Source organism: Staurois parvus, unplaced genomic scaffold, assembly GCF_062004578.1.
Source record: "Staurois parvus isolate SC_StPar_1 unplaced genomic scaffold, SC_StPar_1.0 ptg001252l, whole genome shotgun sequence".
Lineage (NCBI taxonomy): Eukaryota > Metazoa > Chordata > Amphibia > Anura > Ranidae > Staurois > Staurois parvus.
Genome location: NW_028319048.1, coordinates 1074987 through 1135000, shown reverse-complemented (window position 1 = coordinate 1135000; position 60014 = coordinate 1074987). Strand labels below are relative to the sequence as shown.

General features: G+C 48.2%; 2 protein-coding genes across 2 annotated transcripts in view; one reads left to right on the top strand and one right to left on the bottom strand.

Moving 5' to 3' along the window:
• LOC149437847 (olfactory receptor 11A1-like) overlaps positions 1-484 on the bottom strand; it is a 2017-nt gene extending 1533 nt beyond the window's left edge. The window contains exon 1 of the mRNA XM_089660546.1: positions 1-484. This exon is cut by the window's left edge and continues 180 nt beyond it. Within this exon, the coding sequence (XP_089516672.1) occupies positions 1-484 (484 nt within the window).
• Positions 485-16529: 16045 nt separating this feature from the next.
• On the top strand, positions 16530-56135 carry LOC149437846 (uncharacterized). Its single transcript, XM_089660522.1, has 4 exons — positions 16530-16993; positions 21171-21297; positions 41823-41896; positions 55703-56135. The coding sequence occupies exons 1-4, from the start codon at positions 16675-16677 to the stop codon at positions 56074-56076; spliced, it is 894 nt and encodes a 297-aa protein (XP_089516648.1). The 5' UTR covers positions 16530-16674; the 3' UTR covers positions 56077-56135.
• Positions 56136-60014: the final 3879 nt, after the last annotated feature.

The window sequence follows — 60014 nt, the reverse complement described above, 5'->3', positions numbered from 1 at the left end:
ATCCCAACATCCAGCAGACAAGGATCAAACAAAGGCACAGCCTGGGGTCCATAATCAGTGTGTAATGAAGAGGTTTGCAGATCGCCAAAAATCTGTCATAGGACATTGCTGAGAGGAGGAAGCTCTCTGTCACCACAAACACACCAAATAAGAAAAATTGTACGAAACATCCAACAAGAGAAATAATTGCCCCGTTACTAAGTAATATATGGAGCATGGGGGGGACAATGTTTGTGGTGAGCAAGACCTCCGACAGTGACAGATTGGAGAGGAACACATACATAGGAGAATGTGAGAGTCTAGAGAAGAACACCAACAAGATGACCAAGAGATTGCAGGTTAGAGTAACAGCATAGGTGACCATAAAGAAGTTGAAGAGGACAAGTCTGTAGCCTTGGTGACTCCTCAACCCAATAATGAAGACGTTACTTACTGATGAGTTATTCTGAAGGTCCGGCAAATGTTGGAGAGCAAATTCTTCCATACCTTCAGTAAAGAAGAAACATATTTAAAGAAACTGATTTTGATGTTTTGTGAAACGTTTGTTCATTTGCCACTCAAGGAGACTGATCATTGTCAACTCACATCATTAACTTACTAACCGTTCCATATCTGCCATCCCTCTCTGCCACTGGCCTCCACTCAGTGTCCTCCACCTCTCTCTGCCAATCCCTCCACTGGCCTCTATCTCTCTCTGCCAATCCCTCCACTGGCCTCCACTCAGTGTCCTCTACCCCTCTTTGCCAATCCCTCCACTGGCCTCCATCCCTCTCTGCCAATCCCTCCACTGGCCTCCACTCAGTGTCCTCCACCCCTCTCTGCCAATCCCTCCACTGGCCTCCACTCAGTGTCCTCCACTCCTCTCTGTCAATCCCTCCACTGGCCTCCACTCAGTGTCCTCCACCCCTCTCTGCCAATCCCTTCACTGGCTTCCACTTAGTGTCCTCCATCCCCCTCTGCCAATCCCTCCACTAGCTTCCACTTAGTGTCCTCCACCCCTCTCTGCCAATCCCTCCACTGGCCTCCATTCAGTGTCCTCCACTCCTCTCTGCCAATCCCTCCACTGGCTTCCATTTAGTGTCCTACATCCCTCTCTACCCATCCCTCCAGTGTCCTCCACCCCTCTCTGCCAATCCCTTCACTGGCTTCCACTTAGTGTCCTCCATCCCTCTCTGCCAATCCCTCCACTGGCCTCCACTCACTGTCCTCCTCCTCTCTCTGCCAATCCCTCCACTGGCCTCCACTCAGTGTCCTCAACCCCTTTCTGCCATCCCTCCACTGGCCTCTATCCCTCTCTGCCAATCCCTCCACTGGCCTCCACTCAGTGTCCTCCACCCCTCTCTGCCAATCCCTCCTCTGGCCTCCACTCAATGTCCTCCACCCCTCTGCCAATCCCTCCACTGGCCTCCATTCAGTGTCCTCCACCCCTCTCTGCCAATCCCTCCACTGGCTTCCACTCAGTGTCCTCCACCCCTCTCTGCCAATCCCTCCACTGGCTTCCCATTGCCCAACAAATAAAATTCAAAACATTAACAATAAAATATAAAACCATTTATAACTCCGCCCCAAATTACATCACCGATCTTGTCTCCAAATATCACCCAAACTGTCATCTCTGCTCCTCGCACGACCTCCTGCTCTCTAGCTCCCTTGTCTCCTCCTCCCATGCTCATCTCCAGGACTTCTCCTGAGCTTCTGCCATCCTCTGGAACTCTCTACCCCAATCTATCAGACTATCGCCTACTCTGCCCACTTTTAGGTGATCTCTGAAAACCTCTCTCTTCAGGGAAGACTAAACTGCCTTCAGCTAATAATGGAATCTTCTATTCATGAGTCCATCCCCCACAGTTATTACCTTTTGTACCACCAGCCCCTCCCTCCTAGATTGTAAGCTCCCAGGATGTTGACGCCATAAATCCTGTATAATAATAATAATATATAAATCCTGTATAATAATAATAATAATAATATATAAATCCTGTATAATAATAATATATAAATCCTGTATAATAATAATAAGTTAAGAACATTGAAATTTTGCCTGGTCCCAAAAATGTATTAGTTTTCCAGGTACCCAGCAGAATATATTCTAGAGTAATCAGTATAGGGGCTCATTTACTGAAGTTTCAAATGAGATAAAGTGAGGAGAGGTGAAAAGAACCTGGGCCTAATTCTTCTTTTACCAAAAGATTTTATTGAAAACATAAAAATACAATATTAGTCCCAGGTGAATGATATCACTAGAGATGAGCGAATCGAACCAGGCGAACCGGAATTCGATACGAATTTCAGGAAAAATTTGATTTGAGAAGAAGAAGAAGTAGGATGAAAATAAGAATAATTCCAAGCCGGCAAAAAGTGTATCTGCAGAGCTCCGCTATTCTGCAGATACACTTAGAGGAGCTCTGCAGATACACTTTTTGCCGGCTTGGAATTAATCTTATTTTCATCCTACTTCTTCTTCTTCTTCTTCATCCTCATCCTCATCCTCAGAAGAAGAAGAAGAGGATGAGGATGAGGATGAAGAAGAAGAAGAAGTAGGATGAAAATAAGAATAATTCCAAGCCGGCAAAAAGTGTATCTGCAGAGCTCCTCTAAGTGTATCTGCAGAATGTCATTTATGGAAACAAATAGATACAATGTTTCAACCGCTGTATGGAGTGAATGTCCCAGAACTGTCAGAAATAGACAGAAACTGTCACAGAACTGTCCTTCTTCTCATCTTTCTCCTTCTTCTCATCCTTCTTCTCATCCTTCTTCTCATCCTTCTCCTTCTTCTCATCCTTCTCCTTCTTCTCATCCTTCTCCTTCTTCCCATCCTTCTTCTCATCCTTCTCCTTCTTCTCATCCTTCTTCTCATCCTTTTCCTTCTTCTCATCCTTCTTCTCATCCTTCTCCTTCTTCTCATCCTTCTTCTCATCCTTCTCCTTCTTCTCATCCTTCTTCTCATCCTTCTTCTCATCCTTCTCCTTCTTCTCATCCTTCTCCTTCTTCTCATCCTTCTCCTTCTCCTTCTTCTCATCCTTCTCCTTCTTCTCATCCTTCTTCTCATCCTTCTCCTTCTTCTCATCCTTCTTCTCATCCTTCTCCTTCTTCTCATCCTTCTCCTTCTTCTCATCCTTCTTCTCATCCTTCTCCTTCTTCTCATCCTTCTTCTCATCCTTCTCCTTCTTCTCATCCTTCTCCTTCTTCTCATCATTCTTCTCATCCTTCTCCTTCTTCTCATCCTTCTTCTCATCCTTCTCCTTCTTCTCATCCTTCTTCTCATCCTTCTCCTTCTTCTCATACTTCTCCTTCTTCTCATCCTTCTCCTTCTTCTCATCCTTCTCCTTCTCCTTCTTCTCATCCTTCTCCTTCTTCTCATCCTTCTCCTTCTCCTTCTTCTCATCCTTCTCCTTCTCCTTCTTCTCATCCTTCTCCTTCTTCTCATCCTTCTTCTCATCCTTCTCCTTCTTCTCATCCTTCTCCTTCTCCTTCTTCTCATCCTTCTCCTTCTTCTCATCCTTCTCCTTCTCCTTCTTCTCATCCTTCTCCTTCTCCTTCTCCTTCTTCTCATCCTTCTCCTTCTCCTTCTTCTCATCCTTCTCCTTCTCCTTCTTCTCATCCTTCTCCTTCTCCATCTTCTCATCCTTCTCCTTCTCATCCTTCTCCTTCTCCTTCTCCTTCTTCTCATCCTTCTCCTTCTTCTCATCCTTCTCCTTCTCTTTCTTCTCATCCTTCTCCTTCTTCTCATCCTTCTCCTTCTTCTCATCCTTCTCCTTCTTCTCATCCTTCTCCTTCTTCTCATCCTTCTCCTTCTCCTTCTTCTCATCCTTCTCCTTCTCCTTCTCCTTCCTCATCTCCAAGGGCATTTAAATTAAAGGTACAGTGTTCTGCACTAATTTAAAGGCTCTCTGAAGCCTAGAAACCCTTTTTATAAGTTATCTTCGTAGCGAATAAATTTGCATCGAATCGAATTTCTTCCTGAAATTCGCCGAATCAGCCGAATCGAATTTTTGAATACTTCGCTCATCTCTAGATATCACATTAGGCCAGAAAGCATGAAATATCATTACCAGAAACACACAATGAAGGATCATTACACCAGAAAGCATGAAGATCAAATGGTGATATCCATAAAACAATGAGGAAAAGTGACGGCACATTTAAAAAATACAGGCTTCATTTTTTCTATAGTGTGAGGTGAAGATAATCCGTAATCAAACAGCCATATTTAAAATATCAATATTTAACAAATAAAAACACAAGTTTCTTCATATTATTCAATATTAAACATGTATGTATAACTTTAGCCACTTGACCTCCGAAAGGTTTTACACCCTTCATGACCATTTTTTTGCTATTCAGCACTGCGCTGCTTTAACTGGCACGGTACCCAAACAACATTTCTATAATTTTTTTCACACAAACAGAGCTTTCTTTTGGTGATATTTGATCACCACTGTTTTTTTTATTTTTTGCAATATAAACAAAAAATACTATATTTTCTACTTTATGTTGTAATTAGCCTGGACCCTATGACCTTGTGACTGATCGGTGCTGTACCAAATTACAGCACCTCCAGGCAGGTGCGTGCACGTGACCCCTGCCCATGAGCACGGATCACTAAATAGGTCCATGATCCAGTGCAAGAGCACCGCTCTGCCACCATATATGTTATACGGCCAGCAAGCGGTTAAAATAGTTTTGCCTGTTTGAATAATGCCGATAGACAATAGAGGGTGTATGTATAAAAAGAAATCCCAAAGCTGTTCATCCATGCATGTTCACACGCTATTTCCTCTGTATTTTGAAAGAGTGAATGAGGAAAATGCAATGTATACCGACTTAGGGTCACTAAATGGTGCTGCCAATCATAGGATGTACGTATGCTCCTTCTGCCGTTGAGCAAATGTAGAATGTTGTGTCCCTGCACCTTTAAGTAGGAAGGGGCTACTTCCAAGGCATAACTGCTCTCAATGTATTCATTGATATATATCTTTCAAAACAGGAGCTCTGCTAGGCTGGGACCATACTCACAGAGGGGTCTTGGTGCAACCAATTGGCTTTATGCATGTAGTGCTACCCCTCAGCGGCCGCCAAATTTAACTGGTTCCTTCCCACAGTGTAGAGGCTGCCAATCAACCAAGCACCAGTCCATTCATTCCTGCTCCATTCCGGGGGGTTTTCTTTTTGCAATTTCTTGCTTGCAGAACTGGTAACAGGAGAGGGGTTAGGGAATGAGATACTTCAAAAACAGTTTGAGGATAATCTTCTCCCAAAGTAAAGGTGAACACTGAACAGTCTATTCCCTCCTCACTGCTGCAGACCATAGAGCTGTTCCAATATATATATATATACACACACTATGCAGTCACAGGGATCACTTTTAGGGCCTATACTCACAAGTATCCATGACAGATGCCTTCTTCCAGTTTTTTTCAGACACCACTCAGTGAAGGAGACAATTCTTTTCCAGACCAAATCCCTTGAAGAGAACTTGCAGTCAAATCCAGGCTGCTTGTGGGTCCTAGCACTGCAAATCCTAGAACCTTGCAGAACAGCAACCCACCCCCCGCCTCAGGGGCAACAGCTGGGAACTCTCCTTCCTGGGGAACAATAATCCAGAGGCGCACAATGTGGTTATCCAAAGGATGGGCATTAGTAAAAGTCTGCTTTAGTAAAACATCCAATTTATTTGTTTCACCGAACAAAACAACTTTAGTGGCTTTAGATTGCCGCTGTCTCGGTCCAAGGTAATAGGATTGGTGTCTAGTATCAGTCCAAGGTAATAGGATTGGTGTCTAGTATCACCGGGCAGTGTGCTCCACTTGGGAAATATTCCTTATCAGCCACTAGGTGGAGTGTAGAGGGTGTGGCAATGAAGTCATCTGGGTGGATCACATGTAGTCACCTTGAGCTGAGGAAGTGGCTATTTAAGGCCATGAAGCACATTTAATTCAGTGAAATAAAGTAATTGGATGTTTTACTAAAGCAGACGACTCATGTCTATTCTCTGAATTGGGCTCCTCTGTCAGTTGAGATTTTTTTCCACTGACTCTTCTTACCAATTAATTCACCTAAATGAGAACCCCACAGAGCACCCAGGATGGGAATGCCTAATGTATAGAGAGACTGCACTGACACTGTCTGGAGATAGGTTTTCTCCACCCAAGCACTGGGAAGGCCGTGTGTGTGTGCGTGTGCGCGTGTGCGTGTGTGGGACCATACCAGGGACAGCTGCAGACTGTCAGCTTTAATTTGAGGGTATTTACATCCAAATCAGGTGAACGGTGTAGGAATTACAACAGTTTGCATATGTGCCTCCCACTTGTTAAGGGACCAAAAGTAATGGGACAAAATAATAATCATAAATCAAACTTTCACTTTTTAATACTTGGTTGCAAATTTGCAGTCAATTACAGCCTGAAGTCTGGAATGCATAGACATCACCAGACGCTGGGTTTCATCCCTGGTGATACTCTGCCAGGCCTCTACTGCAACTGTCTTCAGTTCCTGCTTGTTCTTGGGGCATTTTCCCTCCAGTTTTGTCTTCAGCAAGTGAAATGCATGCTCAATCGGATTCAGGTCAGGTGATGGACTTGGCCATTGCATAACATTCCACTTCTTTCCCTTAAAAAACTCTTTGGTTGCTTTTGCAGTATGCTTTGGGTCATTTTCCATCTGCACTGTGAAGTGGCGTCCAATGAGTTCTGAAGCATTTGGCTGAATATGAGCAGATAATATTGCCCGAAACACTTCAGAATTCATCCGGCTGCTTTTGTCAGCAGTCACATCATCAATAAATACAAGAGAACCAATTCCATTGGCAGCCATACATGCCCACGCCATGACACTACCACCACCATGCTTCACTGATGAGGTGGTATGCTTAGGAACATGAGCAGTTCCTTTCCTTCTCCATACTCTTCTCTTCCCATCACTCTGGTACAAGTTGATGTCGGTCTCATCTGTCCATAGGATGTTGTTCCAGAACTGTGAAGGCTTTTTTAGATGTCGTTTGGCAAACTCTAATCTGGCCTTCCTTTTTTTGAGGCTCACCAATGGTTTCCATCTTGTGGTGAACCCTCTGTATTCACTCTGGTGAAGTCTTCTCTTGATTGGTGACTTTGACACACATACACCTACCTCCTGGAGAGTGTTCTTGATCTGGCCAACTGTTGTGAAGGGTGTTTTCTTCACCAGGTAAAGAATTCTTCGGTCATCCACCACAGTTGTTTTCCGCGGTCTTCCAGGTCTTTTGGTGTTGCTGAGCTCACTGGTGCATTCCTTCTTTTTAAGAATGTTCCAAATAGTTGTTTTGGCCGCACCTAATGTTTTTGCTATCTCTCTGATGGGTTTGTTTTGTTTTTTCAGCCTGATGATGGCTTGCTTCACTGATAGTGACAGCTCTTTGGATCTCATCTTGAGAGTTGACAGCAACAGATTCCAAATGCAAATAGCACACTTGAAATGAACTCTGGACTTTTTATCTGCTCATTGTAATTGGGATAATGAGGGAATAACACACACCTGGCCATGGAACATCTGAGAAGCCAATTGTCCCATTACTTTTGGTCCCTTAACAAGTGGGAGGCACATATGCAAACTGTTGTAATTCCTACACCGTTCACCTGATTTGGATGTAAATACCCTCAAATTAAAGCTGACAGTCTGCAGTTAAAGCACATCTTGTTCGTTTCATTTCAAATCCATTGTGGTGGTGTATAGAGACAAAAATGTTAGAATTGTGTAAATGTCCCAATATTTATGGACCTGACTGTATACCAGAGACCCCTGGTCAGCTCCTCAGGATTCTTCTGTTCTATCACCACACCCCAGACCCCACCTCCAAGTCTTGCCTCCAGGCCTCCAAGTCAGAGGGTCAAATATATTTGGTAAGGGCACATCCATTTCTGATGGTAATGGAGATCACGGGAGTTTTCAAGAAGCACTGTGGTGGATTTGAGTTATACTTCAAAAGGAACCTTTTAAATATTTTTTATATTTTTTATTTTTTCACAAACTTTCTTTCAATTTTTCACATGGACATTTACTGTATGTATGTGATCATGTTGAATAATGATGTGTGTATAAATTTGGGGTTATCAGGAGAACAGTGGAAGCGCTGAAGTATTTTTCTTCACAGTAATTTTGTATACACATACATATAGGGTTTATATCTAGGGAAGCACAGTGGCTGAATGGTGAGAACTTCCACCTGGCAGTACTCGGGTCGTTGGTTCAAATCCCAACCATGGTACCACCTTCCTGGCATTTGCATGTTCTCTCTGTGCCTGTGTGAGTTTCCTCTGGGTATTCTGGTTTCCTTCCGCACTCCAAAGACATGCTGGGAGGTGAATTGACTCCTGTCTATATTGTCCCTAGTATGTATATGAATGTAAGTTAGGGACCTTAGATTGTACGCCCCTTGAGGGTTAGGGACTGATGTGAGTGTACAATATATATGTAAAGAGGTGCATAAATTGACAGCACTATATAAGTACATATAATAATAATATTTTATTTCATTTTTACAGTGCAGCACGACAGATACAAATTAAGATGAAATATGTATTGCCTGTAAGCAGTTGTCCTTTAGATTTAGTGGGAATATATGCTTTATATAGTGTTTGTGTATAATAAAAGGTGCCATGAAATAAAAACAAAAAAAACAAAAACAGGATTGACTTACTTTTGGTCGAGTACTTTAGAAAAAAAAAAAAAGCAAGAACATTATACTGCAGGATCTCTGATTTAAGATATTATATGGTTGTATGTCAGGTTTAAAGCCTATGCCATGTTTCACAATGTGGGGTGGAGAGATAAGAGCCGACTCTACAGATGATGGAGAACATTTGAGTGAAACAGATAATACAGTTATATATGTTTTATTTATCTGATTTGTTTTTATAGGAAATGATCACATGTGTACAGTGCAGCAACCTGTACCAATTACTTACCTCCAACAGAACAAAAACCCTTCTGATTAGAATTTCCTTCAAGAAATCAGGCAATAAAGTAATACAATAATGAAAGGGAAGATATCAAATTGCTACAAATGTTGCATTTTTTATTAGCCTGATTTGCAGCAAATGATTCCCATCTTTGAAATGGAATGCACATCTAAAATCTGAGCAGGTAGATATACCTTCCTAGTGTGTGAAATGACTCAGGGAGCTGATGTAATTTATTTCCCAGAACAGAAATGCCCTGTGCGTATTACACAGCCCCATGTCCCTCAAATACACATTTTATAATAATAATTGGAGAAATGTTAATTAGGCAAATAAGGAAAATGTATCTGAGGGAAAAGAAAAAAGAATCTATTGTAGTAATATTATACAATGTTTTAAATATATGGAACCAGCTGTGTCCCCCTACCCATCTGGAGGGGTTATATTAACATACAGAGCATGTCCATTTTGCAAAGCAAATTTTCACCTATCTTAGTCAATATTGTGAAGTTGTTCTGACTTCAATGATCAATTCATGTGTGAGCAAGAATACTTTTTTTTGCATACAATTGGTTATTATAAAGAAAGGTTTCTATAAAAAGTGACTGACCTGCACATTTTTTTTAAAATTCTGCTGCTGATAAATAAGTAATATTACCTATGTATTCCTTAAATTATATTGTTCAATAAATATTAAATACTTAAGTGTCTCTTGTGACATGGGGGATGATTAGCTCTAGTGGTTGATGCTTTCCAAGTGAGTCCATGCTAGTCAGAAACGCTTTTTCAGGGCTTGGTAGCCCACTTTTATTAAAATCCAAGAAACAAAGGGGTTTATTTACTAAAGCTGGAGAGTCCAAAATCAGACTCCCTTCTGCATAGAAACCAATCAGCTTCCAGGTTTCATTGCCAAAGCTTCATTGAACAAGCTGAGGTTAGAAGCTGATTGGTTTCTATGCAGAAGGGAGTCTGATTTTGGACTCTCCAGCTTTAGTAAATAAACCCCAAAATCTCAACAGTCCAAAATAAGCTTTCCCACACAGGGGTTCTTCTCCAATGGTAAAGACAAATGAAAAGTTACCAAGCATCCTGGCTATTCCTTATCAGCCCTGCTGGTTAGCAGTATCGAGGCTAATATGGGTCTTCCAGACCACTGGCTAGTCCCAGCATACAACGTTGGACTCCTTGAACGCACACAGCGTTGGACTCCTTGAACGCACACGGCGCTGGACTCCTTGAACGCACACGGCGCTGGACTTCTTGAACGCACACGGCGCTGGACTCCTTGAACGCACACGGCGCTGGACTCCTTGAACGCACACGGCGCTGGACTCCTTGAACGCACACGGAGCTGGACTCCTTGAACGCACACGGCGCTGGACTCCTTGAACGCACACGGCGCTGGACTCCTTGAACGCACACGGCGCTGGACTCCTTGAACGCACACGGCGCTGGACTCCTTGAACGCACACGGCGCTGGACTCCTTGAACGCACACGGCGTTGGACTCCTTGAATGCACACGGCGTTGAGCCCTTGAACGCACACTGGGTTGGACTCCTTGAACGCATACAGCATTGAGCCCTTGAACACACACTGGGTTGGACTCCTTGAGCGTATACAGCCTTGAGCCCTTGAACACACACTGGGTTGGACTCCTTGAACGCACACAGCGTTGGACTCCTTGAACGCACACAGGGTTGGACTCCTTGAACGCACACAGCGCTGAGCCCTTGAACACACACTGGGTTGGACTCCTTGAACGCATACAGCGTTGGACTCCTTGAATGCACACAGCCTTGAGCCCTTGAACACACACAGCATCTGTCTCACACAGAGACATTCAATGGCAGCCACGACTCCAACTCCCCCTTTCATCTCTCAGCAGACCATCATTATATGGGCTGTGAGCACCTGAGTCCACACCCTGCTGGTTGACTTCAAACTCTGCACACTGGATTGGAGATTTCTTCCATCCCAAGGCACTTTGAAATCTCCAAACTATGGAGCCCCATCTAGAAATATCAAAATCTGGAGAAACTTGCAGCGGCAGTTTTCTTCACTCCAAATCTTCACTCCGCAGTTCTGTACTTCGCACGTGTGCAGACCCCGTGTCCATTACCTGACCACTTCTAGCTGCTTTTATCCTGTGACAGGGCCCTGCACTGTTACACTCTGTAATATTGAAACATTGTAAATAAAAACATGTTCTAATGCTAGTTAAAGAAAGACATAAATTGAAAACTGGGCAACATTTTTTTTCCAATAGGTCTCCCTCTATTATTGATTTACTTGGTTACAGTCTAAAAATATAATTTTGCATGATGTCTCAGCTACTCTATATTAGGACACAGTTTATGTTATTTTAATATCAAAAGAATAACGATTGAAAAAATGTAAATCTAATATTATTAATTTTTTGGGAGCTCACAACTTATCCCATATGTCAGGCTTACCACCCTTCTTTGTTATGAATAGGGACACATTTTGGATTCAGATCAAAATGGAAATCTGTCCAGATTTTGCTTGTTTGGTGAGTGGAAATCATATGAACTAAATTGGGGTTTCATCCGATCTCAGAGCCTAACCTCCGGCAACGTCAAGAAGTCAAATATTTATCTGGTTGTTAGAGAACTGGTGGCTGCCTGCTTGTCAGCGAACAGTGATGCAAATTCACCTGGATAGAAGGGGGATGGGTATTCAGCTGAATGTAAACAAATGAGGGCTGTATATCTGTTCAATGGCCACAGCCATGTTTGGTCAATGACCTCATCCACCATCCCTTTCCCTTTGTGTAAAATTCAGCTGTTAGCCCAGGATCTGTCATTCTGCTTGGATTTCTGTAGGAAGCGGATGTGTTGGTGGGTTGCTGTTTTGTTTTTTGTTAGTGACTGCTATTCATTGTGATTGACTAGGATCTGCATCACTGGATGTGATTACTTATGGATTTGCTACAAGGGATCTTTATTTTTAAATAAAGGACATGTCAAAATGTGTGGTGTGTTCATTTACTTTTTTTGTGAGTCATATAGGGGGGAGGTATCTGGGGTCCCCATGATATTTATAGCGAGATCCCAGATTCCGATAAGCCCCCTGCCCACAACTCCCCACAAGATCCCCTCCGAATGTTGAGGCCATGTGGCCTAGAATGGTTCAGGATGGGGAGTACATATTTATCCGCTCTGTTCTGGTCACCCAGGCAACATGCTTGGATGAGGGTTTAGATTAGGGTATATATTTTGAAGCTGATTCCACAAATTTTTTGGGGGGTTTTGTGTGTGGAACCCCTTTAAAACCTTTGCTGGAGCCTAATAGCTGGCATCAAATGTGGGGAGAACCTCACAGTTTTTTTTAACATGGGACCCCCCCTTAAAATCCATAACAGACCCCAATCAAGTGTAATTTTTTTTTCTATTCTTCCTTGAGGTTCACCACTTCACAGGCAGGTTTATGCCACCCCAAAGCATGTTATTAGTATTTGGGTACTTTTATTTATTAGCATTATAAAAAATTGCTACTCCCAGCAAGAAACACAAATTGTCATTTGTACCTGTTCCTCTTGACAATGACAAGATACTCACTTAAGCCTTTTTTTTGACAATCCTCTGCCTATCAGCCTTGAAAATGGTCAGAATTGCTTTTACAGATTCCACTCCCATTGATTTCAATGGGGTGCAAATTAACATTCAGAACTTGTGAGAACTTCAGAGAACATTCTGTAGGCCAAACCCAGGTACGCTCAGGTCACCCCTAGCTGTGACTTATGGAACTTATGGAACCCACCTTTGTTTTCATGTAGAAAATACAGATGACAAGGGTCCAGATTAAGTCCCAAATAGCTTCATTGCCTTAGGAAGTATAAGAGGTCCACCTTACAGTGTATGCATAGCCAAAACCTTTTTTTTTGTTGCTTTTAAGTCAATTTTTTTCTGCCATAGCAATAGTGACTTCAAAGTCCCTGTTTTGGAACAGGCTATTTTATATTTTAAACCTCTCTCTTCCAAATTAAATCAATGCCCCCCCCCCCTTTTCACTTACTCAGTTCCTGAGGCAGAAATCCTCTTCTAGACAATATTAATATGCAGCGCTAATTGCCAAAATTAAACTCAAATATGATACATAAGATACATAAGGTTCAGTGATCTTAAACTCAATTAAACTCAAATATGATTCAAAAGGTGTAGGTTACCACAGCGTGAAGATCATACAGGATAAACGGGACTTCTGTGAAGCATCAACAGACGATAAAGTAGAATGTTCGTGACTCTTGTGGTGATTATACTGAGTATAGGTTGCACTAACCAGATGCATAAGGAGATGATGCATGGAGTAATTAGGACCTACTCCTAGTACTCTGGCTATAGGACACTGGAAAGGTGGTCGTCATCTTAAATCTCGCCACTAGATGTCATGTATCCCAGGCCAAATGGACAAGGTTCACTGGATATCAACATCAGCCAACAGAGGGATTATCCAAATCATCAGACAGCAGATGGGCAGGAATCGATGAGCACCTTCAAAAAGCCCACAATAAAAAGAGCCCCAGGCCAGGAGCTTTGATAGTGTAGTAGGTTTATTGATGAAGAGGAAAAAAAAGCACAAAAACACACTTACAGATTGAGTCAGATTACCGCCGGCCGTCCAGCCATGGCCATGCGGTATGTAGAGATATCTGGGGGGCACCCAGATATCTCCCCTTTAGGGAGGTGCCCTCCAGATATCTCTACATACCGCATGGCCATTGCTGGACGGCCGGCGGTAATCTGACTCAATCCGTAAGCAATGGCCATGCGGTATGTAGAGATATCTGGGGGGCACCTCCCTAAAGGGGAGATATCTGGGTGCCCCCCAGATATCTCTACATACCGCATGGCCATTGCTTACAGATTGAGTCAGATTACCGCCGGCCATCCAGCAATGGCCATGCGGTATGTAGAGATATCTGGGGGGCACCTCCCTAAAGGGGAGATATCTGGGTGCCCCCCAGATATCTCTACATACCGCATGGCCATTGCTGGACGGCCGGCGGTAATCTGACTCAATCTGTAAATTGATGCATCACAGAAGTCCCGTTTATCCTGTATGATCTTCACGCTGTGGTAACCTACACCTTTTGCATGATATTTGAGTTTAATTGAGTTTAAGATCACTGAACCTTATGTATCTTATGTATCATATTTGAGTTTAATTTTGGCAATTAGCGCTGCATATTAATATTGTCTATTTACCACTTGAAGTTCCAGAGGTTTACTTCCTATGCCAGCTGCTAGCCTTTCTTCCTCTTCTTTTGTTCTTTAGTTAGACACCTAGCGCTTGTTTATATCTGCTTTCATATTCAGAAATCCTCTTCTTTTCTCCTATGACAGGAGATTAACAACTCTGCTCAATACTGGAACTGGAAGGGAGGACCAAAACAGACACCAAATATCCCCTCCTACTAATTCTCTCTTTGCAGAAACAATTTATTACTACGTGACAAATGCTCTTTATGGAGATATCAGGGATCTATTAGGCCCCATGATGGCTCCCCTACACTGTCTTTAAACCAATTAAAGTGGTTCTAAAGCCAGAAGGATTTTTTCCTTAATGCATTCTCTGCTTTAAGGTAAAAACCTTCTCAAAGCAGCCAACCCGCCTATACTTACCTGAGCCTGAACTTGATGTGCACAAGAACAGCAGCTCTGCTGGCTATCTCCCTACTCATTGTCTCAGACACAACAGTGGGAGCCATTGGAAGTGTTCCAAGCAGAGCACTGCTGGATTCATAAAAAGTGAAAGAATCATTAAACATCTCCACTCACCATGCTGAAGACTCGCAGCCTCATTGGTGTTAAATGCAAGCATTACTGTGAGTACTGTGTAAAAGCTTAAAGTAATACTAAAATCTTTTGGGTTTTTTTGTAAAATAAAAAATAAACATATCATACTTGTCTGCTTTTTAATGGTTTTGCACAAAGCAGCCCATATCCTCCTCTTTTCAGGTCCTCTACCAGCTATCTTGTAGGGTGCCCCTATATCGACAGGCTTGCTCTGGGGGCACCCAAGTAGGTGTGCTCCAGAGTAATGGCTCTGCTTGTCCATTCACACTCAGAACCACGCCCCTCCCTCTCCTGATTGGCTCACTGGCTGTGATTGACAGAAGTGGGAGCCCATAGCTCCTGCTACTGCCTTAGCTTATCAGGAGTGAGAGTTCCTGTAGAACCAAGTCTCTCATGGACATTGCTGGATCAAGAGGGGGCTCAGGTAAGTGTTATGTGGGCTGTTGGGGCTGCTACACACAGAAGATTTTCAGAAAAGAATGCTTGAAGGTAAAAATCCTTAAGAACCACTTTAAGTTTTTTTAACCTCTTCACGCCAGCCAAACGCAAATATGCGGCCTCCAGGCGCCTGGGCCCAGTGTCTGGGCAGCACATTTGCGTTCTATTAAAAAAGAACATATATGCCGAGAGCGCTTGCCCTGCGCTCTCCCAGCACACATGTACGGTACTCACGGAAAGGTCCCGATCTCCCCTTTCGATCGGGACCTTTCCCGATCATGTGACTGCCATGATGTCACGGCAGTCACATGACCCTAAACCCCGCCCTGCTTCCCGGATTCTGAAACTCTTAAAGGACCGGGAGGCGCAGGCGTGAAGGGGTTAAAGAAAAAAAAGGAGTAAGCACATGAGATATTATGTACCTTCAGTGAGATGTGTTCCTTGTGCTGCTGTGACCTCGTTTAGCAGAAAACTTCTTCCTCTGATTCTCCCTTCCCCTGCAATCTTTGTGTGCGGCGGGGGGTTAATAGAGCTTGGGGAGCTGTGATTGCCATTCATCAAGGGTACCTACCAATGCTCCCCCATTCCACCCCTCTCCTCCTTTCATCCATGCTGTTCTCCTGCTTCTATAAATGAAATACAGTATATGAATGGAAGAAGGGTAGATGAATGACAGGTTCACCCCCTCCCATTCATAGATCTTCTTTCATTCTTAGAAGGTGTAGCAAACCTTCTAAGGATAGAGGAGAGGGTGGAAAGGGCAAATATAGTCAAACTCTCTTGATGCCTGTCTGTCATAGTTCACTAAGTTCTATTAACTTCTATCGTACCAGAATATTATGGTGGCAGAGGTAGGGAGGAGCATTAGAAGAAAAGATTTTCGCTAAATGAAGCACAACAGCACAAAGGACACATTTCTTTGGAAGTCAATAATGTCCCTTGAGCTTATCCTTTGTTTTTATTTACTTTGAATTGTAAACTTAGGCTTTAAGTATGAATGGGCCCTGAAGGTAGATGATGTCTCCTGTTAGACAATTGTCTCCAGAATAGGTGTCTTCTCTGAAAGATTTCCCCACACTGCCTGTTCCAGTGACAACTCAAAGTGTTAGGATTTCCTATCACTTCCTATACAGGAGATAATGGTCACCAAGACCTATAGAGAGGAAGATTCTTAGCAAGTGTCCACCTGCAGTTCAACTTCCACTTCTTGCAATCGTATCATTAAAATTTTCCAGTAGCTACTTAAAATAATAAATATTGTTAAATATTAACAAGTGGCTATGACCTTTAGACTTGTTTGTAAGATAGAACAGGTCTCTTACATATGCCAACAGAAGCCTTTATTATGTACACATCCATTAGTCAATATCCAGGAAAACGAAACATAAAGTAGAAGCTTTGTACTACGTATAACCCTGAAATAGAAGAAATACCACACTTGAACCAGAACTGAACGAGAGAAGGCATTGGGGAATTTTATATTATGATGGGACCTATAGACAAACAACAAGAGATCATCAACTTCACCCTTCCCAGTAGTCAGTCCAAGAATGATCAGTACACCAGGGTGCTCCTGCAGCTCTTTGGATATGCTGGCCATGGAAAATCAGCTTTTGTTAATTCCTGCTTCTACACCCTCAGCACAGCGGAGTATCAGATGTACGCAAAGACAGGATCAAGTGGCACCATTATTACGAACAGGAGAAATGCCTATGTACTAACTGATACCATCACCATTGTGGACAACAGAGGGTTTGGAAGGAAGAGGAAAAATGAAGAGGCCATCATCTACGCTCAGCTGGGTAGGATGCCAACCTGCCCCTTTCATTTCTAATACTTACAGCCCAATTCTATATGTAATTTTTAATTGAATCTGAATTACTTAAGGAGAAATCCTCTCCCAGAGACATCCTTGTGACACCAGGACTAGAAATGATGGAAAGGGGTCACAATAATCAAAAATACCCAACCAGGGTTCCTTTAATAGGAAAAAGTTACAAAGTCTCTTGCATGTACATGCTTAGGCAGGCCATTCATTTTACAATTTTCTTTCCTTCAGCCATGGGTTGAAGGAAAGAAAAATGCTCAATTCTCCCATCAACATAGTCAGTGCTTATGGGGGAATCCCTCCTACTGCGCTATTGTATTCTGGCAGTCTATAGCCAGTGATTGTACAAAAAACCCAACAGGTTGGTTGCACTAAAGTTAATTGATCAATTGACTTCAGTACAACCAGCCTGCCTATAGATGGATCGAAATTCGTTCCAGTTCCTGCTGAAACTGGCTGAATTTTGATTCATCTATAGCCGGCTTTAGTGATATATTTTTTTATTTTGTTCCACTGAGCTGTCCTGAATCTAAAGGGGCACATTAGCCAAGATAAAAATAAAGCTTTGAGAAGTATACTGGACACCTCTCCTAGATTCTGCTTTTCATCCAGACCTGGCTGTTTGTGATGCAGGAAAAGATTTTTCAAACACTCTCCATGCAGGCAGCTCTCATTGGGATCTCCAGCAGCAAATGATTACCATTGTTTCCATGTGAGCTTCTGAAAGGAGCGTGTGTCCTGGGTCTGCTCTGAGCCAGGCTACACAATTATTAGACATCATAATTAATATTGGTTATTTCATTTATTCCTTACATATTTAGGGTGATATAAGACTTGAGCCTTGATAACGGGGAGCAGGGGAGGACTGACCATTTGGAAACTCGGGCACTGCCCAAGGGCCCGGGGTCAGTAGGGGGCCCCATAAGATGCCCCTGGTACCTTTTTCATAGGCTTTTTTGAGTTTGGGCAAGGACACAGGGGCCCCATGATCCCCTATTGCCCGGGGGCCCCATGAGTTGTCAGTCCGCCCCTGACAGGGGGAGTAATAAAGTAATACAGAATAGGCTTTAGGAAACATACTGTAATTAGAGATGAGCGAATCGAACATGGCGAAGTGGAATTTGTTTCGAATTTCAGGAAAAATTTGATTCGTGCCGAATCCGAATATTAGCCAACTTCGGATGCACGAATCGAATTTTCCCCGATCGTCCGATTTTCATCCCTTCTACAGCCGGCAAAAAGTGTCCCTGCAGAGCTCCGCTATTTCTGACAGTTCTCTGACAGTTCCTTCACATTTACAGCGGTTGAAACATTGTATCTATTTGTTTCCATTTAGGATACAGATGTTTTTATTCGGAAATAAATAGATACAATGTTTCAACCGCTGTAAATGTGAAGGAACTGTCAGAGAACTGTCAGAAATAGCGGAGCTCTCTGCAGATACACTTTTTGCTGTACTGGAATACTTCTTCTTTTCATTCTTCTTTTCATTCTTCTCATTCTTCTTTTCATTCTTCTTTTCATTCTTCTTCTCATTCTTCTTTTCATTCTTCTTCTACTTCTTTTCATTCTTCTTTTCATTCTTCTCATTCTTCTTTTCATTCTTCTTTTCATTCTTCTTCTTCTTCTTTTCATTCTTCTTCTTCTTCTTTTCATTCTTCTTTTCAATCTTCTTCTTCTTTCATTCTTCTTCTTCTTCTTTTCATTCTTCTTTTCATTCTTCTTCTTCTTCTTTTCATTCTTCTCATTCTTCTTTTCATTCTTCTTTTCATTCTTCCTCTTCTTCTTTTCATTCTTCTTCTTCTTCTTTTCGTTCTTCTTCTTCTTCTTTTCATTCTTCTTTTCATTCTTCTTCTTCTTCTTTTCATTCTTCTTCTTTTCATTCTTCTTCTTCTTTTCATTCTTCTTCTTCTTCTTTTCATTCTTCTCATTCTTCTTTTCATTCTTCTCATTCTTCTTCTCATTCTTCTTTTCATTCTTCTTCTCATTCTTCTTTTCATTCTTCTTCTTCTTCTTTTCATTCTTCTTTTCATTCTTCTTTTCATTCTTCTTCTTCTTTTCATTCTTCTTTTCATTCTTCTCATTCTTCTTTTCATTCTTCTTTTCATTCTTCTTCTTCTTCTTTTCATTCTTCTTCTTCTTTTCATTCTTCTTTTCATTCTTCTCATTCTTCTTTTCATTCTTCTTCTTCTTCTTTTCATTCTTCTTCTTCTTTTCATTCTTCTTCTTCTTCTTTTCATTCTTCTTCTTCTTTTCATTCTTCTTCTTCTTCTTTTCATTCTTCTTTTCATTCTTCTTCTACTTCTTTTCATTCTTCTTCTTCTTCTTTTCATTCTTCTTTTCATTCTTCTTCTTTTCATTCTTCTCATTCTTCTTTTCATTCTTCTTCTTCTTTTCATTCTTCTTCTTCTTCTTTTCATTCTTCTTCTTCTTCTTTTCATTCTTCTTTTCATTCTTCTTCTTTTCATTCTTCTTCTTTTCATTCTTCTTCTTCTTCTTATTATTTTCATTCTTCTTCTTCTTCTTTTCATTCTTCTTTTCATTCTCCTTCTTCTTCTTTTAATTCTTCTTCTTCTTCTTTTCATTCTTCTTTTCATTCTTCTTCTTCTTCTTTTCATTCTTCTTCTTCTTCTTTTCATTCTTCTTCTTCTTCTTCTTCGTCGTGCCCCGTGACTGCCCAAATGAGTGAAGTGTGCGGTGATTCTAAGATCGACGGCACTCATCTGCATGTCATACTGACTGACAGTATTATTTCTCTTCCCCAGCAGACTCCAAGGGCATTTAAATTAAAGGTACAGTGTTCTGCACTAATATAAAGGCTCTCTGAAGCCTAGAAACCCTTTTAATTAGTTAAATTCGCAGCGAATAAATTTGCATCGAATCGAATTTCTCCCGCAAATTCGGCGAATCAGCCGAATCAAATTTTTGAATAATTCGCTCATCTCTAACTGTAATCCCAAGGGACCAGTGATGTGCTACGTGGATTCTGGTTGAAGTGCATTAAACAGAACTGAAACTTGGTAGGATATCTAAATACACACATACAGGAAATACTGTATAGTAGAGCTATTTTATCTGCCAGATGGGTTGTTTTTTTCATCCATCCATCTAGGGAACCACCAGAGCAACCAACAGCTGTGCCCTTCCTCACAGCTGCCGGAACCAAACCCAGCAGAGGGGTACACATGCTTGCTACTATTTTTCTTTCTGAAAGTGTTTTTTATCTTTGCGAATAAAGCTGTTTATAGTAACACTACACTCAGATGGGGCCGCTTTTTATCTCTTCTTGGATTTCCACAGAGCAGCTTCTAGCTCCTGCAGCCGGCTGCCACAACATAAACATTTAATCACTGAGGACGTTTTATGGACTATACCATATCAGTGTCCTAGGTCCAGTGACACTAACACACCTTTCATGTGGTTATCTCCATTTGATTCCAGCTCCACTCTCTCGTCACCTATTTTGGATTTTTAATGTTGACCTTACAGCATTAATACAATTACTGCTCCCCACCAAACTGATTGTTTATTTTTTGCTTGTTTGGTACCAGGGGCGGACTGACAACTCATGGGGCCCCCGAGCAATAGGGGATCATGGGGCCCCTGTGTCCTTGCCCACACTCAAACCGCACCCAAAAAAGTCTATGAAAGGTACCAGGGGCATCTCATGGGGCCCCCTACTGAACCCAGGCCCTCAGGCAGTGCCTGAGTTCCCAAATGGTCAGTCTTCCCCTGTTTGGTACATGTTCATTGAACACAAGGTTCATTTTTTTCAGCCTATTCATAAAGCAGCCCGGTCCAGAGTGAAGTAAGGAGAGTTCCCACTGCTGATCTCTTGGCTGCATTTGGATTAACTATGATCTGACTGACTAGCCTGGAACAAGCATGTAGCAAGTGAATATAAAGCAAAGTAGGAATTCTTGATCTGAACACTCATTCAAGGTCAGTGACTCAGGATGCAAGACGTTCTTTGAATCAACTGACATGCAAAAGGAGAGGTCAGTAAAGACAGAGCAGACACAGGATTCCTATAGTTACGTGTAACTCAGCCAATGGAAAGTCAATGTTACCAGAGATGAGACGTTATAAAGATGAAGGTATTGGGGAACATTTGTATTATTCCTCATAATCATGTCTTTCTTTCTTTGCAGGGAACTTTCTTCCTCTGAATGAGGAGGTGGAGTGGACAGAGGATTTTGTTCAGATAATGTCAAAGGTAGAGGATTCTGACCTAACACCAAACTACACGGATTTTATTGTCCCCATATTTGTATACAGGTATGGACACATGGAGAGATTTATACCGCTAATGTCACAAAATATTATTACTAGCACCTGACATTGATTGTTGCTGCATCGTCAAATCTAGATACTAAATAACTTAAAGGTATTACCCTAAAAACAAAAATGTATTATATTGCAGCTTGCCAATCATTAGATGTGGTGGCATCAGTTATTAGAGTGCCCCCACTTTGGATGAAGGAGCACAGGGGGCACTTATGGGCAGCAGCATTGTCTGGGTGGTGGGGAGTGTAAGATGTATTAGATTTAGATGGACTTGACTAACAAATTGAAGTTCACCAACTAACACTTTATAAGCAGTTACAGTAAAAGTTTTTTTTTCCTTTTGAGATAAAGGTTTTACATCAATGAATGAACAAGCAGGTCACCCTGCCGGATGACACGGGCTCACCTGAGGTGCAGGGTCTAAGTACTAATTGTTGTTCACCAGAGGTCCTGATGGTGGATATTGGTTTTGCTGTGTGTTAGTACCAGGTTGTGGTCCTCAGGAGATGAGCAAGCCGGAGTCCAGTAGCAGTTACAGCAGGTAGGGATCAAGCAGAAGTGTATTCAGTGAACAAACCAAAAGTCAGTAACAAGTGGTCGAAGGTTGGGAACAAGCAGAAGCGTAGTCGAGGAACAAGCCATAGGTCGGTAACGAGTGATAGCAGAGGTACAGACAGAAGTGGGAGTGATGGGAGCTGAGGAGAGCACAATAATCTGGCAAACAGGAAGTACAGAGACATGGCTAAAATAGTTCATGAGAGGAACAAAGAGTTAAAAACTCACGAGAAACAAGGTACAAGCCAATATTATCTGAACGATTGTCCAGTTGGCTGTCTAGCATTTCTGGTGGCTGAGCAAGAAGAGACATTACCCGACATAGCAGAGGTCACAGGTTCAGATCCAGGCCCTGACAGCAAGTCAGGGAGGAGTGAACTGCAGGGAAGGAAGGGTTTAATTTCAGGCCAAATGGAGGTCAACTGCAGGTCAGACAGAGCTCAACTGTAGGTCAGAGAATAGTTGACTGCAGCTCAAAAAGAGGTCAAATTCAGGACAGAGAGAAGTGAACTGCTGATCAGAAGTGTTCTATGTGAGGCAAGAAGAAGGTAAAATACAGGTCAGAAGAAGGTCAGCTGCAGGTCAGAGAGAATTCAATTCAGTTCAGAAGGGTTCAACTGCACAATAAAAAAAAAGGTCAACTAAAGATCATAAGAGTCCAACTGCAGGTCAGAAGAAGATCAGCTGTAGGTCAAAGAGAGGTCAACTGCAAGTCAGAAGGGTTCAAGTACATGTAAGAAGGCAATTGACTAAAGGTCAGATATAGGTCAAAAGTGGGCCAGAAGGAGGTCAAATGTAGCTAACAATTGGTCACATACAAGTCAAAGAACTGTGAAGGAATCTTTTGAAAATTATAACACATGTAAGCAAAATGCACCTGAAAGCACACTGGGGTTGATTTACTGAAGGGAAATAGGCTGCTTGATTTACAAGGACATTTCCTCTTAGCTTTGTGATTATGGTTAGAGATGAGCGAATCGAAGTATCCGAAGTGGAATTCGAGTCGAATATCGGAAAAATTTCGATTCGTGCCGAATCCGAAAAACAGCCTAATTCGGACGCGCGAATCGAAATTTTTCCGAAAATGGCGGCTGACATGTGCGGCGACGGAGCGGGGATGTCGGGGAAGGCGCGCAGACAAGGCGCGCTGCCCCATAATGCATTCCTCAACGACATGTGATCGCATCAGCCAATCAGCAGCCAGCCAGCCAGCACTGTGTAATGGTCGAGGTATATATAGCGGCCATTTTGGAAATCTTCATTTGCCTGCAGTCATTGAACAGAGGCAGACCGCTCTGTACTAGGGACAGGGACAGAGTTAGGGCCACAGAAACGAGAATTGGGGACAGAGAGAAGTTACTTAGGGACAGAGAACCATTACTCAGGGACACAGACTTGTTAATGAGGGCCACAGAATCGTTATTTAGGGACAAAGAAACGCTAGTTAGGGCCACAGAATTCATACTCAGGGACAGACAGAATTTTCACTCAGTGCCAGAGAATTGTTACTTAGGGCCACAGAAACGTTATTAGGGCCACAGAATTTTTACTCAGGGACAGACAGAATTGTTACTGAGTGCCAGAGAATTGTTACTCAGGGACAGACAGAATTGTTACTGAGTGCCAGAGAATTCTTACTCAGGGCCACAGAATTCATTCTCAGGGACAGACAGAATTGTTACTCAGGGACAGACAGAATTGTTACTGAGTGCCAGAGAATTGTTACTCAGGGACAGACAGAATTGTTACTGAGTGCCAGAGAATTGTTACTCAGGGACAGACAGAATTGTTACTGAGTGCCAGAGAATTGTTACTCAGGGACAGACAGAATTGTTACTGAGTGCCAGAGAATTGTTACTCGCACAGACACAAAATTGTTACTTGCACAGACACAGAATTGTTACTCGCACAGACAGAATTGTTACTCAGGGCCACAGAATTCATACTCAGGGACAGACAGAATTGTTACTGAGTGCCAGAGAATTGTTACTCAGGGACAGACAGAATTGTTACTGAGTGCCAGAGAATTGTTACTCAGGGACAGACAGAATTGTTACTGAGTGCCAGAGAATTGTTACTCAGGGACAGACAGAATTGTTACTGAGTGCCAGAGAATTGTTACTCGCACAGACACAAAATTGTTACTTGCACAGACACAGAATTGTTACTCGCACAGACACAGAATTGTTACTCAGGGCCACAGAATTCATACTCAGGGACAGACAGAATTGTTACTGAGTGCCAGAGAATTGTTACTCAGGGACAGACAGAATTGTTACTGAGTGCCAGAGAATTGTTACTCAGGGACAGACAGAATTGTTACTGAGTGCCAGAGAATTGTTACTTGCACAGACACAAAATTGTTACTTGCACAGACACAGAATTGTTACTCGCACAGACACAGAATTGTTACTCAGGGCCACAGAATTCATACTCAGGGACAGACAGAATTGTTACTGAGTGCCAGAGAATTGTTACTCAGGGACAGACAGAATTGTTACTGAGTGCCAGAGAATTGTTACTCAGGGACAGACAGAATTGTTACTGAGTGCCAGAGAATTGTTACTCGCACAGACACAAAATTGTTACTCGCACAGACACAGAATTGTTACTGAGTGCCAGAGAATTGTTACTCAGGGACAGACAGAATTGTTACTGAGTGCCAGAGAATTGTTACTCAGGGACAGACAGAATTGTTACTGAGTGCCAGAGAATTGTTACTCAGGGACAGACAGAATTGTTACTGAGTGCCAGAGAATTGTTACTCGCACAGACACAAAATTGTTACTTGCACAGACACAGAATTGTTACTCGCACAGACACAGAATTGTTACTCAGGGCCACAGAATTCATACTCAGGGACAGACAGAATTGTTACTGAGTGCCAGAGAATTGTTACTCAGGGACAGACAGAATTGTTACTGAGTGCCAGAGAATTGTTACTCAGGGACAGACAGAATTGTTACTGAGTGCCAGAGAATTGTTACTCAGGGACAGACAGAATTGTTACTGAGTGCCAGAGAATTGTTACTCAGGGACAGACAGAATTGTTACTGAGTGCCAGAGAATTGTTACTCGCACAGACACAAAATTGTTACTTGCACAGACACAGAATTGTTACTCGCACAGACACAGAATTGTTACTCAGGGCCACAGAATTCATACTCAGGGACAGACAGAATTGTTACTGAGTGCCAGAGAATTGTTACTCAGGGACAGACAGAATTGTTACTGAGTGCCAGAGAATTGTTACTCAGGGACAGACAGAATTGTTACTGAGTGCCAGAGAATTGTTACTTGCACAGACACAAAATTGTTACTTGCACAGACACAGAATTGTTACTCGCACAGACACAGAATTGTTACTCAGGGCCACAGAATTCATACTCAGGGACAGACAGAATTGTTACTGAGTGCCAGAGAATTGTTACTCAGGGACAGACAGAATTGTTACTGAGTGCCAGAGAATTGTTACTCAGGGACAGACAGAATTGTTACTGAGTGCCAGAGAATTGTTACTCGCACAGACACAAAATTGTTACTCGCACAGACACAGAATTGTTACTGAGTGCCAGAGAATTGTTACTCAGGGACAGACAGAATTGTTACTGAGTGCCAGAGAATTGTTACTCAGGGACAGACAGAATTGTTACTGAGTGCCAGAGAATTGTTACTCAGGGACAGACAGAATTGTTACTGAGTGCCAGAGAATTGTTACTCGCACAGACACAAAATTGTTACTTGCACAGACACAGAATTGTTACTCGCACAGACACAGAATTGTTACTCAGGGCCACAGAATTCATACTCAGGGACAGACAGAATTGTTACTGAGTGCCAGAGAATTGTTACTCAGGGACAGACAGAATTGTTACTGAGTGCCAGAGAATTGTTACTCAGGGACAGACAGAATTGTTACTGAGTGCCAGAGAATTGTTACTCGCACAGACACAAAATTGTTACTTGCACAGACACAGAATTGTTACTCGCACAGACACAGAATTGTTACTCAGGGCCACAGAATTCATACTCAGGGACAGACAGAATTGTTACTGAGTGCCAGAGAATTGTTACTCAGGGACAGACAGAATTGTTACTGAGTGCCAGAGAATTGTTACTCAGGGACAGACAGAATTGTTACTGAGTGCCAGAGAATTGTTACTCAGGGACAGACAGAATTGTTACTGAGTGCCAGAGAATTGTTACTCAGGGACAGACAGAATTGTTACTGAGTGCCAGAGAATTGTTACTCGCACAGACACAAAATTGTTACTTGCACAGACACAGAATTGTTACTCGCACAGACACAGAATTGTTACTCAGGGCCACAGAATTCATACTCAGGGACAGACAGAATTGTTACTGAGTGCCAGAGAATTGTTACTCAGGGACAGACAGAATTGTTACTGAGTGCCAGAGAATTGTTACTCGCACAGACACAAAATTGTTACTTGCACAGACACAGAATTGTTACTCGCACAGACACAGAATTGTTACTCAGGGCCACAGAATTCATACTCAGGGACAGACAGAATTGTTACTGAGTGCCAGAGAATTGTTACTCAGGGACAGACAGAATTGTTACTGAGTGCCAGAGAATTGTTACTCAGGGACAGACAGAATTGTTACTGAGTGCCAGAGAATTGTTACTCGCACAGACACAAAATTGTTACTTGCACAGACACAGAATTGTTACTCGCACAGACACAGAATTGTTACTCGCACAGACACAGAATTGTTACTCAGGGCCACAGAATTCATACTCAGGGACAGACAGAATTGTTACTGAGTGCCAGAGAATTGTTACTCAGGGACACCTAATCGTTGAATTAAATAGTATGTCAGACAACATGCAGAGGAGTGGCAGAGGAGGCAATGTTTTAGGAGCGAGCAGACGTGGCAGCAGAGGAAGGGGTCGAGGCAGCAGTATTCGCAGCCAGAGGCCAGTGCTCCCGGTGTCATCCAGCGGTCGTGTCTCCACCGACAACCCTGCCGTCATTGATTGGTTGGCTCGGTCGTCTTCCTCTTCCCAGGTCACCTCTGACACCTACAGCCAACGGTCGGTGGGTACGTCAGACACAACCGTTAGTTGGCATGGCCCGGGAGCAAGCCCACTGAAATCACGTGTCCTCTACCTGCCCCTGTCCTTTGCTGTTCCCTCACCAAGCGAAGTATCGCATGCTGTGGGCTCAGCCCCACTGTACAGTGAGGAAGAGCTAACAGAGGGCGGTCAGGAACGGGGGGAGACATCGGCCTTTTCAGCAGCCAAGCGAACAAGTACTGGCGAGGAGAGTGGCTCGGTAGCCGGTCTAGAGACAGGTCTGTCTCCTGACCCAGACGCAGCCGAGGGGGCTAGTAGTGAGGCGGAGACCCTACTTGATGATGAGGAGGTTGATCGCACTTGGCAGCCTCGTCGTCATCAGGCAATTTCTTCCGCATCATCAGGAGAAGAGGGTGGCAGCTTGGCAGCGAGCAAAACAGTCGGTGGGTTGCCCAGGAGACAGCAGCAGGGTCGCATCAGTGTCAGTGGAGCCAAACGTCCACGGAGTAGAGCACCAGCTCCACTGCAGCCTACCACCACGGCCAGTAGTGGTGCCGGTGCGCACGGAGGAAGTAGCAGTCAGCCAGTGAAGAGTAGCGGGGGCAAAGTTTCCTACTCGGTGGTGTGGCAATTTTTCCTCAAGCCGCCCGAGGAAGTAAACGTAGCCGTATGTCGACTATGTGGCCAGAAATGCAAGCGTGGCCAGGGGGCCCATGTTGGGACTACAGCGTTGCGTCAGCATATGCAGCGTCACCATTCGGTGGCCTGGGAAAACCGTGATAAACATACGGCGGTTCTGCCTGCCCCAGCCCCCGCTCCATCACCCGCTCCGTTACTTGCTCCGTCACCCGACGTCGTCAATCGCCCTCTATCAGCCAGTCAAGGCTCCAACACCTCTGCTGAGGGGAGTTGTCGCTCGTTGGCATCTTCCGCTCGTTCAGATGCTCCTTCTCCTGCTACTCCTCTTCTCGGATTCCGTCAACAGTCTTTCTTGGAATCCGTATCCAAGAGACAACAGTTTGCGAGCACGCACCCGACGGTGCAAAAGCTGAACGTCCTCCTGTCCAAGTTGCTGGTGCTGCAGTCCCTCCCTTTCCAACTGGTGGACTCAGCACCTTTCCGAGAAATGATGGCTTGTGCCGCGCCGCGGTGGAGAGTGCCAAGCCGTCATTTCTTTGCCCAAAAGGCAGTGCCAGCCCTGCATTCACATGTAGAAGAGATGGTGGGCCAGTCTTTGAGCATGTCGGTCTCTGCCAAAGTGCACGGCAGCGCCGACGTGTGGAGCTGTAACTACGGTCAGGGACAGTACATGTCATTTACGGCCCACTGGGTGAACGTGGTGCCGGCACAGCCGCACCAGCAACTTGGACAGGTCACGACGCTTTTGCCTCCACGTTTGCACGTCCTTGGTCCAGCAAGCATGTCCGCCTCTACCACCTCTTTTTCCGCCGTGTCCTCAGCCGCCACCCCCGTGCCAAGTCCCATTACCCGACCGGCATATCACATGTGCAGGGCGCAACGGTGTCACGCTGTGCTGCACCTGGTATGCCTTGGCGAACGTAGTCACACAGGGGAGGAACTGCTGAGTGTAATGAACAGAGAAATCGACAGATGGCTGTCTCCGCGCAAACTAAAAATCGGAACCATGTTGACTGACAACGGAAAGAACATGGTGTCTGCTCTGCGTCAAGGAAGGTTGTGCCATGCGCCATGCATGGCTCACGTGTTCAATCTGGTTGTCAAGCGGTTCCTAAAATCCACCATCCCACTGCAAGACATCCTTAAAATGTCACGTAAACTGTGCATGCATTTCAGCCATTCCTACACCGCAAAGAACACCCTCATTGAGCTGCAGCGGCAGAACGGAATTCCACAGCATCGCCTGATCTGCGACGTTGCAACAAGGTGGAATTCAACCCTACACATGTTAGACCGCCTTTACGAGCAGCGAAAGGCCATCACCGATTTCCTGATGTTACAAGCGGATAAAGGTACTCCCCTGTGTAACTTAGATGTCAGCCATTGGCAGCTCATGCGTGACACCTTAATAATATAAAAAGTGTATACTTGTGAGCTACTATGATTAAAGAATGTTTACAATTAATTATTTAAATAAATTGGTGCATCAACACATGAAACACATACTCAAATCATTATGTGAAAAATAGACAAAAAATAGAATAATATATGTGTTGCGCTCCTCAAAATATTATTACATAATATATATTGTAATGTATATTTGAAATAAATTAAATAAATAAATAAAATAAATATAATCTCATAATAATATGATGTGAATAAAGTGAAAAACGTGCCCAGTGCTGTGGTTAATATAGAGATACCTGGAAAATGATGATGTGTGTAATATTCAAAAAAAATATTATCTATTATGCCACAAATCAAATAAATAAAGAAAAACCTCTTTGATTGATAATAAACGAGTGCAAAAAATTATGCATGTGCAAAAATAGCAAATATTGCCTTAAACACTGAAAAATGTATATATATATATATGTGATGAAAAAATGTATATAACACCCAATTGATTATATAAAAAAATATTAATAAATAATACTAAAAATTATGCAGATCATGAATAATTATCAGTCCACTTGTACCACTAGAGACGATAATTGGAATTACATGCTCTAAATGCTTATTTAGGCTGAAAAGTAATCGTCCCAATCTATGTGGATATATGGAAAGTCTAAAGATGTGGTAAACTGTAGTGTTGCTTTCCTTCCACTAGATGGCCTCCCAGTTTCTTCCAAGTATGACGGATGAGTGGATAGATATGGGTATCTCCCCTCGTGTGATTTTGGGTCTGTCTCCTCTTCCTCCCCTTTGCTCCTCCGAATTAGGCCATGAAAAAGAAGAGAAATCCCCACATGGTGCTTATATCCTTTTAGAAAGATTTTAATATGTCTCCTGACAATTGCACACTCACATTGCCAAAGATAAATACAGAGCGTTTTTTTTTAAATTTTTTTGTGCCCGCGCACAAGGACAGTACTCGCCGTTCCTACGATGTTGGCGTCGTGACGTCAGAGCCCCTCCCCTTTATTTTACTTTATTCACTTTATTCACATCATATTATTATGAGATTATATTTATTTTATTTAGTCATGCGTGACACCTGCCGCTTGCTCAGGCCCTTTGAGGAGGCCACGCTATTCGTGAGTCGGCAGGACTATGGGATGAACGACGTCATTCCTCTGTTGCACGTCCTGGAACAAATGCTGTTAACAATGGCTGGTCAGGGTGCGGTAGACGTGGCGCACAGATCTCAACGCCACATGACCCCTGTGGGGGCAGGACAGGAAGAAGAGGAGGAGGTAGAGGAGGACATTTGTGCTCAGGAATTATTGAGTGAAATGGGTGGTTTTTCCACTCAGCGGACAGGAGTGGAGGAGCAGGAGCATCTGGTAGAGGAGGAGGAGGAGGAGACAGAGGACCCAGACGCACCGTGGCAGTATGCTGTGGAGATGGAGGCAGGGAGTCCCTCGCATTCCTTGGCACAAATGGCCCATAGCATGCTCGGTTGCTTGCGTAGCGACAGCCGAATAATAACCATCAGACAGAGGGATGACTTTTGGCTGTCCACCTTGTTGGACCCTCGCTACCGGTCCAAAATGGTGGCCTTTTTCACACCTGCTGAGAGGGAGGCCAAAATTACGTACTATAAAAACCACCTATGTAGTCAGTTGGTCTCTGCCTTTGTGCGCCAACGTCCATCCTCAGACACTGTGGGCCCTGTGCGCTCGCGTTCCGCTGCCATGGCAGCAGGGGAGGGGTGGGGTGGTAGGAGCAGTGGCAGCTCCACCAGCAGCGGCTGCCTCAGTCTGCAGTCGATGATGAGTAGCTTTCTTCACCAGCGCAGTGAGGAAACTACTAACCAGCCGCAGCAGCAGCAGCAGCAGCATCAGGTGGACCTGGAGCAGGAGCTCAAACAACAGGCTTGGGCCTACTTGGACAGCACCCTGCCAACCGAGGTAGACAATCCCCTTGACTACTGGGCAACGAAACTTGACCTTTGGCCCCAACTAGCTGAATTTGCCCTTGAAAGGCTGTCATGCCCGGCCAGTAGCGTGGCATCGGAGCGCGTGTTTAGTGCGGCAGGAGGTATTGTAACTCCGCGGAGGACACGACTGTCCACCCAAAGTGTGGAGAGACTCACGTTTGTGAAAATGAATCAGGCGTGGATTAGTCTGGATTTCAAACCACCAGTTCCTGACACAACTGACTAAATCCGCCATGAATCATGCCTCAAACATGTGCCACTTTCAGGTCTCCTCACACTGCTGGTGTGTTTAATTTTTTGACATAGGGTGCTGGCAGATTACGGGCCTCCTATAGCTGCTGCCAGGCCCCTAATCTGCCATAGGCCCCTATATACCGCCTCCTCATGCTGCTGCTAGGTCCAGAGTCTCTCATGGGTCCCTGTACGGCCTCCCATTGCTGCTGTCTCCATCGCCACACTCTGCTGCCATGTGCCACTTTCAGGTCTCTTCACACTGCTGGTGTGTTTAATTTTTTGACATAGGGTGCAGGCAGATTACGGGCCTCACATAGCTGCTGCCAGGCCCCTAATCTGCCATGGGCCCCTATATACCGCCTCCTCATGCTGCTGCCAAGTCCAGAGTCTCTCATGGGTCCCTGTACGGCCTCCCATTGCTGCTGTCTCCATCGCCACACTCTGCTGCCATGTGCCACTTTCAGGTCTCTTCACACTGCTGGTGTGTTAAATTTTTTGACATAGGGTGCAGGCAGATTACGGGCCTCACATAGCTGCTGCCAGGCCCCTAATCTGCCATGGGCCCCTATATACCGCCTCCTCATGCTGCTGCCAAGTCTAGAGTCTCTCATGGGTCCCTGTACGGCCTCCCATTGCTGCTGTCTCCATCGCCACACTCTGCTGCCATGTGCCACTTTCAGGTCTCTTCACACTGCTGGTGTGTTTAATTTTTTGACATAGGGTGCAGGCAGATTACGGGCCTCACATAGCTGCTGCCAGGCCCCTAATCTGCCATGGGCCCCTATATACCGCCTCCTCATGCTGCTGCCAAGTCCAGAGTCTCTCATGGGTCCCTGTACGGCCTCCCATTGCTGCTGTCTCCATCGCCACACTCTGCTGCCATGTGCCACTTTCAGGTCTCTTCACACTGCTGGTGTGTTTAATTTTTTGACATAGGGTGCAGGCAGATTACGGGCCTCACATAGCTGCTGCCAGGCCCCTAATCTGCCATGGGCCCCTATATACCGCCTCCTCATGCTGCTGCCAAGTCTAGAGTCTCTCATGGGTCCCTGTACGGCCTCCCATTGCTGCTGTCTCCATCGCCACACTCTGCTGCCATGTGCCACTTTCAGGTCTCTTCACACTGCTGGTGTGTTTAATTTTTTGACATAGGGTGCTGCAAGATAACGGGCCTCACATAGCTGCTGCCAGGCCCCTAATCTGCCATGGGCCCCTATATACCGCCTCCTCATGCTGCTGCCAAGTCCAGAGTCTCTCATGGGTCCCTGTACGGCCTCCCATTGCTGCTGTCTCCATCGCCACACTCTGCTGCCATGTGCCACTTTCAGGTCTCTTCACACTGCTGGTGTGTTTAATTTTTTGACATAGGGTGCTGCAAGATAACGGGCCTCACATAGCTGCTGCCAGGCCCCTAATCTGCCATGGGCCCCTATATACCGCCTCCTCATGCTGCTGCCAAGTCCAGAGTCTCTCATGGGTCCCTGTACGGCCTCCCATTGCTGCTGTCTCCATCGCCACACTCTGCTGCCATGTGCCACTTTCAGGTCTCTTCACACTGCTGGTGTGTTAAATTTTTTGACATAGGGTGCAGGCAGATTACGGGCCTCACATAGCTGCTGCCAGGCCCCTAATCTGCCATGGGCCCCTATATACCGCCTCCTCATGCTGCTGCCAAGTCCAGAGTCTCTCATGGGTCCCTGTACGGCCTCCCATTGCTGCTGTCTCCATCGCCACACTCTGCTGCCATGTGCCACTTTCAGGTCTCTTCACACTGCTGGTGTGTTAAATTTTTTGACATAGGGTGCAGGCAGATTACGGGCCTCACATAGCTGCTGCCAGGCCCCTAATCTGCCATGGGCCCCTATATACCACCTCCTCATGCTGCTGCCAAGTCTAGAGTCTCTCATGGGTCCCTGTACGGCCTCCCATTGCTGCTGTCTCCATCGCCACACTCTGCTGCCATGTGCCACTTTCAGGTCTCTTCACACTGCTGGTGTGTTAAATTTTTTGACATAGGGTGCAGGCAGATTACGGGCCTCACATAGCTGCTGCCAGGCCCCTAATCTGCCATGGGCCCCTATATACCGCCTCCTCATGCTGCTGCCAAGTCTAGAGTCTGTCATGGGTCCCTGTACGGCCTCCCATTGCTGCTGTCTCCATCGCCACACTCTGCCATGTGCCACTTTCAGGTCTCTTCACACTGCTGGTGTGTTTAATTTTTTGACATAGGGTGCAGGCAGATTACGGGCCTCACATAGCTGCTGCCAGGCCCCTAATCTGCCATGGGCCCCTATATACCGCCTCCTCATGCTGCTGCCAAGTCCAGAGTCTCTCATGGGTCCCTGTACGGCCTCCCATTGTTGCTGTCTCCATCGCCACACTCTGCTGCCATGTGCCACTTTCAGGTCTCTTCACACTGCTGGTGTGTTAAATTTTTTGACATAGGGTGCAGGCAGATTACGGGCCTCACATAGCTGCTGCCAGGCCCCTAATCTGCCATGGGCCCCTATATACCGCCTCCTCATGCTGCTGCCAAGTCCAGAGTCTCTCATGGGTCCCTGTACGGCCTCCCATTGCTGCTGTCTCCATCGCCACACTCTGCTGCCATGTGCCACTTTCAGGTCTCTTCACACTGCTGGTGTGTTAAATTTTTTGACATAGGGTGCAGGCAGATTACGGGCCTCACATAGCTGCTGCCAGGCCCCTAATCTGCCATGGGCCCCTATATACCGCCTCCTCATGCTGCTGCCAAGTCCAGAGTCTCTCATGGGTCCCTGTACGGCCTCCCATTGCTGCTGTCTCCATCGCCACACTCTGCCATGTGCCACTTTCAGGTCTCTTCACACTGCTGGTGTGTTTAATTTTTTGACATAGGGTGCAGGCAGATTACGGGCCTCACATAGCTGCTGCCAGGCCCCTAATCTGCCATGGGCCCCTATATACCGCCTCCTCATGCTGCTGCCAAGTCTAGAGTCTGTCATGGGTCCCTGTACGGCCTCCCATTGCTGCTGTCTCCATCGCCACACTCTGCCATGTGCCACTTTCAGGTCTCTTCACACTGCTGGTGTGTTTAATTTTTTGACATAGGGTGCAGGCAGATTACGGGCCTCACATAGCTGCTGCCAGGCCCCTAATCTGCCATGGGCCCCTATATACCGCCTCCTCATGCTGCTGCCAAGTCCAGAGTCTCTCATGGGTCCCTGTACGGCCTCCCATTGCTGCTGTCTCCATCGCCACACTCTGCTGCCATGTGCCACTTTCAGGTCTCTTCACACTGCTGGTGTGTTAAATTTTTTGACATAGGGTGCAGGCAGATTACGGGCCTCACATAGCTGCTGCCAGGCCCCTAATCTGCCATGGGCCCCTATATACCGCCTCCTCATGCTGCTGCCAAGTCTAGAGTCTGTCATGGGTCCCTGTACGGCCTCCCATTGCTGCTGTCTCCATCGCCACACTCTGCCATGTGCCACTTTCAGGTCTCTTCACACTGCTGGTGTGTTTAATTTTTTGACATAGGGTGCAGGCAGATTACGGGCCTCACATAGCTGCTGCCAGGCCCCTAATCTGCCATGGGCCCCTATATACCGCCTCCTCATGCTGCTGCCAAGTCCAGAGTCTCTCATGGGTCCCTGTACGGCCTCCCATTGTTGCTGTCTCCATCGCCACACTCTGCTGCCATGTGCCACTTTCAGGTCTCTTCACACTGCTGGTGTGTTAAATTTTTTGACATAGGGTGCAGGCAGATTACGGGCCTCACATAGCTGCTGCCAGGCCCCTAATCTGCCATGGGCCCCTATATACCGCCTCCTCATGCTGCTGCCAAGTCCAGAGTCTCTCATGGGTCCCTGTACGGCCTCCCATTGCTGCTGTCTCCATCGCCACACTCTGCTGCCATGTGCCACTTTCAGGTCTCTTCACACTGCTGGTGTGTTAAATTTTTTGACATAGGGTGCAGGCAGATTACGGGCCTCACATAGCTGCTGCCAGGCCCCTAATCTGCCATGGGCCCCTATATACCGCCTCCTCATGCTGCTGCCAAGTCCAGAGTCTCTCATGGGTCCCTGTACGGCCTCCCATTGCTGCTGTCTCCATCGCCACACTCTGCTGCCATGTGCCACTTTCAGGTCTCTTCACACTGCTGGTGTGTTTAATTTTTTGACATAGGGTGCAGGCAGATTACGGGCCTCACATAGCTGCTGCCAGGCCCCTAATCTGCCATGGGCCCCTATATACCGCCTCCTCATGCTGCTGCCAAGTCCAGAGTCTCTCATGGGTCCCTGTACGGCCTCCCATTGCTGCTGTCTCCATCGCCACACTCTGCTGCCATGTGCCACTTTCAGGTCTCTTCACACTGCTGGTGTGTTAAATTTTTTGACATAGGGTGCAGGCAGATTACGGGCCTCACATAGCTGCTGCCAGGCCCCTAATCTGCCATGGGCCCCTATATACCGCCTCCTCATGCTGCTGCCAAGTCTAGAGTCTCTCATGGGTCCCTGTACGGCCTCCCATTGCTGCTGTCTCCATCGCCACACTCTGCTGCCATGTGCCACTTTCAGGTCTCTTCACACTGCTGGTGTGTTTAATTTTTTGACATAGGGTGCAGGCAGATTACGGGCCTCACATAGCTGCTGCCAGGCCCCTAATCTGCCATGGGCCCCTATATACCGCCTCCTCATGCTGCTGCCAAGTCTAGAGTCTGTCATGGGTCCCTGTACGGCCTCCCATTGCTGCTGTCTCCATCGCCACACTCTGCTGCCATGTGCCACTTTCAGGTCTCTTCACACTGCTGGTGTGTTTAATTTTTTGACATAGGGTGCTGCAAGATAACGGGCCTCACATAGCTGCTGCCAGGCCCCTAATCTGCCATGGGCCCCTATATACCGCCTCCTCATGCTGCTGCCAAGTCCAGAGTCTCTCATGGGTCCCTGTACGGCCTCCCATTGCTGCTGTCTCCATCGCCACACTCTGCTGCCATGTGCCACTTTCAGGTCTCTTCACACTGCTGGTGTGTTAAATTTTTTGACATAGGGTGCAGGCAGATTACGGGCCTCACATAGCTGCTGCCAGGCCCCTAATCTGCCATGGGCCCCTATATACCGCCTCCTCATGCTGCTGCCAAGTCCAGAGTCTCTCATGGGTCCCTGTACGGCCTCCCATTGCTGCTGTCTCCATCGCCACACTCTGCTGCCATGTGCCACTTTCAGGTCTCTTCACACTGCTGGTGTGTTTAATTTTTTGACATAGGGTGCAGGCAGATTACGGGCCTCACATAGCTGCTGCCAGGCCCCTAATCTGCCATGGGCCCCTATATACCGCCTCCTCATGCTGCTGCCAAGTCCAGAGTCTCTCATGGGTCCCTGTACGGCCTCCCATTGCTGCTGTCTCCATCGCCACACTCTGCTGCCATGTGCCACTTTCAGGTCTCTTCACACTGCTGGTGTGTTAAATTTTTTGACATAGGGTGCAGGCAGATTACGGGCCTCACATAGCTGCTGCCAGGCCCCTAATCTGCCATGGGCCCCTATATACCGCCTCCTCATGCTGCTGCCAAGTCTAGAGTCTCTCATGGGTCCCTGTACGGCCTCCCATTGCTGCTGTCTCCATCGCCACACTCTGCTGCCATGTGCCACTTTCAGGTCTCTTCACACTGCTGGTGTGTTAAATTTTTTGACATAGGGTGCAGGCAGATTACGGGCCTCACATAGCTGCTGCCAGGCCCCTAATCTGCCATGGGCCCCTATATACCGCCTCCTCATGCTGCTGCCAAGTCTAGAGTCTGTCATGGGTCCCTGTACGGCCTCCCATTGCTGCTGTCTCCATCGCCACACTCTGCCATGTGCCACTTTCAGGTCTCTTCACACTGCTGGTGTGTTAAATTTTTTGACATAGGGTGCAGGCAGATTACGGGCCTCACATAGCTGCTGCCAGGCCCCTAATCTGCCATGGGCCCCTATATACCGCCTCCTCATGCTGCTGCCAAGTCTAGAGTCTCTCATGGGTCCCTGTACGGCCTCCCATTGCTGCTGTCTCCATCGCCACACTCTGCTGCCATGTGCCACTTTCAGGTCTCTTCACACTGCTGGTGTGTTTAATTTTTTGACATAGGGTGCAGGCAGATTACGGGCCTCACATAGCTGCTGCCAGGCCCCTAATCTGCCATGGGCCCCTATATACCGCCTCCTCATGCTGCTGCCAAGTCCAGAGTCTCTCATGGGTCCCTGTACGGCCTCCCATTGCTGCTGTCTCCATCGCCACACTCTGCTGCCATGTGCCACTTTCAGGTCTCTTCACACTGCTGGTGTGTTAAATTTTTTGACATAGGGTGCTGGCAGATTACGGGCCTCACATAGCTGCTGCCAGACATGTAATCTGCCATGGGCCCCCGTACCGACTCCTCATGCTGTGACGTTGCAACAAGGTGTAATTCAACCCTACATATGTTAGACCGCCTTTACGAACAGCTAAAGGCCATCACAGATTTCCTGATGTTAAAAGCGGATAAAGGTACTCCCTGTGTAACTTAGATGTCAGCCATTGTCAGCTCATGTGTGACACCTGCGCTTGCTCAGGCCCTTTGAGGAGGCCACGCTATTCGTGAGTCGGCAGGACTATGGGATGAATGAGGTCAAATCGGCCATGGGCCCCCGTACCGCCTGTTCACGCTGATGCTGGTCCCACAGTGTGACCTGGGTCCCTGTACGGCCTCCCATTGCTTCCACTCTGCCATGTACCTCTTTGAAATCTCCTCACACTCCTGCGGTTGTCCATTTTGTCATAGGTTGCTGGCAGATTAGCGGCCTTCCATAGGTGCCGCCAGGCCCCATATCGACCATGGGCCCCCGTACCTCCTGGTCACGCTGCTGCTGAGCCCACAGTGTGACCTGGGTCCCTGTACGGCCTCCCATTGCTTCCACTCTGCCATGTGCCACTTTGAAATCTCCTCACACTCCTGCGGTTGTCCATTTTGTCATAGGTTGCTGGCAGATTACAGGCCTTCCATAGGTGCCACCAAGCCCCATATCGGCCATGGGCCCCCGTACCGCCTGGTCACGCTGCTGCTGGGCCCACAGTGTGACCTGGGTCCCTGTACCGCCTCCCATTGCTCCCACTCTGCCATGTGCCACTTTCAGGTCTCCTCACGCTCCTGCTGGTTTCCATTTTGTCATAGGTTGCTGTATGGCCTCCCATTGCTGCTGCCTCCACCGCAACACTGTGGCTCCAAACACTGGTTTTGGCCCCGTGACTGCCCAAATGAGTGAAGTGTGCGGTGATTCTAAGATCGACGGCACTCATCTGCATGTCATACTGACAGACAGTATTATTTCTCTTCCCCAGCAGACTCCAAGGGCATTTAAATTAAAGGTACAGTGTTCTGCACTAATATTAAGTCTCTCTGAAGCCTAGAAACACCCTTTTTTAAGTTAAATTCACAGCAAATTTATTCGACTCGAATCGAATATTGTCCATGAATTCGCCGAATCAGTCGAATCGAATTTTTCATTTCTTCGCTCATCTCTAATTATGGTAAAAGTTCACTGTGCAAAGAAAACCCATTTTTGTGCAGGAATATCAGAAAAACAGTGTTTTTGTTTGCACATGATTGGATGATGGAAGTCAGCAGAGCTTCGCCTAATTCACTAGGCTGAGGAAAAATTCCCTTGAAAAGTGAAAAGCCTAGTTGCCTTTAGTGAAGCAACCCTACTAAATTCACTCACTAACACACACCCTGAAGATGATAAGCACCATAATGATGGTTCTGCAGAGGAATGTGGGGATTGTATGACGCCACTCAAGAAAACTTGCTGTTGATTGCAGATTTCAGAGATGTTTACGGCATAATGGAAATCTCTATAGATGTGCTGAAGGAGCACGGGGCCATGTCTGTGTAAGCACTCTGATTGGAATCTAGTGTGTTTGGTTGGTGAAAGACTAGAATCTGATGGACATAGATAGCATCCTCAGGGTAGAAGTGATATATTGTATACAATGGCACAAAGAGAACGCGGGGCAAACAGTCTAGATAGATCTATATTCATCACAAAAATAGATAGCCAACACATTTCAGGAATTAGAATAGTTTCTCTTCATCGGAGGTTATGAAAGTGTACCCTTCTAGACCTGAGACCAAAGCAAGCCCCATGCTGTGAACAAATCCAACCAACAAGCATTCCAGTCCTTCATCCAGTATGGTGGGGGGAGGAGGAGGGGAAGACATATACAGTACATCCATGTGAAACATTCAAATTTCTCCATGTTGTATTTCTTTATAAACTCTGCAGATACATAAAATTACCTAAATAAAAACATAAGGGCACAACGATATTCTCCATTACCATACTCACAAAAACCAAAGAATAAAAGAGAGTTAAAAACAAAACCCACGTAAAAGGGCAGTTTCTGAAGAAGGGGGTAATTACGTTCAAGTAGGAAACTGTGATTGGGAGAGTGTGTGTGCCGGGACAGGCTGTAATTAGTCAGAGGGTGTGGTGGATGAATTAAACTACCCAATCCAGGCATGATGTGTGTCTACTCGGTGTCCTGTAACTATGAATGTGAAAGGATGCACGCTGCTCAACCGACCCCAGAAGTCCAACATTGAGGAATGGCCTCAGCCACCGTACCGGCAATTCCCTCTGACACACTTCGCCCTGCCCACTGCGGCTTAATCACAGAGGTCCTTTTCCTTCCATACATAGCTTGGAGAAGCGCCATAAGGTATATTTTTCACTCTGTACCTCTGAATGGCCAGCCAAATGATAAAATCTGACCACGTTAGCTCAAATCAACTTCTATACTTTGTGTGGTCAGTTTAGAACAAGGAAGAAAGATGACTGTCAGGATCAACCAGGAACTTCATATGGAAGAAGTACATGAAAATAATAGAGACTATAATTTATAAAGTGCACATATGTGAACACACACATAGAATTTATGATAACATATACTTTAAACTATCCTGAACCTTTTCTTCTAAAGCATCTAATTCCTATAAAGAGCTGACAATGCTGCCTCTGCTGCACTAAAATCCCTAGCAGGGTTGTCAGTGTGCCTGCTGAACTATAGATCTCCATCTATCACTCTCCCTTGCTCTTTCTACATGAATACATGGAATTATTTTCACGCAAAACAATGCTGCTGTCCTAGCTCCCAAAAGACTGTCCAGGATCTTGGAAAATGTAATTTTGGAGACCACTTTACTGACCTCCCAGAATCCAATCCTGTAAGAATTGTACAAGCTTAGAGGTGACATTATAAGGAATAATAAAAGCTACATCTCCCTACGGGAATAAGGTAAAACCTAGATGGAACTTTAGGGTTTTTTTTTTTTGGAGGGGGCTTTAAGTTTAGGTCATGCCTGGACATACACATTAACTAGTTGCCGATCGCAGATAGCCGAATGACGGCTTCACTGCGGCCGGCCAGTTCTGGGTGGACGTCATATGACGTCCCCCCAGAACGCGCTCTCCTGCGCGCCCCAGGGGACGCGCACCCGGCGATCTCCGTGATCGCTGTGTCCTACGGACACAGCTGATCACGAGATGTGGTAAAAGGCCAATCATACCGGCCTTTTACCACGTGATCAGTGGTGTCCAATGACAAGCTGATCACAGGGAAATGCAAGTGCCGGTTCTCGGCTGCACTTTCCTCACGCTGTCAGATCGTGAGGAAACTACTGCCGAGAACCGGCAGTTGTCAGAGCGGGGATCGGCACTGATCATCAGGGCACTGATGATCAGTGCCCTGATGATCGGTGTCCAGCAGTGCCACCCACAAGTTCCGCCCACCTGTGCCCAGCAGTGCGCCCACTAGCTCCGCCCACCTGTGCCCAGCAGTGCACCCACCTGTGCCCAGCAGTGCACCCACCTGTGCCACTCTGCAGTGTCACACACCTGTGCCCAGAAGTGCCACCTACCTGTGCCCAGAAGTGCCACCCACCTGTGCCCACCCATCTGTGCCCACCAGTGCCACCCACCTGTGCCCACCCACCTGTGCCCACCCACCAGTGCTGCCCACCAGTGCCACCCACCAGTGCAGCCCAGCAGTGCTGCCAGTCAGTGCCACCAGTCAGTGCCCAGGGGTTGTGCCAGTCAGTGCCGCCAGTCAGTGCCCAGCAGTGATGCCAGTCAGTGCCGTCTATCAGTACCCATCATCAGTGTCACCTATCAGTGCCGCCTATCAGTGCTGCATAATAGTGCCGCCTATCCGTGACACCTCATTAGTGCTGTCTATCAGTGCCGCCTATCCGTGCCACCTCATTAGTACTGCCTATCAGTGCCCTTTAGTGCTGCCTATCAGTGCCCATCAGTGCCGCCTATCAGTGCCCATCAGTGCCGCCTCATCAACGCACATCAGTGAAGGAGAAAAAATACCTGTTTGAAAAATTTTATAATAGAAACAAAGAAAAAAATTTTTTTTCAAATTTTTTGCAATTTTTTTATTTATAGCGCAAAAAGTAAAGCGCCCAGTGGCGATTAAATACCACCAAAAGAAAGCTCTATTTGTGAGAAAAAAATGATCAAAATTTCATATGGGTACAATGTTGCATGACCGCGCAATTGTCAATCAAAGTGCGGCAGCGCTGAAAGCTGAAAATTGGCCTGGTAAGGAAGGGGGTATAAGTGCCGGGTAGGCGAGGGGTTAACTAATGTTTTAATTTTCTCCTAGCATGAAGGTGTCGATGCCAGAAGAGCAAATAAAAGAAGTGAAGGAATTTTTCAAGAACTGTCGTGATATGACAGGTAAATATATATAAAAAAGACCCGAAGATCAATAGTAAAAACATTCTCAATAAAGTCCAATAAATAATATGCAGACTAGTTCTGAGAGGGAAAGCTAACACGAAAAACAAAAATATGAAACTGGACTTTCATTGTGTGGTAAATGGTAACTGATATCTTCTCCAGAGTCTGGACTGGCTAAGTGATGTAAAAAACCATACATACAAACTCACCTAGGTGAATGGAGCCCGGCCCGATGCTGCATCTGTCCCCTTTCACCTCTAAGACAAAGAACTGAGCGATCAAAGACCACTGATTCTTCACTTCTCAGTCTTTAGTGAGCAGAGAGTAGTGGCTGTCACTTGAGCACCTGGCTGTGGAGGGATGGAAGCGGTTGGCTTGGGCTTTCAGTGGTATGCTGAGAGGTGAAGCAGCTGGCGGTCAGGAAATTTGGTGGATCCCAACATTAAAGTTGTGATTCCTCCAGAGTCTGGACTGGCTGAGTGATGTCAGCACATAGTGGTCTTTAGCCAGCTGTTGGCTGAATATGGGTGTGCAGAACTAAATGCACCTCTGTGACCTACAGGAGAAATGCAGCCAAACGAGCCTTGGCCATACTTCTCCTTTAAAGAATAAATGCACTTTCATACAGGCAGCACTTATTCCTTTGCCCTGGCCATGCCTGTACAATACAGCCCTATAGACTGTTATGGGGCATTCTCCTGGCCAGAAGTAGACAAGGCCCTTGGATGTGGGGTCCGGGGAGAGCAGAGATAGTGAATGCGGGGTCCGAGGAGAGTGGATATAGTGAATGCGGGGTCCGGGGAGAGTGGATATAGTGAATGCAGGGTCCGGGGAGAGCGGATATAGTGAATGCAGGGTCCGGGGAGAGCGGATATAGTGAATGCAGGGTCCAAGGAGAGCAGATATAGTGAATGCAGGGTCCGGGGAGAGCGGATATAGTGAATGCAGGGTCCAAGGAGAGCAGATATAGTGAATGCAGGGTCTGGGGAGACCAGATATAGTGAATGCAGGGTCCGGGGAGAGCGGATATAGTGAATGCAGGGTCCGGGGAGAGCGGATATAGTGAATGCGGGGTCCGGGGAGACCAGATATAGTGAATGCAGGGTCCGAGGAGAGCAGATATAGTGAATGCGGGGTCTGGGGAGACCAGATATAGTGAATGCGGGGTCCGGGGAGAGCGGATATAGTGAATGCGGGGTCCGGGGAGAGCGGATATAGTGAATGCAGGGTCCAGGGAGAGCGGATATAGTGAATGCAGGGTCCGGGGACAGCGGATATATTGAATGCGGGGTCCTGGGAGAGCAGATATAGTGAATGCGGGGTCCGGGGAGAGTGGATATAGTGAATGCAGGGCCCGGGAGAGCGGATGTAGTGAATGCGGGGTCCGGGCAGAGTGGATATAGTGAATGCAGGGTCCGGGGAGAGCGGATATAGTGAATGCGGGGTCCGGGGAGAGCGGATATAGTGAATACTGGGTTCGGGAGTAGAGCAGATATAGTGAATGCAGGGTCTGGGAAGAGCGGATATAGTGAATGCGGGGTCCGGGGAGAGCGGATATAGTGAATGCAGGGTCCAAGGAGAGCAGATATAGTGAATGCAGGGTCTGGGGAGACCAGATATAGTGAATGCAGGGTCCGGGGAGAGCGGATATAGTGAATGCAGGGTCCGGGGAGAGCGGATATAGTGAATGCGGGGTCCGGGGAGACCAGATATAGTGAATGCAGGGTCCGAGGAGAGCAGATATAGTGAATGCAGGGTCTGGGGAGACCAGATATAGTGAATGCGGGGTCCGGGGAGAGCGGATATAGTGAATGCGGGGTCCGGGGAGAGCGGATATAGTGAATGCGGGGTCCAGGGAGAGCGGATATAGTGAATGCAGGGTCCGGGGAGAGCAGATATAGTGAATGCAGGGTCCGGGGACAGCGGATATATTGAATGCGGGGTCCTGGGAGAGCAGATATAGTGAATGCGGGGTCCGGGGAGAGTGGATATAGTGAATGCAGGGCCCGGGAGAGCGGATGTAGTGAATGCGGGGTCCGGGCAGAGCGGATATAGTGAATGCAGGGTCCGGGGAGAGCGGATATAGTGAATGCGGGGTCCGGGGAGAGCGGATATAGTGAATGCTGGGTTCGGGAGTAGAGGAGATATAGTGAATGCAGGGTCCGGGGAGAGCGGATATAGTGAATGCGGGGTCCGGGGAGAGCGGATATAGTGAATGCGGGGCCCGGGGAGAGCGGATATAGTGAATGCAGGGTCCGGGGAGAGCGGATATAGTGAATGTGGGGTCCGGGGAGAGCAGATATAGTGAATGTGGGGTCCGGGGAGAGCAGATATAGTGAATGCGGGGTCCAGTGAGAGCGGATATAGTGAATGCAGGGTCCGGGGAGAGCGGATATAGTGAATGCGGGGTCCGGGGAGAGAGGATATAGTGAATGCGGGGTCCGGGGAGAGCGGATATAGTGAATGCGGGGTCCGGGGAGAGCGGATATAGTGAATGCGGGGTCCGGGGAGAGCGGATATAGTGAATGCAGGGTCCGGGGAGAGCGGATATAGTGAATGCAGGGTCCGGGGAGAGCGGATATAGTGAATGCGGGGTCCGGGGAGAGCAGATATAGTGAATGCAGGGTCCGGGGAGAGCGGATATAGTGAATGCGGGGTCCAGGGAGAGCGAATATAGTGAATGCAGGGTCCGGGGAGAGCGGATATAGTGAATGCAGGGTCCGGGGAGAGCGGATATAGTGAATGCGGGGTCCGGGGAGAGCAGATATAGTGAATGCAGGGTCCAGGGAGAGCGGATATAGTGAATGCAGGGTCCGGGGAGAGCGGATATAGTGAATGCGGGGTTCGGGGAGAGAGGATATAGTGAATGCGGGGTCCGGGGAGAGCGGATATAGTGAATGCGGGGTCCGGGGAGAGCGGATATAGTGAATGCAGGGTCCAAGGAGAGCAGATATAGTGAATGCGGGGTCCGGGGAGAGCGGATATAGTGAATGCAGGGTCCGGGGAGAGGGGATATAGTGAATGCAGGGTCCGGGGAGAGCGGATATAGTGAATGCAGGGTCCAAGGAGAGCAGATATAGTGAATGCAGGGTCTGGGGAGACCAGATATAGTGAATGCAGGGTCCGGGGAGAGCGGATATAGTGAATGCAGGGTCCGGGGAGAGCGGATATAGTGAATGCGGGGTCCGGGGAGACCAGATATAGTGAATGCAGGGTCCGAGGAGAGCAGATATAGTGAATGCGGGGTCTGGGGAGACCAGATATAGTGAATGCAGGGTCCGGGGAGAGCGGATATAGTGAATGCGGGGTCCGGGGAGAGCGGATATAGTGAATGCGGGGTCCAGGGAGAGCGGATATAGTGAATGCAGGGTCCGGGGACAGCGGATATATTGAATGCGGGGTCCTGGGAGAGCAGATATAGTGAATGCGGGGTCCGGGGAGAGTGGATATAGTGAATGCAGGGCCCGGGAGAGCGGATGTAGTGAATGCGGGGTCCGGGCAGAGTGGATATAGTGAATGCAGGGTCCGGGGAGAGCGGATATAGTGAATGCGGGGTCCGGGGAGAGCGGATATAGTGAATACTGGGTTCGGGAGTAGAGCAGATATAGTGAATGCAGGGTCCGGGAAGAGCGGATATAGTGAATGCGGGGTTCGGGGAGAGCGGATATAGTGAATGCAGGGTCCAAGGAGAGCAGATATAGTGAATGCAGGGTCTGGGGAGACCAGATATAGTGAATGCAGGGTCCGGGGAGAGCGGATATAGTGAATGCAGGGTCCGGGGAGAGCGGATATAGTGAATGCGGGGTCCGGGGAGACCAGATATAGTGAATGCAGGGTCCGAGGAGAGCAGATATAGTGAATGCAGGGTCTGGGGAGACCAGATATAGTGAATGCGGGGTCCGGGGAGAGCGGATATAGTGAATGCGGGGTCCGGGGAGAGCGGATATAGTGAATGCGGGGTCCAGGGAGAGCGGATATAGTGAATGCAGGGTCCGGGGAGAGCAGATATAGTGAATGCAGGGTCCGGGGACAGCGGATATATTGAATGCGGGGTCCTGGGAGAGCAGATATAGTGAATGCGGGGTCCGGGGAGAGTGGATATAGTGAATGCAGGGCCCGGGAGAGCGGATGTAGTGAATGCGGGGTCCGGGCAGAGCGGATATAGTGAATGCAGGGTCCGGGGAGAGCGGATATAGTGAATGCGGGGTCCGGGGAGAGCGGATATAGTGAATGCTGGGTTCGGGAGTAGAGGAGATATAGTGAATGCAGGGTCCGGGGAGAGCGGATATAGTGAATGCGGGGTCCGGGGAGAGCGGATATAGTGAATGCGGGGCCCGGGGAGAGCGGATATAGTGAATGCAGGGTCCGGGGAGAGCGGATATAGTGAATGTGGGGTCCGGGGAGAGCAGATATAGTGAATGTGGGGTCCGGGGAGAGCAGATATAGTGAATGCGGGGTCCAGTGAGAGCGGATATAGTGAATGCGGGGTCCGGGGAGAGCGGATATAGTGAATGCGGGGTCCGGGGAGAGAGGATATAGTGAATGCGGGGTCCAGGGAGAGCGGATATAGTGAATGCGGGGTCCAGGGAGAGCGGATATAGTGAATGCGGGGTTCGGGGAGAGCGGATATAGTGAATGCAGGGTCCGGGGAGAGCGGATATAGTGAATGCGGGGTTCGGGGAGAGAGGATATAGTGAATGCGGGGTCCGGGGAGAGCGGATATAGTGAATGCAGGGTCTGGGGAGACCACATATAGTGAATGCGGGGTCCGGGGAGAGTGGATATAGTGAATGCGGGGTCCGGGGAGAGCGGATATAGTGAATGCAGGGTCCGGGGAGAGCGGATATAGTGAATGCAGGGTCCAAGGAGAGCAGATATAGTGAATGCAGGGTCCGGGGAGAGCGGATATAGTGAATGCAGGGTCTGGGGAGACCAGATATAGTGAATGCAGGGTCCGGGGAGAGCGGATATAGTGAATGCAGTGTCCGGGGAGAGCGGATATAGTGAATGTGGGGTCCGGGGAGACCAGATATAGTGAATGCAGGGTCCGAGGAGAGCAGATATAGTGAATGCGGGGTCTGGGGAGACCAGATATAGTGAATGCGGGGTCCGGGGAGAGCGGATATAGTGAATGCGGGGTCCGGGGAGAGCGGATATAGTGAATGCGGGGTCCAGGGAGAGCGGATATAGTGAATGCAGGGTCCGGGGAGAGCAGATATAGTGAATGCAGGGTCCGGGGACAGCGGATATATTGAATGCGGGGTCCTGGGAGAGCAGATATAGTGAATGCGGGGTCCGGGGAGAGTGGATATAGTGAATGCAGGGCCCGGGAGAGCGGATGTAGTGAATGCGGGGTCCGGGCAGAGTGGATATAGTGAATGCAGGGTCCGGGGAGAGCGGATATAGTGAATGCGGGGTCCGGGGAGAGCGGATATAGTGAATGCTGGGTTCGGGAGTAGAGCAGATATAGTGAATGCAGGGTCCGGGAAGAGCGGATATAGTGAATGCAGGGTCCAAGGAGAGCAGATATAGTGAATGCAGGGTCTGGGGAGACCAGATATAGTGAATGCAGGGTCCGGGGAGAGCGGATATAGTGAATGCAGGGTCCGGGGAGACCAGATATAGTGAATGCAGGGTCCGAGGAGAGCAGATATAGTGAATGCAGGGTCTGGGGAGACCAGATATAGTGAATGCGGGGTCCGGGGAGAGCGGATATAGTGAATGCGGGGTCCGGGGAGAGCGGATATAGTGAATGCGGGGTCCAGGGAGAGCGGATATAGTGAATGCAGGGTCCGGGGACAGCGGATATATTGAATGCGGGGTCCTGGGAGAGCAGATATAGTGAATGCGGGGTCCGGGGAGAGCAGATATAGTGAATGCAGGGTCCGGGGACAGCGGATATATTGAATGCGGGGTCCTGGGAGAGCAGATATAGTGAATGCGGGGTCCGGGGAGAGTGGATATAGTGAATGCAGGGCCCGGGAGAGCGGATGTAGTGAATGCGGGGTCCGGGCAGAGCGGATATAGTGAATGCAGGGTCCGGGGAGAGCGGATATAGTGAATGCGGGGTCCGGGGAGAGCGGATATAGTGAATGCTGGGTTCGGGAGTAGAGCAGATATAGTGAATGCAGGGTCCGGGGAGAGCGGATATAGTGAATGCGGGGTCCGGGGAGAGCGGATATAGTGAATGCGGGGCCCGGGGAGAGCGGATATAGTGAATGCAGGGTCCGGGGAGAGTGGATACAGTGAATGCGGGGTCCGGGGAGAGCGGATATAGTGAATGCGGGGTCCGGGGAGAGTGGATATAGTGAATGCGGGGTCCGGGGAGAGCGGATATAGTGAATGTGGGGTCCGGGGAGAGCAGATATAGTGAATGTGGGGTCCGGGGAGAGCAGATATAGTGAATGCGGGGTCCAGTGAGAGCGGATATAGTGAATGCGGGGTCCGGGGAGAGCGGATATAGTGAATGCGGGGTCCGGGGAGAGAGGATATAGTGAATGCGGGGTCCAGGGAGAGCGAATATAGTGAATGCAGGGTCCGGGGAGAGCGGATATAGTGAATGCAGGGTCCGGGGAGAGCGGATATAGTGAATGCGGGGTCCGGGGAGAGCAGATATAGTGAATGCAGGGTCCAGGGAGAGCGGATTTAGTGAATGCAGGGTCCGGGGAGAGCGGATATAATGAATGCGGGGTCCGGGGAGAGCGGATATAGTGAATGCAGGGTCCGGGGAGAGCGGATATAGTGAATGCGGGGTCCGGGGAGAGCGGATATAGTGAATGCTGGGTTCGGGAGTAGAGCAGATATAGTGAATGCAGGGTCCGGGAAGAGCGGATATAGTGAATGCGGGGTCCGGGGAGAGCGGATATAGTGAATGCAGGGTCCGGGGAGAGCAGATATAGTGAATGCGGGGTCCGGGGAGAGTGGATATAGTGAATGCAGGGCCCGGGAGAGCGGATGTAGTGAATGCGGGGTCCGGGCAGAGTGGATATAGTGAATGCAGGGTCCGGGGAGAGCGGATATAGTGAATGCGGGGTCCGGGGAGAGCGGATATAGTGAATGCTGGGTTCGGGAGTAGAGCAGATATAGTGAATGCAGGGTCCGGGAAGAGCGGATATAGTGAATGCGGGGTCCGGGGAGAGCGGATATAGTGAATGCAGGGTCCAAGGAGAGCAGATATAGTGAATGCAGGGTCTGGGGAGACCAGATATAGTGAATGCAGGGTCCAGGGAGAGCGGATATAGTGAATGCAGGGTCCGGGGAGAGCGGATATAGTGAATGCGGGGTCCGGGGAGACCAGATATAGTGAATGCAGGGTCCGAGGAGAGCAGATATAGTGAATGCAGGGTCCGGGGAGAGCGGATATAGTGAATGCGGGGTCCGGGGAGAGCGGATATAGTGAATGCGGGGTCCAGGGAGAGCGGATATAGTGAATGCAGGGTCCGGGGAGAGCAGATATAGTGAATGCAGGGTCCGGGGACAGCGGATATATTGAATGCGGGGTCCTGGGAGAGCAGATATAGTGAATGCGGGGTCCGGGGAGAGTGGATATAGTGAATGCAGGGCCCGGGAGAGCGGATGTAGTGAATGCGGGGTCCGGGCAGAGCGGATATAGTGAATGCAGGGTCCGGGGAGAGCGGATATAGTGAATGCGGGGTCCGGGGAGAGCGGATATAGTGAATGCTGGGTTCGGGAGTAGAGCAGATATAGTGAATGCAGGGTCCGGGGAGAGCGGACATAGTGAATGCGGGGTCCGGGGAGAGCGGATATAGTGAATGCAGGGTCCGGGGACAGCGGATATATTGAATGCGGGGTCCTGGGAGAGCAGATATAGTGAATGCGGGGTCCGGGGAGAGTGGATATAGTGAATGCAGGGCCCGGGAGAGCGGATGTAGTGAATGCGGGGTCCGGGCAGAGTGGATATAGTGAATGCAGGGTCCGGGGAGAGCGGATATAGTGAATGCGGGGTCCGGGGAGAGCGGATATAGTGAATACTGGGTTCGGGAGTAGAGCAGATATAGTGAATGCAGGGTCCGGGAAGAGCGGATATAGTGAATGCGGGGTTCGGGGAGAGCGGATATAGTGAATGCAGGGTCCAAGGAGAGCAGATATAGTGAATGCAGGGTCTGGGGAGACCAGATATAGTGAATGCAGGGTCCGGGGAGAGCGGATATAGTGAATGCAGGGTCCGGGGAGAGCGGATATAGTGAATGCGGGGTCCGGGGAGACCAGATATAGTGAATGCAGGGTCCGAGGAGAGCAGATATAGTGAATGCAGGGTCTGGGGAGACCAGATATAGTGAATGCGGGGTCCGGGGAGAGCGGATATAGTGAATGCGGGGTCCGGGGAGAGCGGATATAGTGAATGCGGGGTCCAGGGAGAGCGGATATAGTGAATGCAGGGTCCGGGGAGAGCAGATATAGTGAATGCAGGGTCCGGGGACAGCGGATATATTGAATGCGGGGTCCTGGGAGAGCAGATATAGTGAATGCGGGGTCCGGGGAGAGTGGATATAGTGAATGCAGGGCCCGGGAGAGCGGATGTAGTGAATGCGGGGTCCGGGCAGAGCGGATATAGTGAATGCAGGGTCCGGGGAGAGCGGATATAGTGAATGCGGGGTCCGGGGAGAGCGGATATAGTGAATGCTGGGTTCAGGAGTAGAGGAGATATAGTGAATGCAGGGTCCGGGGAGAGCGGATATAGTGAATGCGGGGTCCGGGGAGAGCGGATATAGTGAATGCGGGGCCCGGGGAAAGCGGATATAGTGAATGCAGGGTCCGGGGAGAGCGGATATAGTGAATGTGGGGTCCGGGGAGAGCAGATATAGTGAATGTGGGGTCCGGGGAGAGCAGATATAGTGAATGCGGGGTCCAGTGAGAGCGGATATAGTGAATGCGGGGTCCGGGGAGAGCGGATATAGTGAATGCGGGGTCCGGGGAGAGAGGATATAGTGAATGCGGGGTCCAGGGAGAGCGGATATAGTGAATGCGGGGTCCAGGGAGAGCGGATATAGTGAATGCGGGGTTCGGGGAGAGCGGATATAGTGAATGCAGGGTCCGGGGAGAGCGGATATAGTGAATGCGGGGTTCGGGGAGAGAGGATATAGTGAATGCGGGGTCCGGGGAGAGCGGATATAGTGAATGCAGGGTCTGGGGAGACCACATATAGTGAATGCGGGGTCCGGGGAGAGTGGATATAGTGAATGCGGGGTCCGGGGAGAGCGGATATAGTGAATGCAGGGTCCGGGGAGAGCGGATATAGTGAATGCAGGGTCCAAGGAGAGCAGATATAGTGAATGCAGGGTCCGGGGAGAGCGGATATAGTGAATGCAGGGTCTGGGGAGACCAGATATAGTGAATGCAGGGTCCGGGGAGAGCGGATATAGTGAATGCAGTGTCCGGGGAGAGCGGATATAGTGAATGTGGGGTCCGGGGAGACCAGATATAGTGAATGCAGGGTCCGAGGAGAGCAGATATAGTGAATGCGGGGTCTGGGGAGACCAGATATAGTGAATGCGGGGTCCGGGGAGAGCGGATATAGTGAATGCGGGGTCCGGGGAGAGCGGATATAGTGAATGCGGGGTCCAGGGAGAGCGGATATAGTGAATGCAGGGTCCGGGGAGAGCAGATATAGTGAATGCAGGGTCCGGGGACAGCGGATATATTGAATGCGGGGTCCTGGGAGAGCAGATATAGTGAATGCGGGGTCCGGGGAGAGTGGATATAGTGAATGCAGGGCCCGGGAGAGCGGATGTAGTGAATGCGGGGTCCGGGCAGAGTGGATATAGTGAATGCAGGGTCCGGGGAGAGCGGATATAGTGAATGCGGGGTCCGGGGAGAGCGGATATAGTGAATGCTGGGTTCGGGAGTAGAGCAGATATAGTGAATGCGGGGTCCGGGAAGAGCGGATATAGTGAATGCGGGGTCCGGGGAGAGCGGATATAGTGAATGCAGGGTCCAAGGAGAGCAGATATAGTGAATGCAGGGTCTGGGGAGACCAGATATAGTGAATGCAGGGTCCGGGGAGAGCGGATATAGTGAATGCAGGGTCCGGGGAGACCAGATATAGTGAATGCAGGGTCCGAGGAGAGCAGATATAGTGAATGCAGGGTCTGGGGAGACCAGATATAGTGAATGCGGGGTCCGGGGAGAGCGGATATAGTGAATGCGGGGTCCGGGGAGAGCGGATATAGTGAATGCGGGGTCCAGGGAGAGCGGATATAGTGAATGCAGGGTCCGGGGACAGCGGATATATTGAATGCGGGGTCCTGGGAGAGCAGATATAGTGAATGCGGGGTCCGGGGAGAGCAGATATAGTGAATGCAGGGTCCGGGGACAGCGGATATATTGAATGCGGGGTCCTGGGAGAGCAGATATAGTGAATGCGGGGTCCGGGGAGAGTGGATATAGTGAATGCAGGGCCCGGGAGAGCGGATGTAGTGAATGCGGGGTCCGGGCAGAGCGGATATAGTGAATGCAGGGTCCGGGGAGAGCGGATATAGTGAATGCGGGGTCCGGGGAGAGCGGATATAGTGAATGCTGGGTTCGGGAGTAGAGCAGATATAGTGAATGCAGGGTCCGGGGAGAGCGGATATAGTGAATGCGGGGTCCGGGGAGAGCGGATATAGTGAATGCGGGGCCCGGGGAGAGCGGATATAGTGAATGCAGGGTCCGGGGAGAGTGGATACAGTGAATGCGGGGTCCGGGGAGAGCGGATATAGTGAATGCGGGGTCCGGGGAGAGTGGATATAGTGAATGCGGGGTCCGGGGAGAGCGGATATAGTGAATGTGGGGTCCGGGGAGAGCAGATATAGTGAATGTGGGGTCCGGGGAGAGCAGATATAGTGAATGCGGGGTCCAGTGAGAGCGGATATAGTGAATGCGGGGTCCGGGGAGAGCGGATATAGTGAATGCGGGGTCCGGGGAGAGAGGATATAGTGAATGCGGGGTCCAGGGAGAGCGAATATAGTGAATGCAGGGTCCGGGGAGAGCGGATATAGTGAATGCAGGGTCCGGGGAGAGCGGATATAGTGAATGCGGGGTCCGGGGAGAGCAGATATAGTGAATGCAGGGTCCAGGGAGAGCGGATTTAGTGAATGCAGGGTCCGGGGAGAGCGGATATAATGAATGCGGGGTCCGGGGAGAGCGGATATAGTGAATGCAGGGTCCGGGGAGAGCGGATATAGTGAATGCGGGGTCCGGGGAGAGCGGATATAGTGAATGCTGGGTTCGGGAGTAGAGCAGATATAGTGAATGCAGGGTCCGGGAAGAGCGGATATAGTGAATGCGGGGTCCGGGGAGAGCGGATATAGTGAATGCAGGGTCCGGGGAGAGCAGATATAGTGAATGCGGGGTCCGGGGAGAGTGGATATAGTGAATGCAGGGCCCGGGAGAGCGGATGTAGTGAATGCGGGGTCCGGGCAGAGTGGATATAGTGAATGCAGGGTCCGGGGAGAGCGGATATAGTGAATGCGGGGTCCGGGGAGAGCGGATATAGTGAATGCTGGGTTCGGGAGTAGAGCAGATATAGTGAATGCAGGGTCCGGGAAGAGCGGATATAGTGAATGCGGGGTCCGGGGAGAGCGGATATAGTGAATGCAGGGTCCAAGGAGAGCAGATATAGTGAATGCAGGGTCTGGGGAGACCAGATATAGTGAATGCAGGGTCCAGGGAGAGCGGATATAGTGAATGCAGGGTCCGGGGAGAGCGGATATAGTGAATGCGGGGTCCGGGGAGACCAGATATAGTGAATGCAGGGTCCGAGGAGAGCAGATATAGTGAATGCAGGGTCCGGGGAGAGCGGATATAGTGAATGCGGGGTCCGGGGAGAGCGGATATAGTGAATGCGGGGTCCAGGGAGAGCGGATATAGTGAATGCAGGGTCCGGGGAGAGCAGATATAGTGAATGCAGGGTCCGGGGACAGCGGATATATTGAATGCGGGGTCCTGGGAGAGCAGATATAGTGAATGCGGGGTCCGGGGAGAGTGGATATAGTGAATGCAGGGCCCGGGAGAGCGGATGTAGTGAATGCGGGGTCCGGGCAGAGCGGATATAGTGAATGCAGGGTCCGGGGAGAGCGGATATAGTGAATGCGGGGACCGGGGAGAGCGGATATAGTGAATGCTGGGTTCGGGAGTAGAGCAGATATAGTGAATGCAGGGTCCGGGGAGAGCGGATATAGTGAATGCGGGGTCCGGGGAGAGCGGATATAGTGAATGCGGGGCCCGGGGAGAGCGGATATAGTGAATGCAGGGTCCGGGGAGAGTGGATACAGTGAATGCGGGGTCCGGGGAGAGCGGATATAGTGAATGCGGGGTCCGGGGAGAGTGGATATAGTGAATGTGGGGTCCGGGGAGAGCGGATATAGTGAATGTGGGGTCCGGGGAGAGCAGATATAGTGAATGTGGGGTCCGGGGAGAGCAGATATAGTGAATGCGGGGTCCAGTGAGAGCGGATATAGTGAATGCAGGGTCCGGGGAGAGCAGATATAGTGAATGCAGGGTCCGGGGACAGCGGATATATTGAATGCGGGGTCCTGGGAGAGCAGATATAGTGAATGCGGGGTCCGGGGAGAGTGGATATAGTGAATGCAGGGCCCGGGAGAGCGGATGTAGTGAATGCGGGGTTCGGGCAGAGCGGATATAGTGAATGCAGGGTCCGGGGAGAGCGGATATAGTGAATGCGGGGTCCGGGGAGAGCGGATATAGTGAATGCTGGGTTCGGGAGTAGAGCAGATATAGTGAATGCAGGGTCCGGGGAGAGCGGATATAGTGAATGCGGGGTCCGGGGAGAGCGGATATAGTGAATGCGGGGCCCGGGGAGAGCGGATATAGTGAATGCAGGGTCCGGGGAGAGTGGATACAGTGAATGCGGGGTCCGGGGAGAGCGGATATAGTGAATGCGGGGTCCGGGGAGAGTGGATATAGTGAATGTGGGGTCCGGGGAGAGCGGATATAGTGAATGTGGGGTCCGGGGAGAGCAGATATAGTGAATGCGGGGTCCAGTGAGAGCGGATATAGTGAATGCGGGGTCCGGGGAGAGCGGATATAGTGAATGCGGGGTCCGGGGAGAGAGGATATAGTGAATGCGGGGTCCAGGGAGAACGGATATAGTGAATGCGGGGTCCAGGGAGAGCGTATATAGTGAATGTGGGGTCCGGGGAGAGCGGATATAGTGAATGCGGGGTGTGGTGAGAGCAGATATAGTGAATGCGGGGTGCGGGGAGAGCGGATATAGTGAATGCAGGGTCCGGGGAGAGTGGATATAGTGAATGCAGGGTCCGGGGAGAGCGGATATAGTGAATGCGGGGTCCGGGGAGAGCGGATATAGTGAATGCGGGGTCCGGGGAGAGCGGATATAGTGAATGCAGGGTCCGGGGAGAGCGGATATAGTGAATGCGGGGTCCAGGGAGAGCGAATATAGTGAATGCAGGGTCCGGGGAGAGCGGATATAGTGAATGCAGGGTCCGGGGAGAGCGGATATAGTGAATGCGGGGTCCGGGGAGAGCAGATATAGTGAATGCAGGGTCCAGGGAGAGCGGATATAGTGAATGCAGGGTCCGGGGAGAGCGGATATAATGAATGCGGGGTCCGGGGAGAGCGGATATAGTGAATGCGGGGTCCGGGAAGAGCAGATATAGTGAATGCGGGGTCCGGGGTTTAGTAACACTTTAATGTAAACTATCAATGGATTCTGCTGTTGTCAGATCTCAGCAGGAATCACCTATGGAGGGGGAGGGTGGAATTGTTTAGATCATGGCAAAATGACAAAAAGAATAACTGGACTCATTTTCATTATTATCACAGGGGTGTTCCCCATTGTCGTTCTTACTAATAAATTAAACCAATGTGGTCATAATCTGGAACAAGCCTTTAGAAGTGCGGGGGCAGAAGTGGTGATGGCCATCGAGAATTACACCCCAGAAGACCACATGAAGACTCGCGGGCGAAGTGCTGACATACAAGAGGTGATCTGTAATGCTTTGAAAGATATACGGTTCCGACTGGACCAAGCAAGGGATCCAATGAAAGAACGCTTGGGACGCAAGAAATTCCTTCTGAAATTTACATACGAATCTGCAGCTGAGGAGATAAAATCTAAAGCCAAAGAAAGGGAGTATGAGCGGCTGAAAGCTCTGGCAGATAAAAACTGGTTTTATAAATTTCCATACGGTAAATAACACAAATATTCACGATCCTTCACAAATTCATAATAAAAATGCTTCTTGACCAATGGCAATGAATTCAGCTTTTCTAGTGATCTTGATGGGATGAATGAACAATTGTTTGTAGAATGGATGAAATATTTACATTTCTGGGAGAAAATGCTGATGTCGCCAATGCTGATCATATAGGCAAAATCCTAGGCATTTGGTCATGTGATCTCTGCTGAAGGATCAGAGCCCCGATTGGCTGATTCTCCCGACCTACAGTATGTCTTCACACTTGGTCACCACGACATGGAGCACGGAGCACCATTATCTCCAGAAAATATAGAGTATGTATGGGCTCGGTCACCCTTTATTTGTTTACCCCAGAAAGCATGTTGAAGTATGATGATTATTATTATTATTATTATTATTATACAGGATTTATGTAGCAGGTTGGGCGGCACGGTGGCTTAGTGGTTAGCACTTCTGCCTTGCAGTAATTGTGTCATAAGTTCAATTCCCAACCATGGCACCTCCTGCATTGAGTTTGCATGTTCTCCCTGTGTTTGCATGGGTTTCCTCCGGGTACTCCGGTTTCCTCCCACATTCCAAAGACATGCTGGTAGGTTAATTGGCTCCTGTCTAAATTGTCCTAGTTTCATCCCTGGCCATGCGGGATCTCCTGCATGGTGGGGGTTGGGGAAAGACCTGGCAACCTACCCTGTAAAATAATTGCTAAGAGAATTCATGGAAAAGTCGCTTACGAGTGATGGTCCATGCAAACGCCAAGGGTCAGATACAACTGAATGGATAGATAGATACATAGATAGATATAACCAGGGGCGGACTGACAACTCATGGGGCCCCTGGGCAATAGGGGATCATGGGGCCCCTGTGTACTTGCCCACACTAAAACCACACCCAAAAAAACCTATGAAAGATACCAGGGGCATCTCATGGGGCCCCCTACTGACCCAGGGCCCTCGGGCAGTGCCTGAGTACCTGAATGGTCAGTCTGCCCCTGGATATAGCAGATTAGGAATTTTACAAACAGATTTTCCAGAACTTTACAAAACAAAGAGAGACAGTACAGTTCCATTACAACTCAATACAACAGGAATAGGAGGGCCCTAGTCTTGAAAGCCTACACTCTAGCTCTTATGCCAACATCTACATGTGGGTTTTTTTTAGAATTTGACCTTCTTTACTACAGGTTTGAATATAAAAGTAAATCATCAATTTATGATTTTACCTCTAAAGTACCATAATATTCATGTATTTATTGATTCCTAGAAAAAAAAACAAGATAAGAACATGAACACAATTGCGCATTCTTTGTGAATGTCCACCTTCTTCCCTTGCACAGGGAGCAGCCTTCTGGCCTTTAGTAAATCAGCCCAAATGTGTATCATTTCATTGCAAAGTGAACACCCTCAACTACTACAGGTTTGCATACGAAAGCAAATATTTCATCAATTTGTGATTTAACCTCTAAAGTACCATAATATTCATGTATTTGTTGATTCCTAGAAAAAAAACAATATAGGAAAAATAATTAATTCTTTTTGGGACCACAATATCACTGTATATATGTATATACAGTATATATATATATATATATTTATTGTATACACCGTAGATTTATTAGGAGTTTCAAGCATATAGAACACAATAAAAGTGAAAATAGACTGACATTATAGCATGACAATCAAAAGGTATAGAAGTTGTAACGGAACCGGTACCCGACCGCACTTGGGTATATTCCGTTATCCTGCAGCTTCCCCTGTCCGAACACCATCCACGGACCACACCCTCGAAATCCCTCAGGAAAAACAGACAGACACCCAGCTCCTACTAAAACAGGAAGTCAACTAACTTTATTGTACACAAAACATGTTTTATACAGAGGGCGGGGAAAGACAACCAGGGACAGGAAACACCTCATCACCCCTCCCCATCCAACCAGACACAGAACAATGGGATGCAACCATGTGGCAAAGGACATTGCCCAACCCCCACACCAATACACAAACAGTACATCCCATAATAGTTCACTAGACAGAGAGACACAGCACAATGGGGGGTAGCACATGGTAAACAGACAATGGACAGCCATGTGCCCTAGACAAAGGACAACACACAAGACTCAGACATTCACATACACACCCTGTAACCCTTAACAGGCACAGGGTGCCTTAAACATAATGAGGGGGACATGAGCTGACCAAGCGGTCCCCCCACCCCCAAAAGTCACTCCCGTCACATATCTCCCCTTTCGGTAGGAGAGTAACACAGGAGTAGATCCCAGACGGATGTACTCTGAAGTTACTCTGCACCTCCAGTCCCTCAGTGCCGGCACCCACATAGTACCGCATGCAAATTGTCCCACACCAAGCATTACTCACCCAGCCAACCTCTGCCTCTCCCGTAGAACATACCCGCCGCTGGGGAGAAGTACGGACTGGTCCTTCTCCCGGAAATCCTCTCAGCCGCTGGAGAGAAGACAGGGTGGCTGGGCCTCCTTCATCCCTCTGTGGGGGATCTGGGCCGACTGCCCAGCATCCCTGGGGTGTCCAGGTGGTGGCTGTAGTTGCTAGGCAGAGGCCAGCGGCGCTCTGCCCTGTTGCCAGCACTTCTGCTGGGGACCCCACATCTGCTCCGGCTAACCGTAGGGGAGGGAGGCCGGCTTCCTCCCCTCCCAGACTGTGGATCTGCTGCTGGGATGGAATTCCGCTGTCACTGTCCCCCTGGTGCACAGATCCTGGCCTGGGAGGGAAAACAGTTTCCTCCACTCTGGCTGACTGTGGGGAAGAGAGGACAACAACCTCCTCTCCCTTCTCACCCTGGGCCTCTGAAACTACCACAGGCATGGGGCAGAGGTCCTGGACCCTCTGTCCGGTTGTCAGCACTTCAGCTGGCGGCTCCCCGGCTGGTTCCTCCTCAGAAAAAAAGTCAATCAAATCCCCAGCCTCTGGAACTGGGGTTTGGGAATCGGGGCTCACCATCTCCTGTCCGTGGAACTCAGGAGACATTACCAGTGCTGGGCAGAGTTCAGTATTGTTTGGCCCTGTTGCCCGGTCTACTGCTGGTTCCTCCTCGGCTGAGAGGTCTATCAGATCCCCAGTCTCTGGAATTTCCACTGCTGATTCTTGGGCATGCTGCCGAACATGTCCTAGCAGCTGCCTGTATGCTCTTTCCAGATCCAGTTCTTTCTTCAGCAGGTATTCCAGATCTGGTTTAAGTTCTGAGACCCCTGTGAGACCGAACATAGCCTCTCTGCCTTCTCGTAACTCCTTCAGAGTAGGTTCTCCTCTATCGCCAAACAGAAAAAGGTCTGTAAGGCTCTCCCACAACAATCCAGGCCCACCAAAGTCAAGTCCCTCAGGAGAGCACTCTGTTGACACCCCTAAATATTCCTGCTCTGCGTACCACCGCAGAGCCCGATATCGATTGTCCAGTTCTATCTCCTGCTGAACCAATCTGTCCAACTCAGCCAACAAATGCTCCTGAGGTTGCTCTCCCAGAAATGGCATCCGTAACTTCCAATGGTCCCTGACCCGTTCCCCTGGGGTTGGATAGCACTTGCCTTTGTCCATACCAGCAGCCTGGACCGCTCCTCTCCAAAGCACCTCCCAAATCCGCTGCCTGAGCTCCAGGTACTGATCCGTAGACACAGTCCTGGGGTATGTTGCAAGGATGATCTGCAGCAGCCCTGGGAACTCTGATGCCAGGTCCATAGCTCCACTGGGGTGACTGACGTCTTTTCCTGCTCTTGAATCCCGGTGGTGGTTTGGATGTGTTTACAGCTGGAAGCACAATCCCACCGCTTGCCACCAATGTAATGGAACCGGACCCCAGACCGCACTGAGTTTTTCCGTTATAGCACAGCTTCCCCTGTCCGAACACCATCCACGGACCACACCCTCGAAATCCCTCAGGAAAAACAGACAGACACCCAGCTCCTACTA

Excerpts from the sequence above, each read along its gene's own strand:
- LOC149437846 (XM_089660522.1), top strand. The coding sequence starts at position 16,675 with ATGATGGGACCTATAGACAAACAACAAGAGATCATCAACTTCACCCTT. Across the intron at positions 16,994-21,170 it reads CATCATCTACGCTCAGCTGG|GGAACTTTCTTCCTCTGAAT; the intron begins GTAGGATGCCAA and ends CTTTCTTTGCAG. Across the intron at positions 41,897-55,702 it reads GAACTGTCGTGATATGACAG|GGGTGTTCCCCATTGTCGTT; the intron begins GTAAATATATAT and ends TTATTATCACAG.